General features: G+C 45.1%; 2 protein-coding genes across 18 annotated transcripts; both read left to right on the top strand.

Moving 5' to 3' along the window:
* The first annotated feature begins 14,666 nt into the window (after positions 1–14,666).
* ZNF620 (zinc finger protein 620) lies at positions 14,667–27,397 on the top strand. Of its 4 annotated transcripts, XM_045436457.1 has the most exons (5): positions 14,671–15,181; positions 21,412–21,555; positions 21,727–21,900; positions 22,381–22,494; positions 24,676–27,397. In XM_045436457.1, exons 3-5 carry the CDS (start codon positions 21,867–21,869, stop codon positions 25,680–25,682), a joined length of 1,155 nt encoding a protein of 384 aa, XP_045292413.1. In that variant the 5' UTR covers positions 14,671–15,181; positions 21,412–21,555; positions 21,727–21,866; the 3' UTR covers positions 25,683–27,397. The 4 variants fall into 4 exon arrangements, with proteins under 4 accessions (XP_045292410.1, XP_045292413.1, XP_045292412.1 ...); XM_045436454.1 differs by lacking the exon at positions 21,412–21,555 and having other exon boundaries at positions 14,667–15,181; positions 21,747–21,900; XM_045436456.1 differs by lacking the exon at positions 21,412–21,555.
* Positions 27,398–32,206: 4,809 nt separating this feature from the next.
* ZNF621 (zinc finger protein 621) lies at positions 32,207–47,323 on the top strand. 14 transcript variants are annotated; one of them, XM_045436443.1, is made up of 5 exons: positions 32,207–32,308; positions 33,849–33,934; positions 43,197–43,350; positions 43,922–44,026; positions 45,516–47,323. In XM_045436443.1, exons 2-5 carry the CDS (start codon positions 33,911–33,913, stop codon positions 46,574–46,576), a joined length of 1,344 nt encoding a protein of 447 aa, XP_045292399.1. In that variant the 5' UTR covers positions 32,207–32,308; positions 33,849–33,910; the 3' UTR covers positions 46,577–47,323. The 14 variants fall into 14 exon arrangements, with proteins under 14 accessions (XP_045292399.1, XP_045292405.1, XP_045292408.1 ...); XM_045436449.1 differs by having other exon boundaries at positions 32,208–32,308; positions 43,224–43,350; XM_045436452.1 differs by having other exon boundaries at positions 32,295–32,406; positions 43,224–43,350.
* Positions 47,324–69,987: the final 22,664 nt, after the last annotated feature.

Raw genomic sequence — 69,987 nt, 5'->3', positions numbered from 1 at the left:
GCTCTGGTAGGTACTTGTTTTTTGACAAGGGCCATGTGTAGCTCACTGAAAGGACAGATATGTAAAAATAAACTCACATCACTTAAATTCCAACATACAGTTCTTCCAAGAGTTTTGTTTTCTCTGAAGGTGAATTGACTATGTCTAAACATACTGACTCCCCCTGCCCCTGCCCCCAAACTTATTATGTTAACATGAGCCTGAGGACTGCCCACTTCCTTTAGGAAAGGGATATGGGTGTCATATTACCTGAATCATTTAGTTCTGAGACTTTTACCTTTATTAGTGAGTTGGCTATGTTATTTAGGACTCTTTAAAATTAACAGAAACCTGCAGCGCCTGGATGGCTCTGACTCTTGATTTCGGCTCAGGTCATGATCTCCTGGTTTGTGAGTTCAAGCCCCGCATCAGGCTCTGCACTGACAGTGTGGAGCCTGCTTGGGATTCTCTCTCTCCCTCTCTCTGTCTCTCTCTCTCTCTCTCTCTCTCTCTGTCCCTCCCCTGCTCGCTCTCTCTCTCAAAAAATAAAATAAAATAAAATAAAATAAATAACTTATTTCAATTAGTGTAAGTACACTTAATGATAAGGATTCCTAAATGTATCCTGGCACCAAAGGCAAGAATATGCAGCAGGAGATTTGGACCCTGGAAAACCCAAGCAGGAGCAACAGGCAGTCCCCACTCTTTCTTTACGTCTGATCCCTTCTCCCCTCTTCAGCTCTGCTGTCTCTATCCCCAGGCACACGGCAGAGGTTGCCCCAGACTTCATGTTTACAACTCTATCCTGGGAGTAGCCCAAAGAATTTGCCAGACTGTGACAAATCCCTGGGAGAGAGAATCTGATTTGCCCAGTTTAGGTGTGTTCACTACTCTTCTCTGGCCAAGAGATCAGGTCACATAGTGTGGATGAGACTGCTGGGGTCCCACTCTGGTAAGGGGGAGTTAACTGGGCTAATCAGATACCAGAAAGATAGCTTGCTGACTTCTGAGATCACAACCTTTTCTCTTGTTTCCATTGTTCCGGGTCTCCTGGCAACTAAGATAACTGAGGAGAAGCTTCTGGATATTTTTTTCCCAATGCCTGGAAGCTTTTAGGAATTTAGCTTTGACAGCCCCCTTATGGGAGGTGTGGATCATCCTCCATTAATGTTTCTTGGTTCACAGGGCACTCGCAGTCTGTGCATTCAGATCTTTTTTTTTTTTTCTTTTAAATTTTTAAAAAGTGTTTATTTTCAAGAGAGAGAGGGAGACAGCGACAGCAAGAGCAGGGGAGGGACAGAGAGAAGGGGAGACACAGAATCCAGAGCCAGGCTCCAGGCTCGGAGCTGTCAGCACAGAGCCTGACGTGGGGCTCGAGCTCACAAACCCTGATGACGTGACCTGAGCCAAAGTCCAACGCTTAACCGACTGAGCCACCCAGGCGTCCCTTCAGATCTTTTGTGAATGGCTTGTGACTGGCTAGTCTCGGGGTGGAAGAGCTGGTGGGGTTACAGGAAGTGAGGTTGTGGTCCCCTCTGGTTTCCCTACACTCTATGCGTTTGGGATCAACAGGCACTTCTGGCCCTGGGCTGAGTGAGGCTGAATCGCTATGGCTCGTGGGCTTTTTCTTCTGGGGCCTGTGTGTGTAGCCCACTCAGCAACCGCAACCCTGGTGCCCTGGTTGGAGCTCTTGTCTGGTTCGACTCTGGTTGTAGTTGTTGGTTTTCCTTGTCTTTCCACAGCCACTCCAACATGGAAGCTGGCTGGTGATAAAACCAATGTGGCTGCACGGTTTCTCCTTTAGCTACCACTGCCGGGCCTCCACAAGGAATAGACTTCTGGCAGGTTCTCCCTTGCACCTGCCTTAACTGCCCCTGCCACAGCCCTTGTCCCCTGAACCGGAGATTTCTAAGTAGCACCTTCGGAGAGATCACGTTCTGTACATTCCCTGTCTCCTTTACCCTAACAGAGATCGGGCATGGTGTGGGCGGACCTCCTCCCGCAGTCCAGTCAGTCCAGTGCAAATTGCAACGTACTGGACTGTCCTCAGCGTTTAAAGTGTGAGGTCCGGCTAATTCTCTAGTTTCTGGCCTTCTCCCCAAGTTAGTACTCAAGCATATCAAGTCTTGCCCTGTTCACAAGACCTCAGAGGTTAGCGGGAACAGAGACGGAGCACAGACTTACACACTGTTCATTAATCTTCACCGGTCCAGACCCTGGACTGGGTTCCAGAAATAGTGAGGGCTCAAGAGACTCAAACGGCCGTTTCCCCATATGACGCACACTGCGGGGCAGTGTCTGGCTTTTCGATCACAGTTGCACGTGACACCCCCCAAACATTTGCAAGGTCGTTCCCGGCCTTGCTGCGGCCCCATCTGTAGCCAGCCGCTGAGGCCTGTGCAGGCGGGGTGGCAAGGAGACTTCAAGACCGCCGCTAGACCTCTGCAACGCTGCCACCTGCAGCGAGAGGGCGCCGCTGTGCAAACGCGGCGCGGGGGCGTCCAGGACCCGCGCACCACACGGACGGAAACGTCCAGACTTCCTAGAGGGGGAGGAGGGCTCCCGCGGTGCTTTCGGCTCCTCGCTGGTTCCCGGAGACCCCGCGTTCCTCCCCGCGGCAGGTGAGCCCCAGTGCGGGCGCGGCGGGACTCAGGGAGCCGATTCACTCACTGATACGAGGCCCCTCGGCCCTCGGTGGTCTGGGCTGGCCAGCCTTGACCTGAAAGTGCCTGGCCGAGAAGGCCCCTTACCTGCGCCCCGGCCCGCGGAGGGGCCTCCTTCGTCCTCGGGAGCACCTGCCGCGGCCCGTTCCCTGTTGCGCCTGGGTGTTGGCGTCACCAGCTTCCCGGGGGACCGACCCGCTCAGCGCCCACTGCCACCCAGCTGCGCGCTTGAGCATCTTTTTCCTGCATTGACCCGTGGCCTCGGCGCCACCTGCATTTCGTCCTGTAGCCCTTCTGGGTCCAGGCGCCCTCTGCCTTCTTTCTGTCCAGAGGCCGCGCCTCTTGGTCGTGGTGTCAAAGATGAACAAAGCCGGACGGGTTTTAACCAGTAATAACTATCGCAGGAGAGAAGAGAGCCCAGGGTGACTTGAACTCGGCCTTGGTACGGAAGTGACCAGACCTTTTAAAAGGAGAATGGTGGCGGAGGGGGCGGGATGGGGTGGCTTAGTATGGCGTCAAGGATGTCATGTGGAGCCCATGAGGGCTTGCCCAGCCGGCTCAGAGAAGTTTGGTTCCAGCACTCCCACAGAGCCTGGGAGACAGGGGCCCTATCTTCAAGTGTTGGCTGGAACAAACAGTACATTCTTTTGGCAGCCTTAAATTTTCTCAGTCTAAGAGGGGCTAGGGTCATCCTTGGGATGTGACCTTGAGCTGTTAGAGGCTATTTTTTGTTGGTCTTTATAGGCTTAGTAGAGAAAGGGCTCGGGGAGCCTGGCTAGAGTTTGGTCAAGGACAGAATCTTTGTCAAGGGTCAGGGTCACCGAACACGTTCAGTAAAAACTATTTTCTACTCCAACCCAGGTAGTCACTTAAGCCAGGATTTTCCTGCACTTGGTTCTGGAGAGTGGGGTGTAGCGGTTAATTTTGAGAAGCCTTGTGCCTTGCCAGCAAGTGGATGGAAAAATAAACTGAAGGAGCAGTTGTAACTGTGGGTGAGGGTCGGGGCCAGGCTCCCCTGCAGTGGTAGGACAGTCATTGTTCTAAGAGCCCAGGAGTCCAGGGATGGTGGGGAGAGATGGGCGAGTAGTGCACGTATGGGCTGCAAGATAGGGGCAGTCTCACTTGGAGGGCTCCTGCTGTCTTAGATCTGAGGCTCTGCCTTTTCCAGAGTCAGAGAGCCGTGCCGGAAGCTGGGAGTCAGCAGCCATGCTCCAGAGAATGTGGTCTTAGCGGTGATCCTGATAGGCTTTCTTGGACCAGCTCTCAGGCCTGGCCTGGCTTTCCCCTTGCTACGCAGTTCTGGAAGGTGTACATGTGTGTCTGTTCACAGGAGGGTGTGTTTGTTTGGGGAAAGCAGTTTGAGGTGAGAGGAGATTATCCAGGGAAATATCTGTGATTAGAGAGAGGACATGATGTTCAGAAGATCCATTTAGATGTGCAAGGTGGAAGCACCTGCCAGTAGAAATTTCTGGAAGCTATAAATTCATATCATTTTTTTTTAACGTTTATTTTTTATTTTTGAGGGCACGCACACAGGCGAGCTGGGAAGGGGCAGAGAGAGAAGGAGAACGAGGATTTGAAGCGGGCCCTGTGCTGATAGCAGGGAGCCCCATCGGGCTCAAACTCATGAACCGTGAGATCATGACCTGAGCCGGTTAAATGTTTAACCAACCGAGGCACCAGGCACCCCATAATCCATGTCACTTTCAACAAATGAATCTACCAACAGGCAGGAAAACCCTTTTAGGGGACTACGTTCGCTCTGTAAATTGTTTATGTAGAATAGCATAAGTTAAGACCTCTCTGTTCATTCACCAGATATATACTGAGCACCCTGTGTGCAATGCCATGAACTAGGCTTTGGGAGTACCAGGAGAACAATACTAGTAGTTACATAACGTACTGACTGAGCTCTTACTTTGATAGATTCATTCATTTCACCAACATTTATGGAGTTCCTACTTTGTGCCGAATGGTCCCCAAAACTGCCTTCTTGGAGCTCTAGGTTCTACTGGGGGACACAGACAACATATCTGTGAACGTATAATATGCTATCAGGGAGCGATCCACGTTAAAATGGAAAGGTAAGGAAGGGGACAGAAAGTGACAATAGTGCATTGAGTGAAAGGCCATGCTATTTGAGCAGAATAGCGTGAGGGAGCAAACCAGGCAGAGGGAACATCAGGGTCCAAAGGTGTGACCTCTCAAACTATTTGAGTTTTTAAGCAACAGAAAGAAGGTGAGTATTTCCTAAGTGCAATGAGCGAGGCAGGGTAGCTAGAGATGAGGTGAGAAAAAGAGAAGGACAGAGAGGGAAAGGGACAGAGGGAGAGAGGCGAGCCACTTCTTGTGTGGCTTTGATGTTGTGTCCTTGGGCATGGCCTCCTGCACCCAGAGTTGTAAAGGAAGGTCTCACTGAACAGGTGATGTCTGCTCAGAGATCTATGGAAAAGGAAGGACCAGGGGAGAGACTGACACAGGTTGGAGAGCAGACACAGAAGCCGTGAGGTGGGAGAGAGTTGGATTTGTGTGGAGGAGAGAAAGGAAGCAGGTGACCAGACACAGAGCCCAGGAAGAGTGTCGCGCTGGCTGAAGTTGTAGAAATACAGAGGCCAGATCTGTAGGACCTTAGCTCATGGGAAAGACTTTGGATTTCATCATACGAGCAACGGTTGGCCATTGAAAGGTTTTTGAGTGTTTCATGAAGACTTTATGAGATTGCTTGGGCTCCTGGGGGCACCTGCATGGCTCAGTCAGTTAAGCCTCCAACTCTTCACTTTGACTTCAGGTCATGATCTCACGGTTTCTGAGTTCGAGCCCCGCATCAGGCTCTGCACTGACAGTGTGCTGCCTGCTTGGGATTCTCTCTCTGCCCCTCCGCAGCTCATGCTGACTCTTAAAAATAAATAAAACCTTAAAAAAAAAAAAGAAAGTCCGTTGAGGTTTAAGAGGCTAGTTAGGCTATTGCAGGAAACTCTTCAGGAAATGGTTGCTCCCTTGTTATAGGATGTATTGCTATCTGGGTCCAGCAAATTCCCTTTCTTATTTTCTCAGAATATTTTTAGCTGGTCTTTTCATCTATTCCTCCATATAAATGTCAAAATCCAGATTCTCTTTTTAAAAGCAATTAATTTATTTATTGTTTAATTTACATCAAAGTTAGTTAGCATATAGTGTAACAATGATTTCAGGAGTAGATTTCGTAATGCCCCTTATCCATGTAGCCCATCCCCCCAGACTACCCATTTAGTCTGCCCCTCCAGCAGCCCTCTGTTTGTTCTCTATATTTAAGAGTCTCATATATCAAAATCCAGATTCTTTAGGACTTTGGAATAAAAGTGATTTCCATTGGGATTGCCCCGATTTATGGATCAATTTGAGAAATGACAGTTTCATAAAATTAATGCTTCTAATTCAGGAACATTTTTGTTTTTAATCATTTGTTCAGGTCTTTTATGTTCTTCAGTGAAGGGGTGTGTGTGTGTGTAAACTATAGCTCTTGTCCGGTTTCTAATTGATTTGGGGGATATAGTATTCCTTTTTCTTTTCTTTTTTTTAATGTTTTATTTATTTTTGAGGGACAGAGCATGGGTGGGGGAGGGGCAGAGAAAAACAGGGACAGAGGATCCGAAGTGGGCCCTGTGCAACAGAGGGCGCAATGCAGGGCTCATGTTCACGAACCATGAGATCGTGACCTGAGCTAAAGTCACTCAACTGACTGAGCCACCCAGGTGCCCCAATATAGTCTTGATTTTTCTCTTTTTAAAAAAAATTTTTTAATGTTTATTTTTGAGAGAGAGAGAGAGAGACAGAGTGTGAGCAGGGGCGGGGCAGAGAGAGAGGGAGACACAGAATCCGAAGCAGCTCCAGGCTCTGAGCTGTCAGCACAGAGCCCGACACGGGGCTCGAACTCACGAACTGTGAGATCATGACCTGAGCCGAAGTCGGACGCCCAACTGACTGAGCCACCCAGGCGCCCCTGACCATCCAATTTTGACAGCTCATTCCTCCCTCTGTGCCTAGCTCAGGGCTTGAGTAGGAAGCTTTTGTTTCAGGAACCAGTGACCTTGAAGGACAAGGTTGTGTACTTCATCCAGAAGCGATGGGCCAGCCTGATGCCTGCTCAGAAGCCCCTGCCTGAGATTTGATGTTGGAGATTTATGGGACCGTAGCCTCTCTAGGTAAGGCCTCTCTTTCCTCTGGGACTCCGTCTCTGTACTTTGGAGTTTCCTGGTTCCATTCCTCTTGTGTGCTGAGGTGTCTCTCCTCAGTTGTTACCATTGTTGTTTTAATGTTTCTTTATTTTTGAGAGAGAGAGACAGAGTGCAAGCAAAGAGGGCCAGAGAGAGAGGGAGACACAGAATCCAAAGCAGGCTCCGGGCCCTGAGCTGTCAGCACAGAGCCCAACATGGGGCTTAAACCCACAAACCATGAGATCATGACTTGAACAGAAGTCGGATGCCCAACCGACTGAGCCACCTAGGCACATTGGTTCTCTTTAGTATGAAAACAGACGTCCCCAACTCCCTAGTTAGAGGCTATGCTCTGGGAAAAATGGGAAATGAAAAGTTTCCTGATGCCCTCCTTAAACCTCATCCTTGTTTTCTTGAGAGGACCATCTTGGTCCTCCACTGTTACTCCTCTATTTTAGCACACACTCAGATAGGGCCTCATAAGTTCCGTTTCTTCCTTAGTAAGACAGTTGGGCTCTTGCTTGTTTTAAAAGTTTATTTATTTTGAGAGAGACAGAGAAAGTGAGCAGGGGAGGAGCAGAGACAGGGGGACAGGATCCAAAGTGGGTTCCACGCCGACAGCAGAGAGCCTGATGTGAGACTTGAACTGGCAAACTGCCAGATCATGACCTGAGCTGAAGTCCGGTGCTCGACTGACTGAGCCACCTAGGTGCCCCTGTTGGGCTCCTTCTTTAGAAGGCTTCTCTTTCCCTAAGGCCCACCTACCTTGTTCTCCTGGGTGGTCAGTTCCCTTTCCACTTGCTAAAAGCAGAGGAGGGGCTAGAAGGAGTTCCAGAGTCAGGTCTGATTCCCAGCCCCCTCCTGTTCTAATAGCCCTGCGGGGGCACAGAGAGGTACCACCGGCCCAGACCCCTGGGCACAGGCTGACAGAAGGGTCCTGAGAGATGTCAGTGCAGGTGAGTAGGAGGACCTGTGAGCTGCCCTTCCTACTCAGTCTCTCCCTTTGTTTTAATCATTTATCACCCAGAGGGGTTTTCTTTCTCAAATGGCTGCTGTGGGGGATGAAAACGGTTACTCTTTTTTTTTTTTTTAATTTTTTTTTTTCAACGTTTATTTATTTTTGGGACAGAGAGAGACAAAGCATGAACAGGGGAGGGGCAGAGAGAGAGGGAGACACAGAATCGGAAACAGGCTCCAGGCTCTGAGCCATCAGCCCATAGCCTGACGCGGGGCTCGAACTCACGGACCGCGAGATCGTGACCTGGCTGAAGTCGGACGCTTAACCGACTGCGCCACCCAGGCGCCCCGTCTTTTTTTTTTTTTTTTTAAGTTTATTTATTTCGAGACAGAGAAAGAGTACGAGCGGGGAGGGGCAGAGAAAGAGGGAGAGAGAGAATCCCAAGTAGGATCTCTACTGTTAGTGCAGAGCTCAATGCAGGGCTCGAACTCACAAACTATGAGATCATGACCTGAGCCGAAGCCAGACGCTTAACCAGCTGAGCCATCCAGGCGCCCTGACAATAGTCACTCTTAAACAGAAGTGTTGTAGTGGGGCTCCTGGGTGGCTCAGTCAGTTGAGCGTCTGACTTCAGCTCAGGTCATGATCTCGCGGTCTGTGAGTTCGAGCCCCGCGTCGGGCTCTGTGCTGACAGCTCAGAGCCTGGAGCCTGCTTTGGATTCTGTGTCTCCCTCTCTCTCTGCCCCTCCCCTGCTCATGCTCTGTCTGTCTCTGTTTCAAAAATAAATAAAAACATTAAAAAAAAACCAAACAAACAAAAGTGTTGTAGAACACTTGGCGAAGGCTCACTGGAGCACCAGCCCTGAACTGGAAAGGACAGTCCCCAGGGATGCATGCGTGCGAGAGTTCTGCACATTCTGCCACATATTTGTGTTATCCCCCCCCCAGTGCCCCCCCATACGTTTTTTTCATGTAATGGGATATGTTAATGTTCTACTCTTTTCAACACAAAGATGTATTTTAATTACAATTAGAGGAATATAGTCTTCCGTGAACTAGCCTGGGGGAACATACGTAACATTATCATTCATTGTTTCTATGAGAACATGTAAGGTTACTAAACGTTGACCTAAAAATGAACGTTTTGAGGCATTCATGGTCATAACTGGGATGGAAATTAGCTTTCTTCATTTGAAAGAAGTCCATTAAGAAAGATTTTTTAAAAATCCAGAGAGTATTTTGTGGCCTTTCCTATTCTTGTCAGTCTATTCCAATTTCTCAAATTATACAGAGTTTTCATATAGCATTTCTCCTTCTAATTCAGCCCTACTGTTACCTTGAAGCAGTGCCTTCTCAGGAAGGACCCCATTCTAGGAAGGACTTAAGACTATTTTGGTGAGGGGCGCCTGGGTGGCTCAGTCGGTTGGGCATCCGACTTCGGCTCAGGTCATGATCTCGCTGTCCGTGAGTTCGAGCCCCGTGTCGGGCTCTGTGCTGATAGCTCAGAGCCTGGAGCCTGCTTCGGATTCTGTGTCTCCCTCTCTCTCTGACCCTCCCCCATTCATTCTGTGTCTCTCTCTGTCTCAAAAATAAATAAACATTAAAAAAAATAATAAACACTAAAAAAAATTAAAAAAAGAGACTATTTTGGTGAGAAAACTTCCCTGCATTTACTGTGAATTCTCTTTTTGGGTTTCTATGTAGCCTGTTAATGACCTTCACAGGGGAATTCAGGGGGCTTTTCTTCCATTTGTTTATAATGGGTATGCAATAGGTAGAATTCCAGAGAAAAATCAAAATTCAAGCTTAGTGCATCCAGATGTAGTTTGAGTCAATCGCAGATCATCTCTAAGAAAAACCATTAAACTGTAGGAAAAAAAGACAATGATTTTGATTTCTGGAAATTATATTTATTAGCTGTGTTTTCCTGTAGTGATTAGGAAGAAAACTTTTTTTTTTAAGTTTATTTATTTATTTATTTTGAGAGAGAGAGAGCACAAGCAGGGGAGGCTCAGAGAGAGGAGAGACAGAATCCCAAGCAGGCTCTACACCGTCAGCGCAGAGCCCCATGCAGGGCTCAAACTCAAACTGTGAGGTTGTGACCTGAGCTGAGACCAAGAGTTGGTGGTCACTTGACTGTGCCACCCAGGTGCCCCAGGAAGAAAACTTCTAAGTAGAGAGGATCTTTGGTGCAGGGTCCAGGGAAGCTAGGGACGCACCATGTTTTTTCACAGTCTGTAGGAGAGAGGAACCCCTGAAAAACCATTGTGTTGTTGCCATTTAGAGCAGGAGAGAAAAATATGGGATCTCTGGGGTCCTGTTTGGTGGACAGGAATTTGCCCTGCTCATGGCCCATCATATGGGGACAGGAATACTGGGAAGGCTGAGACTCTGTGCCTTGAATTGTTTGTACTAGTCCTTGGTGGGCCGATGGTTTATTTATAAAGAACTTGATTGTGGGAGTAAATTTCAGAAACCTATTCTGCAGTGAGTTAGTGGTTCTTTATCAATGACAAGATAAAACAGAATAAGAGCCCATCTAGAATAATGCGTTGGATATTATACGGGAAAGATAACATCTTTGATGGAGAGAAAAACTGTACAGATAAGAAAAAAAATGTAAATGATTGCCTCTTTAGCACTTGACCGAAAACGATTTTTTTCAGGTACTCAAGGACTAATGGAATTAATTTTGGAAATAGGATTTAAGCTTATAGTCAGAACAGGAACATTGGGTAAATGGTAGCAAAATGAAAGAAGATAAGCTAACTGAGCAGGAAGAAAAGGAATTTCCTTAGAAGAAAGTTCAAGTCCATAAAAGCCAGGCCAGGCAGATATAAAAGGGAGCAGGGAATTCATACATATATATAAAATGTGTGTGTATATATATGTATAATGTATGTAATGTATAATATATATGTATATAAACTGGCCCTGAAGATGTGACTAAACATCATTATTGGAGCATGTGCTCAGCGACAGAAGGAAGAATGAGGAGGACATAGTGTCCAGAAAAGCATGAGTCCACTGTGGGGAAATTGTGAAGACTCACTATGACAGTTGTGCAGCAGGACTGGAAACTTGTGTCCTCATACTGTTAGAGTGGGCAGTTAGTTAGGTTCTAACAGGATACTTGGAGGCCAGCCCCGAGGAAGTCATGGCCAGCTATTGAGAAGGTCAGAGGCCTGTCCTGGCACCACTCCACCACAAGCCAGATCAAACCAGACAGACCCAAGATGGCGGATGCCATGACAGGAAACTCCTGATCAAATTAGAAGAAAAAGCTCTAAACACTGCTTCCTTCCCCAGGTAATGAATATTACACCCCTAGTTAACAACTGTCAATCAAAGATAGAAACTGAATCCCCTGGGCATGCAACTCTCCCTCTCTCTCTTTCTCTCGCCCACTCTCACACCTTGAGTGTACTTTTCACTTTAATAAACTTTTCCACTTGTGTCACTTGTCTACTGTGCTGTGTGTCTGTCTTTGAATTCATTCTCATGACAAGACCAAGAACTGTCAGCAACTCCTTCAGGTCTGGCTGGGTCAAGGCCCCAGAGCCCGGGGTCTCCCCAGTTCACCAGGCAACAATACCAAGGAGGGTATGTGGAAAACCTAGGCTATCATAAAGTCAAAGCAGTGAAAAATAGAAAAGCAACTAGGAATTTTGAAAAAGTTGTGCAATATAAGAAATATAATCTTTGTATACCATTTGGCTCTGCAGTGAGCACTGTTTACATGGCATAGGGAAAAGGTCTTTCTGAGTTGCTGGAATGAGATAGAGATATTGTTGGGTGACATCTGGGCACTGCAATCATTATTGCCACCTGACAGATTCTGGCTGTGTTGCAGGGACCAAAAGGGCCCAGAATGTGTAAACATTCCTTGACATAGAAGTGCACACATTTGTGTGTAAATTCTGATTAGCTTACCTTGAGTATAAAAGCATGGCTCACAAAAGATGAGTTCCTCCAACACAGAAGGAACCACTTGAGGATCCTCTATGTGTAACTTGAGCTGCATCTGTCTGATACGCTGGGTATATACCAAGTTCACCTGGTATACCAAGACCCAGTAAGGCTCTGCTGCTGTGCTGCACCTTCTGCTTTCTGTGGTTACCTTATTTCCAATAGGATTTTGTAAAACTTTGCTAGTTAAATCTTCCCTAACCGTATGTAAATGTTGCATGAAGTTTTCTCAGGGCATTTGTCATTTGCTAGCTTATAGCAGTGATAATTTGACATCGTTTCCATTAGTTTCAGATTTCTTTTGTCTTTACTTTTTTTGGTATAAATGTTCAGATAAATGTTCAGATTAAATATTCTACATATGCTTTGTAAAATCTTTTTTAAAATATTTGTTTTATGTTCATTTATTTTTGAAAGAAAGAGGGAGGACTGGTCCACAAGTAAGGGAGGGGCAGAGGGAGAAAGACACACACACACACACACACACACACACACACACACACACACAGAATGTGAAGCAGGCTCCAGAGAGCCCAACGCAGGGCTCGATCTCACGAACTGTGAGATCATGACCTGAGCCTAAGTCAGACACTTAACCGACTGAGCCACCCAGGTGCTCCTTGTAAAGTCTTAAGTGTGTTGTATGTAACGCTTTCCTAAGAAAATGCTAGATGAAGATGTTCACACAGCCATTTTGCAGAGTTATTAATGAAAAAAATGACTTTTTGTGTTACATCAAATGTTGAAATAATTGTGTTTATCTCAATAAAATTTGTGTTCTGGCATAATTTATAATAGAGCTTAGAAATGTATAAAATCTTTCCCACGGAGATTAATAGTATGATAGTTTGACTTACAATAAGTGCCTTAAGTCTTTTTGTTTTTAAACACATTGCCCTCATAGGGAAGATGCTCTTGTGTTTTGTTTTAAGTTTATTTTTATTTATTTTGAGAGAGAGAGAGAGAGAGAGAGCGAGCAGGGGAGGGGCAGAAAGAGGGAGACCGAATTCCCAAGCAGCCTCCGTGCTGTCAGCGCAGAGCCTGATGCAGCGCTCGAACTCATGAACCGTGGGATCATGACCTGAGCCGAATGCTTAACCGACATCAAGCCAGATGCTTAACCGACAGAGCCACCCAGCTGTCCCTGCTCTTATTTAAAAGTCCTTAATGCAGCCTGGCTGGGTCCAAGGACCCAGCAGGGGTCCCACGGGACCAGCCAAGAGGGTCCTTGGCTTCACCCAGAATGGAAATCAAATGTGAGCCAAGACAAGATGAGAGCAGAGTTTATTGAAGACCACAGAGACAGAGTATAGATACATACAGAGTGTCTGGGTGACTCCAAAAGGAAAGGGAAGGAAAATGAGTCTTGGCTTTGCTTGGAGCCTGGCATTTTTATCGAAGACAGTTGTCTCGTATACCTGTCTTCTTAGTAATCCAGGAACAAAGACGAGTATTGAAGTGTCCTCCCTAATTCACTTACGCCCTGGAACCAGGGGTCTTGGTAAGTCATTGGTCCTGGAAAACTTTCACATGACTCCACTTGGTTCTTAGATGTTATCTGTTGTGTTGGAAGACGCCAGAGAAATTAAATCCTTGACCTTTACAAGGAGGACGTACATTGTTCTATAATGTCTGCAATAAGGGAGGGATGTAGGTTCTAACAAGAATAGAAGCAGGAAAAGGAGTGAAAAAGCAGCTTTCACAGGGTCTCTTTAGTTTCCCTGTCTCAGCCTGATCCCAGATCCTTTCCCTGATTCCATGTAGCCATGGGATTCTCCTTCCCCCACCCAGGCAGAAATCTGGAAGTGCGTTTTCTCAAACTGGTGAACCAAAGATGTCCTTCTTTCAGGGACACCATGCAAAGCTGAAGGGGCAGGAATGATCCACCCAGTTCTAGAAAACGGGGATTGTCAAAGGATGCATACTGAATCTCTAGGCTCCTCTCCTTGGTCAGCTTCAGAATGCTCAAATCATTCCTTCTAATCTTGGAAAACAGGGAATGTAGCCAAGGCTGAAGATCACCTGGCTCCTGGGGTCCCAAACAGACCAGGTTCGGCCACTCACCCACTGACAAAACCCACGGACAGCCTCCAAGAAGAGCTTCTTGAGATAGGGTGGAGACATTTGCTTGGATTGCAAATATGTAATGAAGACCCATCACGGAGGCTCTCCCATTGGCAGGTCTATCTGTGCAGTGGGGTACCCTGACAAGTCTTTGAAGACTGGCAGGGGACCAGCTATATAAAACATTTAACTTAATATGAGGGACACAGTATTCACAGGGAAGGCTGCTGAGCCATCAACTGAAATCTGTTTCCAGGCGGGGCCTGGAACATACATCCAGGGATAGGGTGGGAAAGGGGTCTAAGGCTAAATGTTAATAGGTTTTTCCCTAAATGGTGCCACATATTGGCAGTCCCAGCAGCACTTGTATCTTCAAAAGCAAAAACACAATTAGAAAACCAAACAACTCGCAAGCACTTACCGTGTGCCAGGAACTACTATAAACACTTTGCCAACCCACTAACTCACTTAATTATTAAACCTCAAAAGCCCTTTGAAGTCGGTATCACTATCATACCCATTTCGCAGATAAGGAAACAGGTAAAGAAATTTGCTGCTCCTCCCACAGCTAAGAAGTGGTACAGCCAGGTTCGTGGACCTAGGTAGTCAATGCTCTCAACCAACACCCAGTTGGCTGTTGAAGTGATGGGTCCCACTCTTCCCCCCACTGCAGCGCAGCCACAGAACCCAGGCAGGCTTTGGCACAGGTGGAGCAATGGTCCCTTCAATAGCTGGAAGGGCTGCCAGAAGTGGCAAACGCCAAGGAACCCTGGGTGATTCCCCGTCCGTGGCCTGTGCAACTGGTCTGTGGCCCGAGCTGGCTAGACGACATCTTCCGGAGGAGCTACCGCGAGGGGGCGCTGCTGGACCCGAGCCTGGAGCCGGTAACTCTGGCTCGACGTTTCCCGGAGTAGAGACCGTGGCGGTTGCCGCCGGGCTGGGGAACCACGGAGACCGGGAAGTTTGCAGCTTCCTAGAGAGGAGGGGAAACGGCCCTACGCGCTTCCGGCGGCGCGGGTCCTAAGCTTTCCCGGGAACCCTGGCCGACCGCCTTCTCGCGCGTTCCCTGCGTCCGGGGCGCGCGGCGTCAGCGGTCGCCTGGGCTCCGCGTCCCGGGAACGGGCTAACGGGGTCGCATCCCCGCGGAGTTCTTCAATGCTCGGTTCTCCGATCCCTGTGCCTCTGTGGTGAGGGGGGTTCCAGGACGCAGGGAGCCCCCGGCGGACAGACGGCGTTTGCGGGGTGCCCGGCAGCAGCTGTCCTGCCCGTCCTTTATTTTCTCTTCTGTCTCACCTCGAACCCCGAGGGCGTGTGAAACGGGGACCCCAGCCATGCTCCAGATCACGTGGCACCAGGTGAGCGAGCCTCCTCTCCGCCTCTGTCGCTCCCCTCTCTCCCCTCCCGTAACCGGCCCTCCCACTGATGTCAAGAGAGCAGCTGTCAGCCTGCATCCGGAGCCTGAGTTGTGCAGGTGTTCCGGGACTGGGGTCCTTGGACCCAGCGTTGGTAGAAACGAGACGGGACCCAAAATGTAAAGTCCCAAGAAAGGCTTTATTGGGGCTTATGCTCGAGCGCAGAAGAGCAGCACAAAGGGAAGAATCCTCAGGCTGACTCTCCGAGGAGAGGTCTGGGAGAGTTTTTTAAAGGTACTTCGGTGGGAAGAGGGGGCTGTCTACGCATGTAGAGGCAGGGATTTATTAGCACCTGCGCACTTCAAGGTCATGTTTCTTCATGCATCGCGTGCGTAATGATCGTGTTGAATCTGGGCCCCTGGGCATGATTTTTAGTATTATAATGAGGGAAAAATCGTGGAAGTTCGGCACTGGGGGTGGGGGGGGGGTGAGGGGTGGGGGTGGACCTGGCTGGGTTTGCTCCTTAGCTGGTGCTTTGCTCTGCGAGCAAAGTAAAAATATCCGGTAGGGAGTTCTGCAAGAAAAGCGCTGACAGCCGGCAGGCGGCGGGGAGTTTCACAGGTGCACATGGGGCTTGTTCCCAAGGTTCCTTACTGTTTCGCAGGCTTGTATCTTTCATTTGCATCTGTCACCATCGGGTGTGTTTGGACAGGGGAGGATGAGTTGAGAGGGACGGACAGATGAGAAGGCCCAAACGAAGACATGATCAGGATGGAAAAACAAGTGTAGGGGATTGATTGGGATAGGTTTGGCAATCGAGGCTGAAAAGTAGAAATTCATTACACAGGGGAAATTTGCATCATTGCATACAGTGAGGACCCTTTTCACCTCTGTCCACAAATTGAAGTCCTTCCATGGATAAAGTAATTCTAGTATTGTCATTACTTTTTGGTAGATTCCGCTGGATGTTTACATAGACATGCCATCTACAAATGAAGACAATTGTCTTTCTTTCTTTCCTGTCTGGATACCTTTTATTCCTTTTTCTTGCCTAACTGCACTAGCTAGAACCTCCATTTCAATGTTGAGTAGAGGTGGTGAGAGCAGGCATCTTTGTCTTATTCTTGACCTTAGGGTGAAAGCATTCAGTATTTCACTATTAACAATGATCCTCACCATAGGGTTTGTTTTGTTTTGTTTTCTGTAAATGCCCTTTATCAGATTGAGAAAGTTCTCTTCTATGCCTAGCTTGCTGCAGGAATGGATGTTGAATTTTTTTTTTTTTTTCCAACGTTTATTTATTTTTGGGAGAGAGACAGAGCATGAACGAGGGAGGGGCAGAGAGAGAAGGAGACACAGAATCGGAAACAGGCTCCAGGCTCTGAGCCACCAGCCCAGAGCCCGACGCGGGGCTCGAACTCACGGACCGCGAGATCGTGACCTGGCTGAAGTCGGACGCTTAACCGACTGCGCCACCCAGGCGCCCCTGGATGTTGAATTTTGACACATGCTTTTCCTATGTTGGTTTAGAGGATTATATGATTTTTCTGTTTTAGTTTCTTAATGTGGCAAATTACATTAATTTTTTTTTTCAAATATTCAACCAACCTTGCACTCCTTGGATAAAAACTACTTGGTCTTGATGTATTATTCTTTGACTATATTTTGGATTCTATTTTGTTAAACTTTTGTGTAGAATTTTTGCATCTATGTTTATAAGAGGTATTGATCTTCAGCTTTCTTTTCTTGTAATGTCCTTGTCCCATAGAATGGGAAGTATTCCATCCTTGTCAATATTTTGGAAGAATTTGCATAGGACTGATTACATTTCTTCCTTATGTGTTTGGTAACCAGTGAAATCATCTATATGTGGAGTTTTCTTTCTGATAAGTTTTAAAATACAGTTTCAGGGGGCACCTGGGTGGCTCCGTCGGTTGAGCGTCCGACTTCGGCTCAGGGAATGATCTCACAGCTTGTGAGTTGAGTCCCCGCGTCGGGCTCTGTGCTGACAGCTCGGAGCCTGGAGCCTGCTTTGGATTCTGTGTCTCCCTCTCTTTCTGCCCCTAACCCTCTCTTATTCTGTCTCTGTCTCTCTTAAAAATAAATAAAATGTTACAAAAAAATTTAAAATACAGTTTCAGTTCCTTTGTAGATATAGGGCTATTCTGTTTCTCCTTGAATGAGTGTTGGTAATTTGTGTCTTTCAAGGAATTTGTCCGTTTTACGTTGTGGACATTAATGGCATAAAGTTGTTCATAATAATTACTATCCTTTTATTATCTGTAGTGGTCACCTTTTTTATAACTAATATTGCTAATTTATTTCTTCTCTTTTTTTTCTGATTCATCTGACCAGAGATTTAGAAGTTGCATTGATCTTCACAAAGAACTAGTTTGGGTTTTGCTGATTTTCTCTATTTTTCTGTTTTATGTCACTGATTTCCACTTGGATCTTTATTTTGTTTGTTCTGCTAAGTTTGTGTTAAATTTTTTTTTTTCTCTCGATTCTAAAGGTGAAGGTCACCTTTCTCTAGATTCCAAAAGGTGAAGGTCACCTTTCTCTAGATTCTAAAGGTCACTGGCTCAAGACCTTTTTTTCTTTTTAAATTTTGTAACACAGGCATTTAATACTATAAATTTCTTCCTAAGTACTGTGTTAGCACCATCCCTCATTTCGGTACATTGTGTTTTCATTTTCATTCAGCTCAGAATACTTTCTGAGTTCTTTGTTTTATTCTTGGATCTATGTGTTATTTAGACGTGTGTTATGTAGTTCATAAATATTTGGCAATTTTCCTTGCGTCTCTGCTATTTCTAGTTTATTTATTTATTTCTTTAAAAATTTTTAATGTTTATTTATTTTTGAGAGAGAGACAGAGGTGAGCAGGGGAGGGGCAGAGAGAGAGGGACACACAGGATCCAGAGCAGGCTCCAGGGTCTGAGCTGTCAGCACAGAGCCTAGGACGGGCTTGAACTCACAAACTGAACTGTGAGATCTGAAGTTGGACGCTCAACTGACTGAGGCACCCAGGCGCCCCTCTGTTATTTCTAATTTAATTCTGTTGTGGTTAGTGAACACTCTTTGTATGACTTGATCCTTCTGATTTCTTCTTTATAGCCCAGAGTATGGTCTACCTTACAAAAGGTTCCTTGGACACCTGGAAAGAATGTGTATTCTGCTGTTGTGGATGGGGCGTTCTGTAAATGTCCGTTAAGTCAAGTTGGATAATAGTATTGTTCATGTTTGCTATATCCTCGTTGAGAGGGGTTATTGAAATTTCCAGTTGCAATTATGGATTTGTCTATTTCTCTTGCAGTGTCATCAGTTTTTTGCTTCATGTATTTCGACGCTCTGTTGCTAACTGTATAAACATGTAGGATTGTGGGGGTTTTTGTTTATGTTTTTGTCTTTTAAGTTTTATTTATTTAGGTAGTCTCTATAGCCAACATGGGGCTTGAAGTCACAACCCCGAGATCAAGAGTCGCATGCTCTTGGGACTGAGCGAGCCAGGAGCCCCGGCATGTAGGATTGTTAGATGCCCTGATTCCTTTATGGTTGTGAACGACTATCTTTCTCTCTTACTATTCTTTGCTCTGAAATCTACATTACCTTAAATTAATATAGCCACTTCAGCTTTTTTTGGCTAGTGTATTTTTTCCCATCTTTTTGCTTTTAACTTATTCCTGTCTTTATTTGTAATATGCATTTCTTCAACGTTTTTTTTTTTTTTTATTTTTTTATTTTTGGGACAGAGAGAGACAGAGCATGAACGGGGGAGGGGCAGAGAGAGAGGGAGACACAGAATCGGAAACAGGCTCCAGGCTCTGAGCCATCAGCCCAGAGCCCGACGCGGGGCTCGAACTCACAGACCGCGAGATCGTGACCTGGCTGAAGTCGGACGCTTAACCGACTGCGCCACCCAGGCGCCCCTGTAATATGCATTTCTTAAAGTCAGCGTATAGTAGGCTGACTTTATAATATTTGCCTGTTGGGATGTTTAGATTATTTATGATGTGGTTGGATTTGAGTCTGTCATCTTCGTATTTGTTTTCTAATTGTCCCATCTGCTCTTTGTTCCCTTTACTCCTCTTTTCCCACCTTCTTTTTTTTTTTTAATTTTTAATTTTTATTTTTATTTATTTTTGAGAGATACAGAGAGACAGAGCACAAGTGCGGGAAGGGCAGAGAGAGAACGAGAGACAGAATCTGAAGCAGGTTCCAGGCTCTGAGCTGTCAGCACAGAGCCCGATGCAGGGCTTGAACCCACAAACTGTGAGACCATGACCTGGGCTGAAGTTGGACGCTCAACTGACCGAACCACCCAGGTGCTGTTACTTCCCCAAAATATTCTTTAAAAAAAATTTTTTTTAAAGATTTTATTTTTAAGTAATCTCTACACCCAATGTGGCACTCGAACTTACAACCCTGAGATCAAGAGTCACGTGCTCTGCTGACTGAGCCTGCCAGTGCTCCCCCCCAAAATACCCTTGAGTGTTTTCTGGAATAAAGTTCAATTACTTAGGAATACATTTGATCCTTTTTGGTCTTGATTTTTATGATTTGGTAGTAGGATCTGGAGCGGTGCATGGCCTAGGAATAATTATTCTCCACGATTGAGGCAAGAGTTTCCTGAGAGCTCTATTCAATAGCCCATGAATTATGGATTTTTTTCCAGTGGAAATAGGTACTTTTACTGGCCCTGTGTGAACACCAGGCTTTGTGCCCTTCAGTCTTTTCAGATGAAAGGGGCCCTGGTCATTGTTCTGTTGGATACTCTGGGGAACCCCTGCCCATAACCCCCCTGGGTTTGCTTCTCTGTGCAGCTCTCTCCGTGGTGTCCTGTCCTCTAAACTCCCACAGTCTTGGTCTCCTCAGAATCTACCAGGGAAGCTGCCGGGCTTTGCCTCGTTTCCCCTCCCTGTGATGCAGCCTGGAAACCCTTCCAAGACAAGCTTGAGGAATCTTAGGGCTCACCTCTTTATCTCCCATCTCTTGGGGAATGTTGTCCTTCATTGCCATCAGATGTCACTAACCTGGGAACCTGTTTGACGTAATTTGTCTTGTCTCGGTTGAGGCAGGATGAACCCGATCCCTTTGACTCCATCTGGACGGGAAGCAGAAGTTTTCACTCAGCATTTTTAAAAACGTTTTCCCGTTTGGGGCGCCCGGCTGGCTCAGTCAGTAGAGCGTGTGACTTGATCTTGGGGTTGTCAGTTCAAGCCCCACATTGGGTGTAGGGATTACTTAAAAAAAATCTATATTTAAAAAATAAACAAAGACTTAAAACAAAACAAAAGAAAACGTTTCCCTGTTTGTTTTCGCCGAGTAGTCTGTTGCCATCTCGACTCCCCAGTCCTCTTGTGTGTGTTGTTTTTCCTGCTCTGGAAGCCTTTAGTTTTTTGTTTTTTTTTTAATGTTTATTTATTTTGAGAGAAAGAGAGAGGTACAGAGCGAGCAGGGGAGGGGCAGAGAGAGAGGGAGACAGAATCCCAGGCAGGTTTTGCACTGTCCGCATGGAGCCCAGTGCGGGGCTCAAACTCCTGAACCGCGAGATCGGGACCTGAGCTGAAATTGTAAGTGGGACGCTTAACCGACTGAACCGCCCAGGCACCCCTAGGTTGGTTTGTTTTGTTTTGTTTTGTTTTGTTTTGCTTTGTTTTGTTTTGCTTTAATGGTCTCATTTTTCCGCGACTGCTCAGTGATACGCCTCTGTGTAGGTATTTTTTCATTTACTGCCTTAAGTACTCTGTGGCTCCTCACTCCTCCCTGGTGTTTTTAATTTTTTTTTTTTTTTTTCAACGTTTATTTATTTTTGGGACAGAGAGAGACAGAGCATGAACGGGGGAGGGGCAGAGAGAGAGGGAGACACAGAATCTGAAACAGGCTCCAGGCTCTGAGCCATCAGCCCAGAGCCTGACGCGGGGCTCGAACTCATGGACCGTGAGATCGTGACCTGGCTGAAGTCGGACGCTTAACCGACTGCGCCACCCAGGCGCCCCCTCCCTGGTGTTTTTAAACAGATAGAATATTTTATCAAGTTTTAAAAAGCAGAGCACACTTTAAAAATCCTGAGCTCATCTCTGGTTTTGTTTGCTTCCCCCTCTGCCGGCGGTTAAGGTTCAGCTTTCTCTGCTCTTCTAATTTAGCTGCTATTCATCCTTCTGAAATTCTGTTCATGCGCCTAGTCTGTCTGACTCTTCTCCTGCTGGGCCGTTGTGTTATTGTCACTTCAGTGAGATTCGGGAGGGAGTGAAGTGCTATGGGCTGTGTTTATACCGCTGTCCCCTGTGCACGGACACGCAAAACCCCTGGAAGGGAACCGCAGGGGCCGACAGGCACGTAGACCCTGGCCCTGGCCCGGCAGAGTCAGCACAGAGGTGAGCAGGTGAAGGAAGGGCTGTTGGTGGGGAGGACTGCAGGGAGTCCTGGGCTGGCCTGTGGCTGAGGGCAGTGCTGGCCGCCGGCTGCCCCCCGCGGGGGGGAGGGGGCCCCCGAGAGCTGTCCTTGGCAATGCCACCTACCCCGTGGGTCTCTGCCCCGATACTTAGGCTCCTCGGCCCTCACACAGGGCTTCAGCAGGAACCTGCTGTCTCAGGAGCCAGTGACCTTTGAGGACGTGGCCGTGTACTTCACGCAGAACGAGTGGGTCATCCTGGACCCTTCACAGAGGGCTCTGTACCGGGAGGTGATGCTGGAGAATTATGCAAATGTGGCTTCCCTGGGTAAGGCATCTCTTCTCCTTGCTGTTTTCGCCCTCTGCCCTTTGTGCGTCTGCTTTCTTTCCTCCTTAGACATCACGGCCTCTCTGACCCTCACGGGCAGTTGCTACGAAGGCTGAGCTTTCCCGGAGGCTCGTGGGTGAGGAGAGTTTCGGATTCTCAGGTTTTGGAATCCACTGTCCCTCTGACCCTGGGAAGGGGCTCTGTCCCATGCATGGAGGGAAGGGAGAGCTCAGCAGGGCCCCTGGGCCTCCGTCTTCCAAGTTCTCTGACGAAGATCTGGGACTCCTTCATGTGAGTGGGGGGTTATTCCAGGACTCTGCCCCCCTTTGTGGGAATTTTCTGTCCTCTAAGATGGTGTAGACTGACTTCTGTTCGTTTCCCTCCCTGGCTCGGCGAACAAAGAAAGGTAAAGACAGCCGGGAGGGGATGCTGCTCTCTGATTCCCTTCACCTTTTGTTCCTGTTTCTTTCTCCCGGGCAGCTTTTCTATTCACCAGACCTGTTCTGGTCTCCCAGCTAGAGCGAGGGGAATTGCCATGGGGCCCGGAACCCTGGGAACCTGCGGGCAGGGAAGTCCTCGGAGGCATCTGTCCAGGTGAGCCTGAGAACCTACCAGCTGCCCATTTTGCTTAGGCTGCTTGCTTATTTTCCCATTTCAGTGTGTGCAGAGTGTTCTCTTGCGCGACTGTTTTCTTTCCTCTGGAATCATTACATGGGATTCTGTGTTCATAGTGGTAGCCGCCCCCCGCCAGACGAAGGGCCAGTCTCTTCCAAGGAAGGATGGCTGCAGGATGCCTTTGCGTGTTTGTCTTTGCCTCTCTGCCTCACCGCCTGCCAGGGGATAGCATCTGGCTCAGCAGCTGTTGAACCATGACAGCCCTTTGGGGTCCTGTCTCGTGGAAACAGTTAACTTTTCCACCAGTTTGTTTTTGCGGAGATGAGAATGTCAACCACCTTGGAGGGAAAATAGGCTTCTGGGGCCTATCTGGCCGTCCGCAGCTTCAGAATATGTTATTTCTATGGGAAAAGTTTTTTTTAATGTTTATTTATTTTTGCGAGAGCGACAGAGGAGAGAGAGAGAGAGAGAGAGAGAGAGAGAGTGCCAGCAGGGGAGGGGCGGAAGAGAGGGAGAGAGAATCCCAAGCAGGCTTTGCACTGTCAGCACAGAGCCCAGTGTGGGGCTTGAAGCCACGAACCGCGAGATCATGACCTGAGCCGAAACCAAGAGGTAGGCGCTCAATGGACTGAGCCACCCAGGCGCCCCACATGTTTTTAAAGTAAACTCCGCACCCAGCTTGGGGCTCAAACTCGCGACCCCGAGAGCAACAGTTGCGTGCTCCGCCGACTGAGCCAACCAGGCACTCCTCTATGGAAAATGAAATTACGGGTTCCCAAACACCGACGTAAGTAAAAAGAAAAAACAAAATTGTATAATTGAAAAAGTTATTGGAAGATAAAGAAAAATTCATTTTCCTAATGGGGATGGGAATTCATTTTCCTAATGGAAGAACGCGGACATCAGCACAACACTCCCCCCCCGTTTCCCTTGTGTCAGTGGCCAACCGAAGTACGTCACCTTCCCTACACTTAGAAAGACTTTTATTTTAATAGCTGAACTCTCGAAGCAAAACTTGTTACAGGAGAACGGTGGACGACTTCCTCATTTCGAAAGGTGTTGACCCAGGAATTAAAAGTAACAACACACCATATATTTTCGCCTCTGATACTCCGTTTCACCCCTCCTCCGCCCATTAACATTGGGGGGGTCTTCAGACTTCACAGGGAGTGACCATTAATAATGCCCAGCTCCCCAGCTGCCCTCAACCTTGTGTTAAGGTTGTGCCCTTTGGGTGTGATCCCAGGACTTCAGGCTCTCTGGGTAAACAGTGTTTTCTAAACTGTTGGCTTCTTGACGCGCGAGTTTGCCCTGGCCCAGTGCTGAAGGCCATGTTAGCCTGCAGAAGGCCTTAGCGGCAGAGGGAAAGTAGCCTTTGGTTTTCTCCGTCTGGTTGGTTTTAGGATTTCACGTTCCTACTGTCGTATTAAACCCTACATACGGCCCGTGCAGCATTTTAGGGAGAGCACAAGAGTCATCACCAGGTCCTGTCCATCCTTAGAAGGGTTCTTCACATGCGCAGCACTCGCCCGTTTTAGAGGCAAGGCTCCACCTCTCCCGTCCTCCCAGCTGCCGTGGGGTTAGCCGGACCCGGTCCCCTCAGTCGCACCGTGGGAGCCTGCTGCTCTGCTAGAGCCAACTAGTGACAGAGACCACTCTCTTCTCAAAGATTAGGACATGGACAGTGTTGTAAAAGATGAGCAGCCCTTCAGGAATTTCAGTTGTGGGACCCTTTGCGGTTTGAGGTGCTTGGCCTGTCCTTTCTTTGATCTGCTGGATTTCCTCTGACCTCGGGGTCTCTAGCCATCCCTTCTCTATGTCTGCCCTCTGACCTAACCTGTTCACTTGGGAGAACACCATTGGTCTTCCTGCCCTGCTAGGTCACAGTCTTTGCCGTTCTCTAGCCTTTGTCCTCTTTATGGGAGCTCCCCCCCGGCCTTGCTTGCCTCCACCCGTGGAGTCTTCATTTCACCTGTGGCGCTCTGCTGTGTGGTGATGTTCGGTAGCCATTTTGTGTGCATGTTAGAAAATGGCCACACAGGGTAGATTAGAACCACTTGGCCCCGTTTCCCCTTCGGCACAAGTAGTTTCTTTTTGCGATATCAGAGGCTGACACTTGTGTGTTTTTGTTTTTGTTTTTGTTTTTGTTTTGTGATACAGAGCTCTGTAGCTCTGAGACCAGAGCTGAGAAGGAAGAGTCGAGCCCAAAGGAACACATTCCCGAAGAAACGGAGTCCCACAGACTGACGTTAGGAGGGCTACCAGGGAACGTTCCCCAGCACCTGGACTTGGGGAGCAGCCTAGAGCAGCAGCCTGGTCACTGCATAGCCAAGAAGACAAAGTCCACGAGGAGAGCTTTCACAGATGGGCCAACCAGCTGTCGCGAGGCCTACGCCGTGGAGAGTGGGGAGAAGTGTGAGAAGTCTGGGGAAAACGTTAGTGTCAGCACACGAGTCTCTACAGATCAGACTGTTCCCGGTGGTCAGGTATCATACGAATGTAGAAGATGTGGCAGATATTTCAGTCGAGTGGCGGATTTTCAGGGATGTCACGCTGACGAAAGGTCTTTTAAATGCAAAGAATGTGGGAAAGCCTTCAGATATAACTCATTACTTATTCGGCATCAGGTAATTCACACTGGAAAGAAACCATTTAAATGTAAAGAATGTGGGAAGGGCTTAAGTTCGGACACGGCCTTGATTCAGCATCAGAGAATCCACACTGGAGAAAAGCCCTATGAATGTAAGGAGTGCGGCAAGGCCTTCATCAGCAGCTCCGTCTTCCTCCAGCACCAGAGGTTCCACACGGGGGAGAAGCTCTATGAATGTCATGAATGTTGGAAGACTTTCAGTTGTAGCTCAAGCTTTATCGTCCACCAGCGAGTGCACACCGGGGAGAGACACTACGAATGTAAAGAGTGTGGGAAACGATTGAGTTCCCCCACAGCCTTGACTCAGCATCAGCGCATTCACACCGGGGAGAAACCTTTCGAATGTAAGGAGTGTGGGAAGGCCTTCAGTCAGAAAATCACCCTGGTCCAGCATGAGCGGGTTCACACTGGTGAGAAACCGTATGAGTGTGAGGTGTGTGGGAAAACCTTCAGCTGGTGTGGGCGATTCACCCTGCATCGGAAACTACACACGCAGAAGGTACCCGTGCAAGAGTAGGGCTGTCCGCAGCTGTGGGCGCCGTGCCTCCTTGTTTCTCCCCACTCTCATGCTCTTCGTCAGTACGCTCTTGACAGCGAGAAAAGAAACAAACCGCTAAGTCACGAGTGTAAGAGGACGTGTAACTGGCTGATACCTTGCGGGGTTAGTGGTGTCACTGAGTGTCCCGCGAGATGGATGAGGGAGGTGTGGGAGGACCTCCATCAGAGAACACCACTGTGAATTATCAAGAGTCCAGGCTTAAAGAGGAGACGGCAAAAAGTTTCTAGAGAAAACAAAAGACCGGGAATGTGAATGCATTGGATTTCATAACAGCAGTCTTGAAAGTTAGAGGACCACGGTGTAGGCCTTCAAAATTCAAGGGGAAAATAACTTCCACCCAGAATTGAGTATCCCCAAGTGTGAGTTTGGTATAAGATATTTCAGACCTTTTAGATTTGGAACGTTTATTTCCCATGCATCCCTTCTCAGGTGTGCGACAGCAAACAAGGGGTCACTCAGAAAAGAAATGGACACCCTGTCCGTGTCTTTATATTAGGAGTCCCCTAAACTCAGAAACAGAGGGCCCTTGTCCCTGTGGAACCATGTGCACGGTGGAGGACATTCCTAGTAGGGTGCACGTTTTCAGAGACCTACCTCGGGTGCAGGCCCACCCACACTGCTTAACTCGTCAGTTACTTCTCACTACTCAGTTGCAGCCCGTGCCTTTGCAAAAGTTGGGGTGTATGTACCCTTTGAGTCAGATGCAAGGCCCTATTTATCATAAACTCATCTATCTCACTGCTGTTCTGTATCATGGAAAAAGTGACCATTGTTTTGTGTTACGTGTGGAAACGAGGTGAGGTGTCCACGTGTTCTGTGGTAGCATCCCTCTTTTGCAAGCCGCTTGACTTTACCCAATGCAGGAAGCAGAGTAGTGGGTAACAACACCGAGACGGGCCGGCTTTGTTCGGAGTCTTGGTGAAGTTACAGACCCAACTAGTTTCCTTAGTGAAATCTGCTGACAGTCTACCTCAGAGGTTTGTGTTGAGGATTCACTGCATTAATACGTGTCGGAGTGCTTTGAACAAGGACTCGAACGTAATGAACAAAAGTGTTATTTATTATCATGATATCATTGCTGAGCTTTGCCGTCCGTGTGCACCAGTGAAGCCGTCACCATAGTCAGGATAATAAACAGCCATAACCCCCCAAACATGGCTGATGCCCCTCTCCTAGCTTCCACAGCAGTTGCTGATCCGCTGTCACTTTGGATGAGTTTTGCTTCTCTAGGATTTTATATAAACAACATATTGTATGTACTCTTACTTTTGGCCTGGTGTCTTTCACTCAGCATAATTATTTTGAGAGTCACCCATGTTGCATATGCGTTGTATCAGTGGTTATTTTCTTTCTTTCCTTCCTTTTTCTTTTTCTTTCTTTCTTTCTTTCTTTCTTTCTTTCTTTCTTTCTTTCTTTCTTTCTTTCTTTCTTTCTTTCCGTCTCTCTTTCCCTCTCTCTTTCCCTCTTTATCTCTCCCCCTCTCCCTCCCTCCCCCTTCCTTCCTTCCTTCCTTCCTTCCTTCCTTCCTTCCTTCCTTCCTTCCTTCCTTCCTTCTTGGCAGTATTACACTATAGATATACAAAAATTTGTCCATTTATCTCTTGATGACCATTTGGGCTGTTTCCAGTTTTGGGTTATTATAAATAAAGCTGCTATGAACATTTGTGTTTTAAGTCTTTGTAATGACATATGCTTTTATTTCTCTTGGGTAAGTAAGAGAAGTGGAATGCCTGGGTCATAAGGTAAGTATATATTTACATTTTAAGCATCTTCAAAACTGTTGTGCAAAGAAGATGTATCATTTTATATCCCTGCCAGCATTGTATGAGACTTATATTTCCAGTCCATCTTTTGCTATGCTCAGTAGTGCCTTTTTTTTTAATTTTAGCTATTCTAATATAACTATAATTTAGCTATTCTAATATTTACATGTGATTATTTGCCTTCCATTATGTCTTAGGTCCAGTGTCCATATCTTTTGCTTGTGTTTTTATTATTGGGTTGTTTTCTTTTCTTTTCTTTTCTTTTCTTTTCTTTTCTTTTCTTTTCTTTTCTTTTCTCTCTCTTCCTTCCTTCCTTCCTTCCTTCCTTCCTTCCTTCCTTCCTTCCTTCCTTTCTTTCCGTTTATTTATTTTGAGAGAGAATGAGCACCCAAGCAGGGGAGGAGCAGAGAGGAAGAGAGAGAATCCCAAGCAGGCTCCGTGCTATCAACACAGACCCTGACGTGGAGCTCAATCTCACGAATCCTGAGATCATGACCTGAGCTGAAATCAAGAGTCGGATGCTTAATTGCTTAATTGCTTAATCCAGATGCCCCTCAAAAATTCTTTGTTTTTTTGTTTGTTTATTTTGATGAAGAGAAAAAGTGTTAGCAGGGGAAGGGCAGAGAAAGGGAGAGAGAGAATCCCAGGCAGGTTCCTCACTCAGTGCAGAGCCTGCCTTGGAGCTCAATCCCACGAATGTGAGATCATGACCTGAGTCGAAATCAAGAGTCAGAGGCTTAACTGACCGAGCCACCCACGCACCCCTGGGTTGTTTTTATTGATTTTTGGGAGATCTTTTTTGGAGAGGAAAGGTCTTTATAGATTGTGGATACAAGTCCTTTTTCAGATACGTGATTTCTAAACGTTTTCTCCCAGCATGTGGCTTATCTTTTGATTCTCTTAAATCTTTTGAAGAGCAGAAGAGTTTAATATTGATGAGGTCCAATATATTAGTTTGTTCTCTTATGGATTATGCTTTTAGTGTCATATTTAAGCAATCTTTGCCTTACCCAAGTTTACAAAGATCCCCCCCCAATTTCCTTCTAGAAGTTTTATATATTTATTTATTTTTAGTTTATTTAGAAAGAGTGTGTGTGTGTGTGTGTGTGTGTGTGTGTGTGTGTGTGTAAAGGGCAGAGAGAGACAGAGAGATAATCCCAAGCAGGCTCCTTCCTGTCGTCACGGAACATGGTGCAGGTCAGGGCTTGATCCCGCAAACTGTGCGATCCTGACATGAGCTGAAATCAAGAGTTGGATGCTTAACTGAGCCACCCAGGTGCCCTTCCTTATAGAAACATCATAGGTTTTATGTTTAGTTCTATCTTCAAAAATTTTTTTATTAAAAAGAAAAATTTTTTTTCTAGAAAGACAGTGGCACGAGCAGGGGAGAGAGAGCAGAGGGAGAGAACCTTAAGCAGGGCTCAACCTCATGACCCTGGGATCACAATCTAAGCCTAAATCAAGAGTTGGATGCTTAACTGAGCCACCCAAGTGCCCCTATTACTGTAGGTTTTCTAAGTGTCGAAGTCATACAGTGTCAGTCCTCCTATTTGTATTTTGCCAAAGTTGTTTTGGCCATTCTAGGTCCTTTGCATTTCGTGGATTTTAGAATGTTTGTCAGTTTCTACAAAACATATCCTGGGATTTTGACTGAGATTGTATGGAATCTATAAATCGTGGGGGAGAATTCTCACCTTTATATAGTCTTTTGGCTCAAAAACATGGTAAATCTCTCCATTTATTTGGATCTTTATTTCAGCAGTGTTTTGTAATTTTTACTATATAGGTTTTCACACCTTTTTCAGATTTGTCTATCATTTTTTGATGCTATTATGATAGTAAATTTCCAAATGTTCATTGATGGTATAGAGAGATCTAACTGATTTTTGTGTTTTGACCTTGTATCATGCCCCCCTGCGCGACTCACTTATTCTGATAACATTTTTTTAAAAATTCCGTAGGATTTTCTAACATTGAAAATCATGTTCATAAATAACCATTTTACTTTTTTCCAATTCTGGGTTTCTTGTTTTTCTTGCCTTATTGCTCTGGCTAGTGGCTGGGGATAGTGTGTTTAGGTAGAACCAGTCCCTGTGGCATTGGCCAGGTGAGGGACATCCAGTTCCAGACTTTTAACTGTGCTGAGGCATGAGCAGACTCCCTGATAGCTGTAAGGGCCCAAGTGTCCCATCTCTCCGGGTTCACCTTGCTGCCTAGCTGCCGGCATGTCAGCACTGCCTGTATTGCGTCCCTCTGGTAAGGCTGTTCTGGGAAAGAATGGGACCCCTGTTGCTCACTCCCAGTTTTCTTCTCTGGTTGCCCAGGATTCCAGTTATTCTCGTAACTTGGGGATTTTTATTTGGGTCTACTGAAGCTTCCTCATTATTCTCCCTACACTGTAATACCAGATAGAGGGACCCCATGTCCAATATTGTCCCCGTTCAAGCTAGATCTAATTTTTTTTTTAATTTTTAATATTTATTAAAAAAAATTTTTTTTTCAACGTTTATTTATTTTTTGGGACAGAGAGAGACAGAGCATGAACGGGGGAGGGGCAGAGAGAGAGGGAGACACAGAATCGGAAACAGGCTCCAGGCTCTGAGCCATCAGCCCAGAGCCCGACGCGGGGCTCCAACTCCCGGACCGCGAGATCGTAACCTGGCTGAAGTCGGACGCTTAACCGACTGTGCCACCCAGGCGCCCCAATGTTTATTTTTGAGAGAGGGAGACACAGAATCCAAAGCAGGATCCAGGCTCTGAGCTGTCAGCAAAGAACCCGATGCAGGGCTTGAACCCATGAACCATGAGATCATGACCTGAGCCGAAGTTGGATGCCTAACTGGCTGAGCCACCCAAGTGCCCCAAGCTAGATCCAATTGTAGTAACTGGCTAATACTTTTTAAGGGTCTGTGATGTAGGGTGTGTGTGTGTGTCTGTGTGTGTGTGCACCTATATATGTGTACCCATCTCTAGATTCATGGTCGATGTTCATTTTGGTAGGTTTAGAGAAGGGACAGTGTGAAAATAGAAGTCCTTGTGCTATTGTTCCTGGAAACCTAATTAATTTAAAACAGTTGTACATAAGCTTTACAATAAAAATACCGTAAGTTTTGTAAAATACATGGTTTCTTTGATGGGCCAAATCTCAGGGTTAGGCAGCCTCCATGTGGTCCCCAGTGATTCTAATCCTTGCATCCATGCCCTTGTGCATCTCATCTAATAATGTATTATGACTGGCCTGTATTGGTAGTGTATTGAGGTGATGACTTCCAAAGTGAGGTCATAACACTAGCTGGCCTTGGCCTTGTTTATTTTTAATTTTATTTAAAAAAAAATATATATATATATATTTTAAGCAAACACTACACCTAGTGTTGGGGCTCAAACTTACGACCCTGAGATCAAGAGTTGCGTGCTCCATCCACCGACTGAGCCGGCCAGGTGCCTCTGGCCTTGGCCTTTTGGACTGTGTACCTTAGGTGGAACCTTGTAGCCATGTGGTGAGGACGCCCAGCTGAGTGCAGAATCCTATGTGGGAAGGGACTGAAGCTTCATACCAAGAGCCGGTATGAATCTGCCAGTCATGTAAGGGAGTCATCTTGGAGGCAGAGCCTCCAGGCTCAGTCAAGCTTTCAGGTGAGTGCAGCCCCAAGTGACCCCCGAATGGAACTTTAGGAGAGATCCCAAGCTGTTACCTTCCAGCCAAACCACTCCTGAATTCCTGGTGCACAGAGACTTTGAGAAATACTGTGTATGGCTTCCAGCCACAGAGTTTTGGGGGGTAGACGCCTATTGTTCTCTCCAGGACGGCACTTCCTGATGCTATAGTTGGTCAGTAACAGCCTAATTCCTGTGGAAGTGTGACAGCACTCAGCCGGCCTTAAGGGTTAACTTGCTTCAAGTTAACACTCCTTCCTTGCTGACCTCAGGCCCTTGGTCTGTAACAGAGCTAATTTACTTTGAGATTTGCAGACCACTGGCCCTGAGGAGTGAAGAACCAAACCTGCCCAGGCCCCAGAGGCCAGCAACTCTGTTTGAAGCCACCTCGGCTTTCTGAGGAGTCCAGCAATTTTTTTTCAGGTCACACAAATGATTTTACCAACCTCCCTTTGTATCTGTAGACCTTGCCCTCCTTTGCGGAAAGAATAGAGCACGCCAGCGCATCGTGAAACAAGAACCAGACCCCCACGCACAACCGTTGAGCACTGAAAATGTTTGTAGCAGGCATCTTCAAGTCAGCACGTGATCAAGAAATGCTAGAGGCCACTGCACTCCCTTCGCTGATTAACTACCCCAAACCTCTTAAAGACCCCCTGGACCAGGCAGAAACCTGGGTTTAGGGACAAAAGCCTGCCTTCTTCCCAGATTGCGGGCCTTCTGAAAAAAAGCTCACATTCCTTTCCTCCAGACAACAGGCAGCCAAACTTGGGTTTGGTAACAAAAAGAGTAGAAAGTCCTGTGATAGAGCCAGACATCCAGGATCCTATTTCCTAGCAGTGGGAGGCCAGCTCCCGCCAGTGGGAGGCGGCGCGTGTCAGAAAATGTGTTCAACAGAAACATCAAAGTAAAGGTCTGTTGACTTTGGGAACCGTAGTGGTCACTGGAGTAGGGCTACCCAGTGATTTCAAAAGCTTGGTCATTGTATTAAGGGCACTGATTGGCCGATGTTCACGGGTGTTTGCCACCGATTGGCTCATGGTTAGAAGCTTGGGCTGCCATTGATTTGCTAACTTTCAGCAGCAACGGGGAACCACCCAAGCGAGGCGGTCATTGGATGATTTGCAGAGCACGTGCACTGAACCAAAGTTATGTAGATTAACGGTAATTACTTGAATATGAAAAACGTAATTTTAATCTGTTAATTCTCAGTTTTTTTAACTTCACTAAGCCAAACCTGCAGGAGAGACTATTTGTGGAAGGTATGATTTTTTTTTTCAGCCAATGTTTACATTGAAATTGTAAGTGCCAGTTACTGGGTGATAAAAATAGCTCTAAACTCCAGATTTGTTGGTAAATTTGGAGAAACTAAGCAGAAGGCATTTAAGCCAACACAGAACATCATTTAATATAGGACATGCCTTGTATACAGAGGATGCCTGGCAACCTTAGTCACCATTATTTTGGTAGTTAAATGAGTCTGTCCTAAAAGGCACCCCCACACGTGCAGGCCCAGGAAGAGAGAGGGCTTTAAACGGGCGGATGGAAACCACAGTCTTCCTAAGGGCGGCCCAGCTTGGGCCTTTAAGAGGGGACACCCGGAGCCGCCCTCCCCATACCATCACAGCCCAGGTGAGCCTCGGGGTAAAGCCGGCCGACAACTGCCGGGCATTCCGCTAACTGGGACCCCACGTGGGCCTAGAGGCGGCACCGGAGCCGCGCGGCCCACGAGCGAGGAGGACGTTGACGCGGTTGCGGCGGGAGTAAAACCCAGGCAAAGAACGCTCGGGCCGCGGCCAGCCCGCAGCTCCGCCTCTTCCGCGGGGCGGGGCAGGGCGAGTCACGTGGGCCGGGCCGCGGAGACCACCGAGATGAGCTGCCTCCGCGAGGCCTAGAGCGGCCCTGGGCGCTCGCGCCCACTTCCGCGTCGGCTTGCAGCTGCCAGCTTTTCGGTGTTCCGACGGGGAGAGCGTGGGCTCCGGCGAGTTCTACGTGCCAGGTCCGCCCGGCCCCGGCTTAATCGCTTTTCCTGGCGGCTCGTCAGCGTCCCCCTCCCCTAAAGTCGGGCCCGGTGTCGGCTCACCCCGCTCCCTGACGCGGAGCTCCGGCGTCCGGGCCTCGCAGAAGCCGCCCGAGGTGGCTGCGCGGCCTTCTAGAGCCCTGGTCCAGCCCCCTGCCCACCGAAGCGTGATCCTCTTTTCTGTCCCAAAGAATTTGGCCCAACAGCCTCCCGCGCCCTCTACTGACGTTTCTGTTTGGGGGTCTCTGATTCCCTGGGCGGAGATCCCGGTCGGGTCTCCGGTCAGCATCAGCCACTGGAACACCGAGTATTTATTTTACTGTTAATCCGCATCCTGCCATCTCTGTCCCTTCTCCTCTCCATCGGCTCCGCTTTAGGGGCAGCGCCATGGTTCCTGTAAGCGCGCTTTTAGGTTTGTTCAGACCGAACACCGTAGGGATAGGATTCGTCTTGGATCCCTCAGTCCATTGCGTGTGAATGGTCTCAGGAACGTTCATGGACTGGGCAGGCAGATGGAGAATTGTCCTGAGGACCAGAGCAATTCATGAGGTTGTTGAGGCCATCGGCCACAAGGGGGTCTGATAGAGTCTCCTACCAGTGCTGGAAATGAGACTGGGAAGGCTATAGGCCGCTGTGGGTGTTGCAGGACAGGGTCCATTGCACTCACGGCTCTTCTTCTCTTAGCTCCTAAGGGTCTTGCTTTTCCAAATCAAGAAGACAGTGCTCGAAACCAGGGGACATCAGCCATGCACCAAACAACTTGGCCTCAGGTGAGCTGAGCTTCTTTCAGTCTTTTAAAATCACATTAGCTGTCCGGTAATCAGGAAGGGACCGAGAAGGTCCGACTTGGCCACGCTATGATTTCCTCCTTAAATTTATCTCCACCGCTCTGGCTGTAAATAGTGGTGGAGGAAATCAGAGTTTTGTGTATGAGTGATGAGTTTGGATTGTGTAGGGTTAAGTGGGAAAAGAGGCACCCAAGCTAAGAAGTTCTCTCTGAAGGTGGAAATCCAGGTCACGTGGTGCACGTAAAACTTGCCTGCTGACCTCCAAGAAATTCTCTATTGAAAAGATTGTCCCACAGACCGTAGAGGTATCCCAGAGAAACCAGCATTGTTCCTTCCATAGGCACTTTATAAATGCTAGGGACACAATATTGGCTAACACAGACAAGTTTCCTTTTCTCAGAAGATACTGCTGGCAAAACAGACAGTCTTTAAATCAGTAATTACATGTTGCTAAAGTACGGTGCTTCGAAAGTGTAGTCTACATCACCTGGGAAGTCATTAGAATCGCAAATTCTCACGCCCCTGCCCTAGACCCAGGATCAGACTGGGGAGGAGGGTGAGTGGGGCCAGGAATCTGTTGTAACAAGCTCTTCAGGTGATTCCTATGCACTTACCTTTTCTAATTTGAGGAGCCCCAAAGAAGCTCCCTCTCAAGGTAATAGTCAGGGAAGCCCTCATGGAGGAGGTAACATGAGGTTGAGATCTCAAGGATGAGATGGAAACAGTTTTGGAAACTACTGAGGAGACAGCTAAAGAGGAGCTTTCTGGAGAAAAGGATGGCAAAGGCCCTGAAGTCAGGGAGAAAGCTGGGTGTACTCTAGAAACAGGGAGAGATCAGAGAAGGTAGTTCACTGTGAGGCTGGAGAGGTAGGCTCATCTGTAAAGACTTTGGTTTTTATTCTGAGTTCAGTGGGAAGGCACTAAAGGATTTTAAGCAGGGTAGGTGAGATGGTTGGATTTATTTATGAAAAAGATTTTCCAGGGGCAGCTGGCTGGCTCAGTCGGTTGAGCATGCAACCCTTGATTTTCAGGGTTGTGAGTTCAAAACCCCATGTTGATTACTTAAAAAAAAATTTTTTTTTTTTTTTTTTTTCCCAGTACTATTGGTGAGTTGGTTGTAGAAGAGTATGAATCAGTTAGAAGCATACTGTAGTCTGGGACACCTGGGTGGCTCGGTCAGTTAAGCGTTCGACTCTTGGTTTCTGCTTAGCTCATGATCCCTTGGTTTGTGAGATCAAGCCTGCATCGGGCTCTGCCCTGGTAGTGCAGAGCCTGCTTGGGATTCTCTCTCTCCCTTTCTCTCTCTGCCCCTCCCCTGCTCATGCTCTGTCTCTCTTTCAAAATTAAAAAGAAAAAAAAAAAAAAGCATATTGTCGTCCAGATAAGAGATAAATATTGTCTTTTTTTAAAAAATGGACTTTATTTTTTTTTTTTTTAATTTATTTTTTTTTTCCAACGTTTATTTATTTTTGGGACAGAGAGAGACAGAGCATGAATGGGGGAGGGGCAGAGAGAGAGGGAGACACAGACCCGGAAACAGGCTCCAGGCTCCGAGCCATCAGCCCAGAGCCCGGCGCGGGGCTCGAACTCACGGACCGCGAGATCGTGACCTGGCTGAAGTCGGACGCTTAACCGACTGCGCCACCCAGGTGCCCCAAGACTTTATTTTTAGAGAAGTTTTGGGTTTATAGTAAAATGGACTAGAAAGCACAGAGAGTTTCTATATACCCCTTGCCTCCATAGATGCATAGGATAGCTCGTTATCTTTAAATATGTATATAGATAGATAGATAGATAGATTGATTAAGTAAACTCTGCCCCAATGTGGGGCTCAAACTCATGACCTCAAGATCAAGAGTTGCATGCTCTACCGACTGAGCCAGCCAGGCTCCCTTAAGAAATTTTTTTGAGAGTAAATTGACACACAGTGTCACCTTAATTGAAGTGTACAACATAGTGATTTGACAAGTTGATACATTATGCTGTCCCCACCACAAGCATAATTACCATCTGTCACCATGTAACATTGTTACAATGTCATTCACTATATTCATTATGCTGTATCTCTTATTCCTGTGACTTATTCATTCCATAAATGCAAGACTGTGTCTCCCACTCTCCCCTCACCCATTTTGTCCAGCTCCCCACCTCTGCAACCATTAGTTCTCTGTATTTATAGATCTGATTCTTTTTGTTTATCATTTTTTTAGATTCCACATATGAGTGAAATCGTATAGCATTTGTCTTTCTCAGTCTGATTTATTTCACTTAGCATAATACCCTGTCTCCATTCATGTTGTTTCAGATGGCACGATCTCATCTGTTTTTATGTCTGCATAATATTTCGGTGTGCGTACGTGTGTGTGTGTGTGTGTGTGTGTGTGTGTGTGTGTGTGTGTGTGTATCTCACATCTTCCTTATTTGTCTATTGATGGACACTTAGGTTGCTTCCATATTGTGGCTATTTAAATAATGCTGCCGTAACATAGGGGTTCCCCAATTTTTTTTTGAATTAGTGTTACTGTTTCCTTTGGGTAAATACCCAGTACTGAAATTATTGGATCATATGGTATTCTATTTTTATTTTTTGAGGAACTTCCATATTGTTTTCCACAGTGGCTGCACCCAGTGCACAGGAGTTCCTTTTTCTCCATATCCTCGCCCACACTTGTTATTTCTTATCCTTTTGGTTTTAGCCATTCTCACACATGTAAGGTGATATCTCATTGTGGTTTCGATTTGCAGATCCTGATGATGAGTAATGTTTTTGTTTTTTGTTTTTTGTTTTTTAATTTTTAATTTTTATTTATTTTTGAGAGAGAGACAAAGCACAAACAGGGGAGGGGCAGAGAGAGAGGGAGACACAGAATCCGAAGCAGGCTCCAGGCTCTAAGCTGTCAGCGCAGAGCGCAACGCAGGGCTTGAACCCATGAACCATGAGATCATGGCCTGAGCTGAAGTTGGACGCTCAACCGAGGGAGCCACCCAGGCGCCCCTGATGAGTAATGTTGAGCATCTTTTCACATGTCTGTTGGCTCTCTGTAGGTGGTCTTTGGAGAAATGTCTATTCAGGTCCTCTGCCCATTTTTTAATCAGATTTTTTTTTTTGTTCTTTTTTGGTGTTGAGTTGTATAAGTTCTTTATATATTTTGGATATTAACCTTTCAATGGATATATCATTTGTAAATATCTTCTCCCGTTCAATAGGTCGTCTTTTTGTTTTGTTGATGGTTTTCTTTGCTGTGCAAAAGCTTTTTATTTTGGTGTAGTCCCAGTAGTTTATTTTTGTTTTTGTTTCCCTTAGAAGACACATCTAGAAAAATGTTGCTGTGGCTGATGTCAGAGAAATTACTGCCTGTGTTCTCTTCAAGGGCTTTTATGGTTTCAGGTCTCTCATTTAGGTCTTTAATCCAGCCTGAATTCATTGAAGATACTATCTTTTCACCATTGTATACTCTTGCCTCCTTTGTTACAGATTAATTAATATAACTGTGGATTTATTTCTGGACCCTATTCTCCATTGGTCTATGTGTCTATTTTGTACCAGTACCATACTGTTTTGATTACTACAACTTTGTGGTGTATCTTGAAATCTGGAATTGTGATACCTTCAGCTTTGTTTTTCTTTCTCAGGATTGCTTTGGCTATTCTTAGCCTCCTCATAATCAACATTGCCCCACCAGAGTGGTACTTTTGTTACAATGATGAACATACCTTGACACATCACAGTCACCCAAAGTCTACAGTTTACATTAGGGTTCACTCTTGGTGCAGAACATTCCATGGGTTAAAAATGTATGACATGTATCCATCATTATAGTATCATACAGGGTAGTTTCAAGGTTCTGAGAATCCTCTGTGCTGTACGTGTTCATCCCTATCTCCCTGGCAACCATTGATCTTTTTACTGTCTCCATAGTTTTGTCTTTGCCAGAATGTTATGTAGTTGGAATCCTACAGTATGTAGCTTTCACAGATTGGTTTCTTTCACTTCGTTACATGCATTTAAGTTTCTTCTATGACTTTTCATGGCTTGATAGCATTATTCTTTTTAGTGCTGAATAACATCCCATAGTCTGGATGTACTACGTTTTATCCATTCGCTTACTGAAGGACGTCTTGATTGCTTCCAAGTTTTGACAGTTGTGACTAAAGCTGCTGTAAACGTCTGTGTGCAGATAGAAGTTTTCAACTCATTTGGGAAGATCCCCAGGAGCATGATTGCTGGATCATATGGCAAGAGCATGTTTAGTTTTATAAGAAACTGCCAAACTGCCTTCCAAAGCGTCTGTACCATTTTGCACTCCCACCAGCCGTGAATGAGAGTTCCTTTTGCTCCCTGTCCTCTCCAGCATTTGGTGTTTTCAGTGTTCTAGATTTTGGCCGTTGCTATAGGTGTCTAATGGTATCTCAGTGTTTTAATGCACATTTTCCTGTTGACATATGAGGTAGAGCATCTCTTCATATACCTCTGTGCCATCTGTATATCTCTGCGAGGTGTCTCTTCTGGTCTCTTGCACGTTTTGTAATGGGGTTGTTTGTTAACCTTTGAGATTTAAGAGTTGTTTGTATACTTCTGGCCTTTTCAACTATTTTCTCCCTGTCGGACTATTTTCTCACTTTCTTATAGCATTACCCTATTTTTTCTTCCATTTATTTTTTTTATCTTTCTAAAGTTTATCTATTTTGGGAGGGAGAAGGAGAGCGTGAGTTGGGGAGGGGCAGAGGGAGAGCGAGAGAATCCCAAGTAGGCTCACATTGTCAAGGCAGAGCTTCACACGCTGCTCAATCCAAGAACCATGAGATCATGACCTGAGCTGAAATCAAGAGTCGGATGCTTAACTGACTGAGCCACTCAGGTTCCCCTTTCTTTCAGTGTTTAAAAGGAAGATTTGGGTGCCTGGGTGGCTCAGTTGGTTAAGCGTCCAACTCTCGGTTTGGGCTCAGGTCATGATCTTAAAGTTTTGTGAGTTCAAGCCCCGTGTCAGGCTCTGCACTAACAGTGTGGAGCCTGCTTGGGATTCTCTCTCTCTCTCCGTGCCTCCCCCCACCACTCCCCCGCTCATGCTGTCTCTCTCGAAATAAATAAACAAACTTGAAAAAAAAAGAAAAGGAAATCACAGTACAATAAAAGATCTAAATCAAGGTCTCAGAATTTTGTATAAACACTAAGACAGAAATCCAAAAGTATCAGTATTGCATCTCAGATTTCCCCATTAATTTAAAAACTTAAATTTACATGCCTAAGAAGTCATTAAATGAAACTAGAATTAACAAACATGTCAAATGCTTCCCTTTTAACTGTAGACACAGCTCTGAGTTATTGAGTTTTACCGAAAAAACCACGTCTTTAAATGTGTATCCAGTGTTCAGTGTAATGTGGTAAAAAAGCAACATTGAATAGAATTTGACTGTATTAACCTAAATACACTTACTGCTTATGTACATCCTACAGTGCAACTGAGAAAAGCTGAAAATTGTTTACCAGTGATAGTTTAACTCAATTGTTCTTTGATGAATGTTTGGCTTCGAAAGAGGAAGCGTAAATCTGAGGTATTGGCTTTTTAACGTAAGGTTTAATTCCTGCTCATCTTTTCTTTTGAAACTTCTTTTCTTCAAAATGTTTTGGGTAGTCTTCTACATTTACTTTTCCAGATGACTTTATTCTTCTTCTTATTATTAAAAAAAATTTTTTTTAACATTGATTTATTTTTGAGAGACAGAGAGAGACAGAGAATGAACAGGAGGAGGGGCAGAGAGAGAGGGAGACACAGAATCCGAAGCAGGCTCCAGGCTCTGTGCTGTCAGCAGAGAGCCCAATGCGGGGCCCGAACCCACGGACCGGGAGATCATGACCTGAGCCGAAGCCCAACTCACCAAGCCACCCAGGTGCCCCTATTCTTATTATTTTTAAAATTAGGCTCTACACCCAGCATGGGGCTTGAACTCACAGCCCTGAGGTCAAGAGTCACATGCTCTGTGAACTGTGCCAGATAGGTGTCCCTCAGATGACTTTAAATGACCTCTTTTCTCTGCACAGATGTCATTGATTTTTTTTTGGTGGGAGAGTGGATGTTATTGAATTCCTAGGCACAATTGGACATAATTGTCCAATTAATTAATTATTGGACATAATTGACTTGTTCATAAATTTGATTCTTCCCCTTTGGAAACACTGTTTCTCCTTTATTTACTTTCAGTTCTCTTTATCTTGGTCTTGCACATTTTTGTTAGGTCTAATCTTAGCCATTTGTATATGAATGGCATCTTATTTTCTTCCATTTTATCTTCTTCTTCTTTTTTTTTTTCCTAAGGATTTTATTTTTAAATAATCTGTGTATCCATCATGGGGCTTGAACCCACAGCCCTGAGATCAAGAGTCGCATGCTCTGCTGACTGAGCCAGCCAGCTGCCCACCATTTTATCTTCTAATTGCTAAGGTATTTAGGAAAACTAGTGATTCTGGTTTACTTATCCTATCCCTAGATAACTTAATGAGTTATTTTGTCCGTTCTAAATATTTACCATTTGTGGGGCACCTGGTTGGCTCAGCCGGTTAAGCCTCCAACTTTGGCTCAGGTCATGATCTCGCAGTTTGTGGGCAGCTCATGGTAAGGTATCCGTCCCCTTTACAGGATATGCTCTGGCATTTTACTTATGGTGGTATTTGCTGCTGTTTCCTGACCCTCTTCATAAGTTTAAAAAATTTTATTTACGGTCAAACCATTTTTGAAATTCTTTTAGCAAATTCATATTAAGCATCCAGTATCTGCCAGCCACTATGCTGTGTATTAGCGAGCCGGTGATGAGCAAAACAGAGTCCTTGCCTCATGGACCTCCGTTCTGCTGGAGAGGGATCAATCATGAACAATATAGTTTGTTGGGTGATGAGAAAGGCTGTGGAGAAAATAAGATGAGGTACATAGGGGCCATCCACAGGAGGAAGAAAAAACGTATATGTAACCCAACTACTTTAAAGCAGTATGTTTTCCTCTAATTCTAGGCATGTCTCCCCCACCCCCCCTGGGTGGAACCCTGGGATTATGTGGTAGGAGCTGGAGAGGACAGTGGGGGAGGAAGAGATTGGTGGTGCCAGGCTGGGAGGAGGAAGTTGTGGGACCAGCCCTGGAGGCGTGGGAGGTGAGGTTTGACTTGCCGTAAGTGGAGGTGAACTTCGGTTCACCTGTGAGCCTGTGCTTGCTGTCCTCACAGGCCCTCCCGCCTCGGTGAGCGTGACTACTTCAGGCCATCATGGTTCTGCCTAGTGGGGGGATTTGGGGCTTGGACTTGGGGGGCCCTTCGGACCTTGTCCTCGCCCAGTTTAAAGGCCAGCTCTTGCTTTGAAGAATGTCCACATTTGTTGTTCTTAATGGTTTTTTTTTTTTTTTTTCAACGTTTATTTATTTTTGGGACAGAGAGAGACAGAGCATGAACGGGGGAGGGTCAGAGAGAGAGGGAGACACAGAATCGGAAACAGGCTCCAGGCTCTGAGCCATCAGCCCAGAGCCTGACGCGGGGCTCGAACTCACGGACCGCGAGATCGTGACCTGGCTGAAGTCGGACGCTTAACCGACTGCGCCACCCAGCCGCCCCAACCACATTTGTTGTTCTTTCAGTGTCTCCTTTTGAACCAGGTTCCCTCCTTCTGGTTGTTTTAAAAGGACACCCTCATAAGGACCCAGCGTAGAGTGGCCACCAAAGCAAGAGGGCCAGCATTTATCCTTGGGATCCGTTTCCTCCCGCTTCCTCCAAGAGCAGTTAGGGCTCCTTCCCTTCTCCCTGGCCCTGGCCCTGATGCCAGTGCAAGGCTGCTGCCCAGAGAGACGGTGGTGCACAGAGAGGGGCTTCGCTGAGCCTCCCGGGGGAGGTGTTCCTGTTTTTGGTGGCTGAAAGAGCAAAGCTGACTGCATAGGGTCCCGCATGTCTCCCTGGAGGTGGATTCGAGGCGAGAGGGCACAGAAGTCACGAAACCTCCTCCAACGTGGGAGTCTGGTTTCTGTGGTCCCTACACCCCGACTGTGGAAGCAGAGAAGGGAGCCAGTGGCCACCATCAGGGACGGCCCTCGGGCTCTATGGGAGATTCAGAGGCTCTGGCTCGCAGGGTGGCGTGTGGGGTTTGGAAATAGCCGACCCCTCCGTCCACACTGGGGGAGGGAGTCCATGTGGCTTGGTGGGAGCATGGTGGAGATGGGTAGACAGGCGCTGTTGGGAGTGAGGAGTTTGAGAAGCTGTTCTCCAGAGATGGGGCAGCACCCAGTAATGCTGAGGAGCAGGGGTGAGCCGTGTTTTAGGGGAGGCTCGTGAGCCCAGTACGGGAGGCAGCTCGGTGTGTGGGAAGAGCCCAGGTTTGCTGTTTGACCGTCCGATCTGGGCTGAAATCCCAGCTCAACCAGTTCCTGGCTGTGTGGTGTTGGGCAGAGTCATTAATCTTTCTCAGCCTTCGTCTCATCATGTGAAAATGGGCTTAATAAATCCTGCCTCACATAGATGTTTTCAGATGAAGTGAAATACATGTTTTGAAAATACCCACCTAAGAGCCTGGTGCCTAGGGTCTTCATCAACAAGAATTGATGCCCCTCATCCTTGGGGAGATGGCGGGGGCTGCAGGGGGAGGCAGAGAGCGGTCTTGGCAGATGGGGACGGAGCTCGAGACTGGGGGATGAATCTTTCTCAGAGACAGGGCACTGCTGACCTTCTCTGGAGACGGGGGGTTCAGAGAAGAGGCCGGAACAGGCAGGCTGCAGGTTGCCTTGGAGAGCGCTTTCTGACTAGCCAAGGGGGTATATAACATGCTGGAAATAGCTTTAGGGTGTGCCTCCTCTCTGCACTAGTCGGGACGGCAGGGAAGGCTGAGGAGACGCTGGGTGCAGGGAACAAAAGTGGGCTGAGCTTGTTTGGGTGGGTGGAGACAGGGTGAGTGGCAGGGTGGCAGGCTTGTGGATACAAGAGGGTAGGAGGTACAGAGGGACGGAGTCAGGAACGTGGGGGTTGATGCCGTAAGCAGGCGGGGAGCCCCCACTGCCAGGCTGCGAGATTGGGAGGACAGTTTGGGCCCCCAGAGCCGTGCGGAGGGGAGAGTGTTGGGGTGCTCCCTTTGGAAGTGGAGCGGTGGCTGAGGGCTTGCCCCTGTGGGGTGCCGGGTGCTGTTCTCGGTAGAGCAGACCTCCCATGCGGCTCAGAGTTGCAGATCCTGGGAGGTCCACCGCCTCCCTGCAGCCCAGGTCCCTCTTCTGCCCCCACTTAGAGCTTGACCGGGGACATGTTGTTTCAGGAGCCGGTGACCTTTGAGGACGTGGCCGTGTACTTCACCCAGAATCAGTGGGCCAGCCTGGACCCCATGCAGAGGGCCCTGTACCGGGAGGTGATGCTGGAGAATTATACGAACATGGCTTCCCTGGGTAAGGCCCCTCTCTGTGGTCCTTTGTGATATTTCAACATCTTCCTCTGATGTTTTGGGGCTTTGAACTCCTGAGGTTAATTCTGCAGTCACGAGCTTCTGCAGATGTCGGGTGAAGAAAGCCCTGGTCCCCTCATGTGTTGAAATCAGACTTCCCTATATGTCCCAGGGCAGGGTGTGGTTCTGGGCCCTGAGCGAAGGGACTCTTGTGTCCCAGGTGAGCCCTTGGTTCCTCCATGCTGCCAGTGTTCTGGGGATGTTGGTTTTCTGCCTATGGGGGAGTCTCCCAGGATATCAGCACCTGTGTTCTTCCTGAAGGCATCTCTTTGTTTAGGTCAGGGCGAGATTGCAGTTTCTCCCTGAGGAGAATCGCTGTCTCCTTGGCCTTACCTTGCAGCACAGTGTGGAGCGCTTCCGCAGAACCCCCGGGTAGCTCACTGGGCATTTCATTCTTCCTCCCCCTGCCCCCACCCCCCCAACCCGTTGTAGGGTGGGCCAAGAGAGATCTCAGGAAAACTCTGGAAGTCTCCCTTCGACTCTCAACTTGTTTGTCCTTTTTCTTGCTGGAGTAGCATTTCCATTCCCCAAACCTGTTCTGGTCTCCCACCTGGAGAGAGGGGAAGCGCCATGGGGCCCAGATCCCTGGGAAGCAGAGGTTTTGAGAGGCATCTGTCCAGGTGAGTAAGAGAACCTAGCAGTTTGGGTTTTGCCTTCCCAGTTTATTTTACATTTTTTATTTGTTTTAAGTAGGCTCCACACCCAACGTGGGACTTAAAGTCATGACCCTAGGATCAAGAGTCAGAGGCTCCACGGACTGAGCCAACCAGGCACCCCTGCCTTCCCAGTTTCTTGGAAATGGTTCTTCTGCAGCAGAGAACATGGCTCCCTGTTCTTTATAAGGCACTACTCCACGCACTCTCTGACCTCTGCCCAGTTTCCAGCCCCAACCTGGGAAAACCAGTCCCTGGGAATGCATGGCCACCGACCTCCCACAGAAAATCCGTGACCCAGTAGCTCCTAAACCACTTCTTTTCTCACTTGCCAATGGAAATACTTAATTGTATGCCAATTTTGTGCCAAGAAGTACTTTCAGGAAAGTATGATTCTGTGGGTCAGACTGAATTATTTGTGCCACAGCTGTGACTTCTGTTTTTAGGCCTTCAGCAATGAAAAAAAAAAAAATGCCTTAACTTTCCTTTTTAGTATTTAAATCACCTGTAATTTGTGTAGGTCATGATCGTTAGGTCTGCATTATATTTGTCTCACATACAGCTGTAGAGGGAAAGGCAAGGACTGCTCCCAACCACTGCACCCAACACAATTGCACCAACACACACACACCCACACACCCACACCCACACACCCCCACCCAACACATACAGACTGAAATTTACCTGAGACCGCTCGCTGGTCCTGGGAGTCCTCAATTACTTGGATTTTCTTTGTTTTGGAAGGAAGTTTCCAGGCCTCACTTCTCTCATCTATGCTGTGATTTTGTAAACAGTGGTTCTTCTAGCAGAAATGCCCCTGGGGCCTACAGCTCTCCAGTTCAATTTGTGTCCCAGTGTACTTTCTGAAAGAGTCTTTTGTCCCAGAATATTATGTGGAATATTTAAAAGTCACTGGGCCAGTATTTGGAATTTAGGGTGGCTTCCTGGCTTCCAGGTGGGACGTTGAGCTCCAGTGTTTTTGAGTTTGGTTTGCAGCCTGCTGGCCCTCTGGTCGTGCGGGAGCTGCTGTCGTGTCTCCCTGGGAGCCCTGACTTCCTTCTCTCTTCGGCATCTCTCCCGCTCTCCCCTTCTCTTTTGAAACATTTCCATTTCTTGCTGATCTCTCTTACCTCTCCCATTCTGTTTCCTCTCTTTTCCCACCTGCTGCCTTCTTCCTGTCCATTCTGGAAGCCCTCATCGTGCCCCTTTCACCTGCCTCAGTCCACTTCCCAGCCTTCCTCACAGGAGGCACTTCCTGGTCCGTTTCCAGGGTCATCGCTTCTCCAGCCATACATTGTTGTTTTCCTTTTTCTCTCTTGTCCTCCCGTGTGGGTGCTTGTAGCCATTTCGTGAGAATATTTTTTAAAATCACGTTCCACAAGAGAACACGGGGAGCCCTGGATCCTGTTCCCCTTCCGGTGTGGTAACCAGGAACACCTGTGGTTTCTTTGGGCAGGTGGTGAGTCCCGGATCAAGAACGAAGAGCCGGCTGGAAAGCGGGAAGCGTCTGAAGAGGCAGAGTGGCACAGAATGCCAGGAGGAGGGCTTCTCAGAAACGTTTCCCAGCACTTTGACTTTAAAAGCAAGGCGACATGGCAGACTTTCAGCCTGAATCCGAATCTGATACTTCGGGGGGGAATGAAGTTCTATGAGTGTAAAGAATGTGGGAAAATCTTCAGGTACAACTCAAAGCTGATTCGGCACCAGATGAGTCACACCGGGGAGAAGCCCTTCAAATGTAAGGAATGCGGCAAAGCCTTCAAGTCCAGCTATGACTGTATTGTCCATGAGAAAAACCACATCGGAGAGGGGCCCTACGAATGCAAGGAGTGCGGCAAAGGTTTGAGTTCCAACACGGCCTTGACACAGCATCAGAGGATCCACACTGGAGAGAAGCCGTACGAGTGCAAGGAGTGTGGAAAGGCCTTCCGCAGGAGCGCAGCCTATCTCCAGCATCAGAGATTGCACACTGGGGAGAAACTCTATAAATGCAAAGAGTGTTGGAAAGCTTTCGGCTGTAGGTCACTCTTTATCGTCCACCAGAGGATTCACACAGGGGAGAAGCCCTACCAGTGTAAGGAGTGTGGCAAGGCCTTCACTCAGAAGATAGCTTCCATCCAGCATCAGAGGGTCCACACCGGAGAGAAGCCCTATGAGTGCAAGGTGTGTGGGAAAGCGTTCAAATGGTATGGCAGTTTTGTTCAGCACCAGAAATTGCACCCTGTGGAGAAGAAGGCCGTCAAGGTTCTTGGGCCATCCCTGAGGAGTCCCCAGTGCCCCTCCTCAGCCCTATCTGCTGTTCCTCTCCAGGGCCCATGCTCTGCTCCAGCCGTGGCCGTGCCTTCACTGACCTTTCCACATGCTGTGCTCGTCCCTACCTCTGGGCCTTTGTTCATGCTACTGCCCGCATCCGGAATGCCTTCCTCACCTGTCCAAATAGTGCGTGTCTTCCAGGGCCTTCCTCCCCCTGTGAAGCCTTCCCCAGTTATTCTGACCCCTTCCCCACACCCCTCCTGAGCTTTGTCTCGGCACCCTTGAGGCTCTTAGGCCCAGCACATCTTCAGCCTCGCTTGTTTTGTTTGTATTTTTTTTCTCCGTTTACGTGCATTACAGTTGTTTCGGCATAAACTCCATTATAATCTATCTATATATATTGAAAGACTATGTTTGTAGATTTTCCCTCCGGTAGAAAGTGTAACCACTTGGCTTTTGCACTGGTCTCTCAGGCTTTCACAGTAATGGCTGTATCTGCACTGTGGGGGTGCTGATGTTGGAAGTGCTGGTAGGACACTTTGTTGCATTAGAGTGTCTGGGAGAGAGCCCCTCCCCCAGCCCCCGCACCCCCCCCCCTCCCCCCAGGCTAGGTCATTGTGATTGGAGCCAGGCAGCTCCGGGGAAGCCAGGAGGCTGCCAGGAACTTGGGGCAGGCTGGGAAGAGCGCTGGGATCTGCTTCCAGCAGCGGACTCAGAAATTAATGCAGATTGCTCAGCGGGCTAAGGTGGTCCATTAACAGAACTGAGGTTATGTTGCCCTCGGCGCGGGTCATTGAGCGTCTCCTGTGTCTGTGCAAAAGGTCATGTGAAATAACCAGTGGAAAACAACAGTGTGTATGCAGTAATAGCGATCATTTATGTGACTGAGAGCAATCATGTCTTTAAACACAAATCGGTTTTTTTTTTTTTTCCCTGTAGTTTTGCTCTGGAGATCTAGATGTTTCTTTTTGACTTTTCCTAAGTAAATATACACCAAGGTATTCATCTTCGTTCCATGTGTTGTGTCCATTTTTCCCGGTGGGCATTCTGGTTTTCTGTTTGCAAGCTTTGGCTCCTGCGTTCTGTGTGCTCCAGATAGCATGAATTGTAATTATGAATTTGACGAATTACGAAAGCAGTAGCATCAGTGTAAAGCCAACTTGGGGGAAATCTGAATAAGCCTCTAAAGTTATTTTTTAGACATAGAGGGAGCTGTGTGATGGGTCAGTGGCTAGGCTTATGTGATAGGTCAGTGAAGCAGGATTTTGGATTGCTCTTAGTTTGGGCCTTGATGGCGATCTTTTACAACGCTGCAAAGGCCTGTATGAAGCAATTTCTGGAGAAAGAATTTGAGTCCTGCATTATCAGCATTAATTTAAAGTAACTCCTTAAACATTGACGGAAGCAGTCATACATTTTATTCTTTTCTGTTGCTCTTGCTACCTAGATGTTTCTCCCCAGCAGTTAACAGAAAAACCTTTAAATTAGTGGCTCTTGAACTTCACCGTGTGTCTGAATAACCTGGTGTAAAAAGAGTAATTTTCTAGCCTAACTCCCAGAAGTTCTAATTTTGGATATCTGAGCTGATGCCTAGACATACACTGAGAGAGATGCTCTAAGCAGAAAATGGCTGTGGGCTGTTTGGAGGTTGATATGTTGATACAGGGTTTGGGGGAGACTGCCTGATTTCACAGTGGATCTTCAAGAGAGAGACAGAGAGACCTCTAAAAGCAGGGCAGGTGGTGTTGGTTTAGAAGAAGAGAGAAAAGCAACTGAAATATGGCCAGTAGGGAGAGAAAGAGAGAGAGAGAGAGAGAGAGAAAGAAAGAAAGAGAAATAGAGAGAGAGAAGAAGAAAGAAAGAAAGAAAGAAAGAAAGAAAGAAAGAAAGAAAGAAAAAGAAAGAAAGGGGCAAAGATGTCTGAGGTGGCTCTGAGGCGTTGTAGAAGTCTCCCCTGCCAGAGGCTTGCAGGGGTTGACATTGGCTACCTTTTGCTGTTTGCTTCTTGGCTGAAGTAATGAAGAAATATGTTCGTATTATAAGTTAATTCCCCTCCAAGGAGCTCTTGGGTTCAAGGTAGCACAAACTGGCTGCTGGGAATGATCAGGAACTGAACAATGGTAAGAACAGTATACAACAGGGTCTGGGATGTGACAAAAGGTGGTGCTCAGAGCAGTGTTTGCAGGCTTAGATGCGTTCTTTAGCAAACGAGTTTGAGGCCTTGAATTCAGAAAGCTGGGGATGGTGTTTGGTGGTGGGAAACAAATTAAGCAAAAACTAAAGACAAGAAAAACAGACTCAGAAAACCCAAATCAAAGTTGGCAAAGATCAAATCCACAGCAGAGTTTTTAGTGAAAATGGTAGCTGGACATGTTAGCATCCATGGCCTCCTGAAACCCCAGTAAAACGGTAAATGGTTAACAAAGAAAAGGCACAAACTTACAAGGACGTTGAAAATATGATGCCCACAGTTTGGAGGCTGGAAGGCGGGTGAAGAGTTGTGACTTTGAACAGCCGCGCTGGGGGATGCCGAGCAGCCGTCCTATGTGGCAGATTTCCCACAGCGACTTGGGAATTGAAGATTCACGTTTCTGTGGCGGTGGAGGGTGCTGGTGGAGCTACAAGAACAGGAGAATTTGCTAAGTCTTTGCAAAGCACTAAGATTCTCAGGTCGCCCCTATCCCTCTATTCTCTGGAGCAGTAAAACAGTTTTGGAGGTCATGGGTATGATGCCGAATGTCAAATGCTTCTCCCTCCCTTCTAGCCTTCTGCCCCCGCTTCCATCCAGAATGCTGCCCACTGGACTTGTGTACCTTCTCAGCTGGAAATCAGAAGAACTTTCTTTGGGAGAGGAAAGAGCGATGATCCTGACATATCCGATTCCTCAGTGAAATGGCTCTTTAGACATTCCAGCTGTGCACATAGAGCTTCTTAGCCAGGTTCCCCGTGCCCAGCCCCCCCCCCCCCCAGCCAGCTTTTTATTGCTCCGTTCTTAGATATAAACAAATAGCCAAGGATGTGAAAGAGGCCGGGGCAAGGAAAAAGAAAGCCCACTTGGAACAGACTGCGTGGGAAGAAGCAAATTTATTCTAAGCTTGGAGAAGCGGTTTGCATCTATGAAACAGATGCAAACCTTTTTGCTCCAAAAAAGGGAAATTCAGAGAACGGAAAAAGACCTTTTGAAAACCAACCGTTGATAACCAGAAATGAGACTGAGAATAAGCACTGGAAAATACAGTCAAGGAAATCACCCAGGGAAGCATAGCAAGAAAGAGGTGAAAGCAGCACAAAGAGGGGTGCAGTGTAGGTGACCTGACAGGCGCCAAGAGAGAGAGGAAGAGAGAAACAAATTCTGCAAGAAATGCTTCCGGAAGATTTCCCAGAACTGAAGCCTAGGGTTCCATGCCTTCATCAGCACATGTTAAGGGGGAGCACCAGGTACTTGGAGTAAGGTTACCCAGCCTCAGGCCTCCATGCCTCTCCTGGCAGGAACGAGGAAGGACTCCAGACCCATACCCCAACCTCCGGTTCCCCAGCCTTCTAGTCCTGAGCCCGGGGGCCGTCTCCGCACGCACCACAGGTTTCCCCCAGTCGCCGCGAGGAGCCCTGAACTCCCAGGATAGCGCCGCTTCTTGCAAATTTAGGCCTCTAGGCCTCTGTGCATTCCCCTGTTGTCTTCATCTTACTTCAACTCCTGAAACCTTCCTTTGCTCTGTTCCCTGAAACGGCCCATCCACTGGTAGCAAAATGTCCCGTACGCTCAGCCTCTCAGAACATTGTTTGTATCTTTGTGCTCTGGTCCAAACCTGCCTGTTCTTGAGGATTCTGCTTCCCCAACCCGACAGGGTGGCCCCTTTTCTTGGACGCTGCTGATACCAGATACCCCGGATCCTCTTTGTTTCTCTTTGCCCGTTCCAGACCCTTCTTCGCCCCTCTGCTCTCCTAAAAACCACCTTTGAATCTCATGTCATCAGGCTGTACTGCTGGGCTTCTGGGTCCCATGCCATTATTCCTGGAAGCTTTTAGCTGCTGGCCTGCTGTCATTCTCTTCAATGTTCTTCTTTTTTTTCTTCAAGTTTATTTTGAGAGAGAGAGGGAGAGGTAGAGAATCCCAAGCAGGCTCCTCGTTCTCAGCTTGGAGCGTGGTGTGGGTGTGGGGCTCAATCCCATGAACTGTGAGACCACAGCCTGAGCCGAAATCAAGAGGCGGACGCTTAACTGACTGAGCCACCCAGGCGCCCCTGTTCAACGTTATTCTTAATTCCTGGTGATTGCAGTAGCTGATCTTTCCAGTACCTCACCCTCTCCTTTCCTTTCTCCATTTTACCTCAGCCACTCCTCTGATCAGATCCTAGACCTTGTTGCTACCGAACACGCACATCTTACGGTGCCCTCAGCACTTTAAATACCCTGCCGGTGCCACCTCCTTCCGGTGTATTCCCTTAAGAATCCTGATGCGGACTGTCCTTCACTTCCTTCGTGCCTGTCCTTTCTCTTCGCCCAGCTTGAATTCCATGCTCACCTGTTAGGACATTCCTTCACAGTCTCCCTGAACTCCCTGTCCTCTTGCTTAGCCGTGTGCACTTGGTAAAACCCCACCTGTGACTAAACGCAGCTTGTTTGCCTTCCTCGTGCCTGCACCTACACTACCAAAAGTGAGCGGGGGAAACTGCCATGCTCAATCGTTTTCGCCTAAGTTCGTGGCCAGTAACTGCAAGTAGGCCCTTGATGCTTCCTGACCGTCATACTGTATTTCTGGGGTCCACGTCCCTCCCCCTCTTCCCTCGACCACTATTCTGGAGCTTCTGTCTTCTGGATTCTGCAGTGCGTCCCTCTCCGTCCTTGGGCTCAGCCGCTGATCATCCGTGCCCTCCGCCGGGAGAACAGTGAGCTCCAGGGAGCCTGGGTGACCCGCGAGGACACGTGGAGCCACGCCGGGCTCAGAACTGGCGGCGGCCACCTTGGCGCGCCACCTTTCCAGCTTGGGGTATCTGGTCTTCCACCACCGTATTCGCAATCACTTCCGCTAAGGCACGTCCACCTCTAAGGTTCACCCGCACAGCAGTCCGCTTCTGGTTCCTAACTCTTGCGTTCAGGTGCTGACTGCAGATCCCCCTTAACTAGTGTTAAGCGAAAAGAGATTTGTTAACCTATTAGTGGTTAACGTGCAGGATTTCCAAGAGGGAACCAAGGGAGGATGCCACGGTGGCAGAAGCCGAGAAGAGTAACTGACAATGGCAGCACTCAGTGGTTCAGCGGGAACCCAGCCGCTGCTGGTGTCTGTAACTGGATGTCACCTAACCCCACTGGAGAGCGGGACCACCAGGAGGTGGAGAAAAGCAAGTACCCGCACGACCGTTTTGGTAGGAGACTGCAGGGCACCGTCATCTTCTGTCTTCAAGGACGTACCTGCCACTGAAGTCGATTCTATGTGTACATCGGAGGAGCAAGGGCTTCCAGAAATACCTTTTGGATTCTATCTGGGAAAGTGAGGTTTACAAGGGGGAGAAGTCCTAAAATGGGGAAAGGGTTTTCAAAATATTTGGGGGCAGCCATAAAATATCAGATACCCCCACTAGAGGCCCAGAAGACGGCCGAAATGACTGAAGGGTCACCATAGTCGTGGCTGGGGAGGATCAGTACCGTCAAGATTTCAGCTTTTGCCAAATGAATTTATAAAGTTAAAAGCAGTTTCATCCAGAATTGCAAAGGAGATTGTGTACGGTGCCTGACAAACTGATGCTAAAATTTATATTTAGGCGACCAAAGAACAAAGGATAGTTCCGACAACTTTGAAGAGCAAAGTGGGAGATTTTGTTCTAGATATTAAATATAACGATCATTGAAAACAGAACAAAGCAAAACCCAAAAAATCGTAAAAAAATAGATACACTGTGATATGATTTGCATAAATTAAAAATCTAAACCAACAATATACTATTTTATAATATACACATCGTCTACAAAATCATACACATGCAAAATATAAAATCATAGAGAAATGAGAGCAAGCATCAGTGGCACAGGCTGAGAAAATATAAAAGGTATTTCCGTCTCTCGCCTGCCTTCTTCATTTCTCTCTTACTTCTTTTCTCGTTTTGTCCCAAACGCCAGGAACCCAATCCCAAATGTTGCTCGCCAGTTTCCCACCACCCTTCACTGTTGCCACCTCTTTCTTTTCTCAAAACAAGTTCGATATTTTCTAAAATATCTTGACTTAATGATTCTTAGAGTAGAAAAGGTGGTCTCTCAATCTCCCTGTAAGTAGACCAGTACCAGTGTCTTCGTGACTGTCCAGAAGTTACGTAACTTGCTTTAATCTAAAAATCATAATGTTAAAAGCTAGGTGCTTGGATGTATTGCTTAAAGAAAGCATTGCCAGTTTTATTACATGGAGCCCAATTACAAGATTGGCTCATGTCTTACCTTTAAAGGAATCCGTAATCAGTGGTATAGTTTTATTTCTGCTGATCCACTTGCTAATTACAATGAATTTATGGTGCTCCAGGAAATTTTAATTGGCCTAAAAGTTTCAGTCTAGTTCTTTTTGCTGCCTCCACAAGGATACCTTGGAGGTTAATAATGATAAAAATAGATACTTTTCTGGTTTGCCACTTAATATTTAAGGACAGTACATTGCATGAGAGACTTCCTATCTCTGGTTTGTATACCGGGAAACTCCAGAGATGGTAAACGACCTTTCTCAAGGTCACAGTGGTTGGGGACAGAAATGAAATGTTTTGATGCACACTTTCAGCTCTTCATGTTAACTTTCTAAGAAAAACAGCCTCAAACATAGCAGATTTCAGTGTATCAAATAATTACTGCTGTGGCAGAGATTTTTTTTTTTACTTGCCCTCATTTTGCAGGCAGTCTTAGAAGTTTTGTTATAATTTATTCTTCAGTGACTACTAGCATATTGGTTAATTATGGCAGGAGTGATGTCCATTAGACTGTAAAAGTGTAAATAATGAACCTTAACAGGATAGGCAGCAGAAATATGAAGCCACACTGTGCCTTTTTCTGAGAAGGGCGATTCTCTTTACGGGTGCTCTGTTCTGGGAATAGGGCAATTTCCTTGTACTTCTCGGGTCTTCTTATTTCCCCATAAACGAGATGCCTAGTTTTTTTGTAAACACTGAGGTGTCTCCATCATTTGAATAGATTGTCCACTTTATTTTAAAATTAGTTAATTTATTTTTTAATTTTTATTTTTTTTAATTTACATCCATATAGTTAGCATATAGTGCAACAATGATTTCAGGAGTAGATTCCTTAGTACCCCTTACCCATTTAGCCCATTCCCCCCTCCCACAACCCCTCCAGTAACCCTCTGTTTGTTCTCCATACTGAAGAGTCTCCTCTGTTTTGTCCCCCTCCCTGTTTTTATATTATTTTTTCTTCCCTTCCCTCATGTTCATCTGTTCTGTGTCTTAAAGTCCTCATATGAGTCAAGTCATATGATTTTTGTCTTGCTCTAACTTTGCTTAGCATAATACCCTCCAGTTCCATCCACGTAGTTGCAAATGGCAAGATTTCATTCTTTTTGGTTGCTGAGTAATACTCCATTGTGTGTGTGTATATCTATATATATACATCTTCTTTATCCATTCATCCATCGACGGACATTTGGGCTCTTTCCATACTTTGGCTATTATTGATAGTGCTGCTATAAACATGGGGGTGCATGTGTCCCTTCAAAACAGCACATCTGTATCCCTTGGATAAATACCCAGCAGTGCAATTGCTGGTTCGTAGTGTAGTTCTATTTTTAGTTTTTTGAGGAACCTCCATACTGTTTTCCAGAGTGGCTGCACCAGTTTGCATTGCCACCAACAATGCAAAAGAGATCCTCTTTCTCTGCATCCTTGCCAACATCTGTTGTTGCCTGAGTCGTTAATGTTAGCCATTCTGACGGGTGTGAGGTGGTATCTCATTGTGGTTTTGATTTGTATTTCCCTGATGATGAGTGATGTTGAGCATTTTTTCATGTGTTGGTTGGCCATCTGGATGTCTTCCTTGGAGAAGTGTCTATTCATGTCTTTCGCCCATTTCTTCACTGGATTATTTGTTTTTTGGGTGTTGAGTTTGATAAGTTCTTTATAGATTTTGGATACTAACCCTTTATCTGATATGTCATTTGCAAATATCCTCTCCCATTCTGTCAGTTGACTTTTAGTTTTGCTGATTGTTTCCTTCGCTGTGCAGAAGCTTTTTATTTTGATGAGGTCCCAGTATTCATTTTTGCTTTTGTTTCCCTTGCCTCCAGAGACGTGTTGAGTAAGAAGTTGCTGCGGCCAAGATCAAAGAGGTTTTTGCCTGCTTTCTCCTCGAGGATTTTGATGGCTTCCTGTCTTACATTTAGGTCTTTCATCCGTTTTGAGTTTATTTTTGTGTCTGGTGTAAGAAAGTGGTCCAGGTTCATTCCTCTGCATGTCGCTGTCCAGTTTTCCCAGCACCACTTGCTGAAAAGACTATCTTTATTCCATTGGATATTCTTTCCTGCTTTGTCAAAGATTAGGTGGCCATACGTTTGTGGGTCCATTTCCGGGTCTCTATTCTGTTCCATTGATCTGAGTGTCTGTTTTTGTGCCAGTACCATACTGTCTTGATGATTACAGCTTTGTAGTACAGCTTGAAGTCAGGGATTGTGATGCTTCCTGCTTTGTCTTTTTCAAGATTGCTTTGGCTATTCGGGGTCTTTTCTGGTTCTATACAAATTTTGGGATTGTTTATTCTAGCTCTGTGAAGAATGCTGGTGTTATTTTGATAGGGATTGCATTGAATATGTAGATTGCTTTGGGTAGTATTGACATTTTAACATTTGTTCTTCCTATTCAGGAGCATGGAATCTTTTTCCATTTTTTTGTGTCTTCTTCACTTTATTTCATAAGTTTTCTATAGTCTTCAGTGTATAGATTTTTCACCTCTTTGGTTACATTTATTCCTAGGCATTGTATGGTTTTTGGTGCAATTATAAATGGGACTGATTCCTTGATTTTTCTTTCTGTTGCTTCATTGTTGGTGTATAGGAATGCAACTGATTTCTGTGCATTGACTTTATATCCTGTGACTTTGCTGAATGCGTGAATCAGTTCTAGCAGTTTTTTGGTGGAATCTTTTGGGCTTTCTATATAGAATATCATATCATCTGAGAAGAGTGAAAGTTTGATGTCCTCCTGGCTGGTTTGGATGCCTTTTATTTCTTTGTGTTTGATTGCAGAAGCCAAGACTTCCAATACTATGTTGAATAACAGTGGTGAAAGTGGATATCCCTGTCTTGTTCCTGACCTTAGGGGGAGGGCTCTCAGTTTTTCCCCATTGAGGATGATATTTGCATTGGGTCTTTCATACATGGCTTTCATGATCTCGAGGTATGATCCTTCTATCCCTACTTTCTTGAGGGTTTTTATCAAGAAAGGATGCTGTATTTAGTCAAATGCTTTCTCTGCATCTGTTGAGAGGATCATATGGTTTTCATCCTTTATTTTATTGATGTGATGAATCACATTGATTGTTTTGTGGATATTGAACCAGCCCTTCATCCCAGATATAAATCCCACTTGGTTGTGGTGAATAATTTTTTAATGTGTTTTTGGATCCAGTTGGCTAATATCTTGTTGAGGATTTTTGCATCCATGTTCATCAGGGATATTGGTCTCTAGTTCTCCTTTTTAGTGGGGTCTCTGTATGGTTTTGGAATCAAGGTAATGCTGGCTTCATAGAAAGAGTTTGGAAGTTTTCCTTCCATTTCTATTTTTTGGAACAGCTTCAAGAGAATGGGTGTTAATGCTTCCTTAAATGTTTGGTAATTCCCCTGGAAAGCCATCTGGCCCTGGACTCTTGTTTTTTGGCAGATTTTTGATTACTAATTCGATTTCTTTACTGGTTATGGGTCTGTTCAAATTTTCTATTTCTTCCTATTTCAGTTTTGGTAGTGTATATGTTTGTAGGAATTTTTCCATTTCTTCCAGATTACCCATTTTATTGGTGTATAATTGCTCATAATATCTTCTTGTTGTTTGTATTTCTGCTGTGTTGGTTGTGATCTCTCCTCTTTCATTCTTGATTTTATTTATTTGGGTCTTTTCCTTTTTCTTTTTGATCAAACTGGCTTGTGGTTTATCAATTTTGTTAATTCTTTCAAAGAACCAGCTTCTGGTTTTATTGATCTGTTCTGCTTTTTGGTTTCAATACCATTGATTTCTGCTCTAATCTTTATTGTTTCCTGTCTTCTGCTGGTATTGGGTTTTATTTACTGTTCTTTTCCCAGATCTTTAAGGTGTAAGGTTAGGTTGTGTATCTGAGATCTCTCTTCCTTCTTTAGGAAGGCCTAAAAGGGCTGTGGAGTTACCATTTTCATTGGCTTCCATGTACTTTTTAATTTCCTCTTTAACTTCTTGGTTAGCCCATTCATTCTTTAGTAGGCTGTTCTTTAGTCTCCAAGTTTTGTTACCTTTCCAATTTTTTTCTTGTGGTTGATTTTGAGTTTCATAGTGTTGTGGTCTGAAAATATGCAAGTATGATCTCGATCTTTTTGTACTTCTTAGGGCTGATTTGTGTCCCAGTATGTGGTCTATTCTGGAGAATGTTCCATGTGCACTGGAGAAGAAAGTGTATTCTGATGCTTTAGGATGAAATGTTCTGAATATATCTGTTAAGTCCATCTGGTCCAGTGTGTCAATCAAAGCCATTGTTTCCTGGTTGATTTTTTGATTAGATGATCTGTCTATTGCTGTAAGTGGAGTGTTGAAGTCCCCTACTATTATGGTATTATTATCAATGAGTTTCTTTATGTTTGTGATTGATTTATATATTTAGGTGCTCTCACATTTGGCACATTAATGTTTACAATTGTTAGGCCTTCTTGGTGGATAGACCCCTTAATTATGACCCCTTCTTCATTTCTTATTAGAGTCTTTATTTTAAAGTTTAGATTGTCTGAAATAAGTATGGCTACTCTGGCTTTCTTTTGTTGACCGTTAGCATGATAGATGGTTCTCCATCCTTATATGTTAAGACATCCTTATATGTTAAGGACTTTTTTCCCCTTGCTGCTTTCATGATTCTTTCCTTGCCTGAGTATTTTGTGAATTTGACTATGATATGCCTTGTTGATGGTCAGTTTTTGTTGAATCTAATGGGAGTTCTCCGTGCTTCCTGGATTTTGATGTCTGTGTCTTTCCACAGGTTAGGAAAGTTTTCCACTATGATTTGCTCATGTAACCCTTCCACCCCTTTTTCTGTCTCTTTCTCTTCTGGGAACCCTTTCATTCTGATGTTGTTCCTTTTTAATGAGTTACCGATTTCTATAATTCTTAAATTGTGCTCTTTTGCCTTAGTTTCCCTCTATTTTTCTGCTTCATTATTCTCCATAAGTTTGTCCTCTATATCGCTCATTCTCTGGTCTGCCTCATCCATCCTTGTCGCTGCAGCATCCATTTGAGATTGCAGCTCAGTTATAGCATTTTTTATTTCTTCCTGACTGGCTTTTACTTCTTTTATCTGCACAGAAAGGGATTCTAATCTATTTTCGACTCTAGCTAGTACTCTTATTATCATGATTCTATATTGTGGTTCAGACATCTTGCTTGTATCTGTGTTGGTTAAGTCCCTGGCTGTTGTTTCTTCCTGCTCTTTCTTTTGGGGTGAATTCCTTCATTTTGTCATGTTGAAGGGATAATAGGAATTATTGTGGTCAAAAAATTAAAATTAAAATTAAAAATCAAAATTTAAAAAATCAAAATTAAAAAATTAAAAACAAACATACACACACAGACAAAATGAAATAAATGATGCTAGATCCTAGGTGTGTTTTGGCCTGGGTGTTGAAAGGTGTTTGATAGATTAGAGAAAAAAGGGGAAAGAAAAAAAAGAAATCGTTTGAAAATTTGAAAGAAGGGATACACTGAAGTAGAATAAAATGAAATGATGGAAGTAAAATAGAATGAAAAAAAATTGACACAAGCGTAAAAAATATGGTAGAAAAAAATTATAGAAAAATGTTTGTAATAAAAATTGAAAATAAAAATAAATTTTTTCTGTATTCAAGAAAGAGAAAAGAAATGAAAAAGAGAAAAAAAGGAAAATAAAAGAAAATTGAATAGATGGACCAGCAAACGGACTGAAATACGATTGAATTTACTTCATTTTCCCCTAGAACTCAAACTAGGAAGTGCTTTATAGTCCATAAACTAAGCAGGCGGAGAGATTTGTGTTCCTGAAGAGCGAGGTTGGCCCAGTTGGGTGGGGTTTAGTGTAACAGCTCCGTTCTCCACTAGATGGCGCTGCTCAGCTTACTAGGGTGGATCGTTGGGCGCTTGTAGGTGTGTATGCGCATGCGCGGAAGCGTTGAAAATGGCGTCATCCAACTTCCTGGTCTCTAGTGTCAGAACTCTGTTCTTCCCGATCAGCAATCGCGCACCCGTCCTTTGTCTTCAGCTTCCGCCCTCTCCCCGCTTTTACACCGTCCCGGGTTGCCAGGGGGCATTTCCATCTTGAGTTTTATGTCAGATGTGGCCATTTTTCCCCCAGCGCTTACTTCTGAGGGACTGCGGCTTTGACCTGCTCCGCCCCTCTGCGGGAGGGTCTCATGGAGCGGTGGCCCCGAGCCAGCCACACCCAGAAACGTCTGAGCGACCGGGCTGCCGCCGCCGCCCAGAGACTGCAGCCTGGCGCCAGCCCTCCCCGGAAAAAGTTGACGCGATCGTGTAGCAGCAGCGCCTCAGGGATTCCGGAAAATCACAACACACATCTGGCGCCAGGCTTCACCCCCAGCGGCCTTGTTCCAGCACCAGCGGGTGCGGTTGTTCTCCGGGGTCTGCCGACACCTTCGCCTGTGGGAGGGGCTGCACCGCCTCTACCTAACGTCCTCCCAGCAGGGGAACCGCCTCTCCCGCGTGGCCCGAAGACCCCCGGACTCCACTCTGCTCCTGCGGACTCGCCCTTCCCACCAGAGCACCGCCAGGTATCGAGCTGCGGAGTTTCATCTGCGCTCCCCCTGTTTATAGAGTCTTAGTGGAATTTAAGCCCTCTCCTTTCTCCCTTTTTAGTTCTGTCCCTGCGGCTCTTTCCACTTTTCCACTTTCTCTCCAGCTGCTTTTGGGGAGGGAGTGGTTTTTCCATATTCCCCCCCCCATCTCCATCCTCTCTTCACAAGCAAAAACGTCTCCCTGCCCTCTGTGCCTTCTCTCCCCCAGTTCACCTCTCCGCGCCACGCACCTGCTGAGTTCTGGGGTTCAGGTTGTGCAGATTGTTGTGTTATTCCTCAAATCAGTTTCTAGGCATGCAGGATGGTTTAGTGTTGATCTGGCTGTATGTCATGGACACGAGATGCAAAAAAGACTTTCATGCTGTTCTGTCATCTTGGCTCCCTCTGCTCGTGGTGAATAATTCTTTTAATGTATTGTTGGATTTGTTTGCCAATATACGATTTTTTATTTTTTATTTATTTATTTTATTTTTTTTATTTAAAAAAAACGTTTTTTTTCAACGTTCATTTATTTTTGGGACAGAGAGAGACAGAGCATGAACGGGGGAGGGTCAGAGAGAGAGAGGGAGACACAGAATCAGAAACAGGCTCCAGGCTCTGAGCCATCAGCCCAGAGCCCGACGCGGGGCTCGAACTCACGGACCGCGAGATCGTGACCTGGCTGAAGCCGGACGCTTAACCGACTGCGCCACCCAGGCGCCCCAATATACGATTTTTTAAAATGTATGCACGAATGTGTATATACACATATACACATACAATTTTTTAAAAGCCCCAATGGGATCATACTATAGATCAATGTTTCTCAAATTGGAGTGTGCTTAAGAATTATCTGGAGGAACTTCTTTTTTTTTTTAAGTTTTTATTTTAATCACCTGGTGCTCAATCCCTATTTCACCCATCCTCCCACCCACCGCCCCTCTGGTAGCCATCAGTTTGTTCCCTATCATTAAGAGTCTGTTTCTTAGTTTCCCTCTCATTCTTTTTTCCTTTTCCTCATTTGTTTTGTTTCTTAAATTCCACATATGAGTGAATTCATATGGTATTTGCCTTTCTCTGACTGACTTATTTCATTTAGCCTTATATTCTCTGGCTGCATTCATGTCATTGAAAGTGGAAACATTTCCGTGTTTTTTTTAATGGCTGAGTAATATTCCCTTGTACACTACATCTATATCCATTCACCAGTCAATGGACATTTGGGCCTCTCCCATAACTTGCCTATCGTTGATGATGCTATAAACATCGGGGTGCATGTATCCCTTTGAATTAGTGTCTTTGTTTTCTTTGGGTAAATGCCTAGTAGTGCAATTGCCGTATCATAGGGTAGTTCTATTTTTAACTTTTCGAGGCATCTCCATACTGTTTTCCACAATAGCTGCACCAGTTTGCGTTCCCACTGATAGTGCATGAAGGTTCCTTTTTCCCCACATCCCCACACCTGTTGTTTCCTGTGTTGCTGATTTTAGCCATTCTGCCAGGAGTGAAGTGACATCTCTTTGTGCTCTTGATCTGCATTTCCCTGATAATGAGAGATGTTGAGCATCTTTTCTTGTGTCTGCTGGCCATCTGGATGTCTTCTTTAGAGAAATGTCTGTTCAGGTCTTCTGCCATTTTTTTTTTTTAACATTTTTTAATTGGATTCTTTGATTTGGGGGTCTGGAGGACTACTTAAACATAGATTTCCTAGGTGCTATCCTCAGAGATTGGCACACCGCAGGGACTAAAACTTAGTCCTCCCAAATACTAGTGGACAAGTCACCTGGAGTTCTGCCACCTCAGACCCTCTGAATATGCATGAGTCATGTCCCCATCCCTGCCACTTCTCTTCCTATTCCTAGGGGAGCAGCTGTCTTCCTTCTGGATCCCCCTGCCCTATCCAGAAAAACACAAAGCCTGCCTTTCATCCTCTCCCCAGTCTAGTTAGCGTCTCAATAAACTTACACTTTTAATAGCAAATGTCTGCTTCTAAACAAAGGTATTGTCATGGCACTAGACTCCAAATTGCTGTGTCTTTTTTTTTTTTTTTATAAGAAACAAGCGCTTATTAACTGCCCCCACAGGGACAGAAAAATTCTGATTTTAGTATCCAATACATCTAGCTACTCTCCTGGGAGAGGAAAAAAAAAAATGTTCACTCCTTGATGACTGACAGCAGCAAAACCAAGGAAACAAATCACAAGCCACTTGCTTAATCAGCCCGCCACATCCATAACATGCCAGATGCGGCAGCAAGCTCTAGCATATTATTGGAGGAGCCTTTGAGCAATGCTTCCTGCCTTGTCCTTGACTGATGTACCGTGTTCTTTACAACATCTTTCCCCCCTAAATGACTGCGTGCTCGGTCTGTTTGATTTTCTATCTACTCCCAAGTGGAGGTCCATTATGGAGATAGTGAGAAACAGGTCGGCAGAGACCTCCAGGGAGTGTCAACAGAACTGGATCTAAAATGATAACCGTTCCTTAGAGACCGACCTGTTCTAAGATGCAATGGTGCTTCCCTAACACTAGTGACATTCATGACAGCGGTTGACACATTGGTTGACTTATTAAATTCATTCTTTCATTCTCTTAAAAATTTTATCGGGCGCCTACTATGTACTAAGCCCTGCACCGGGACTGGAGACACGATGGTAAACAAACCCTCACCCTCCTGAATGTTACAGTCCTTTGTGGGAGGCAGATAGTGGGATAGATAATTGAACAAATTATTAATTTTGGCAAGCATTTGAAAAAAAAACTTTAAAAAAAATTTTTAGGGGTGCCTGGGTGGCTTGGTCGGTTAAGCGTCCGACTTCGGCTCAGGTCATGATCTCATGGTCCATGAGTTCGAGCCCCGCGTCGGGCTCTGTGCTGACCGCTCAGAGCCTGGAGCCTGTTTCAGATTCTGTGTCTCCCTCTCTCTCTGACCCTCCCCCGTTCATGCTCTGTCTCTCTCTGTCTCAAAAATAAATAAACGTTAAAAAAAAATTAAAAAAAAAAAAATTTTTAAGGCTTATTTTTGAGAGAGAGAAAGAGACGGAGCACAAGTGGGGGTGGTGCAGACAGAGAGGGAGACACAGAATCGGAAGCAGGCTCCAGGCTCTGAGCTGTCAGCACAGAGCCCGTCACAGGGCTGGAACTCACGAACGGTGAGATCATGACCTGAGCTGAAGTTGGACGCTTAACTGACTGAGCCAGCCAGGTGCCCCTAGCAAGCATTAAAGGAAAGGTAGAAGCCAGGGAAGGGAAGGGCCTGAGATAGGAAGGCACATGAAATTCAAATTCATTTGAAATACTGAAGGAAATCTAATGTGACTGGGTAATAAGTGAGGGATGGAGAAAATAAAAAGTATAGCGTCATTTTACTAGTGCAATTTGCTTATTTAAAAAATGTTTTTTTAAATTTATTTTGAGAGAGAGCAAGTGGAGGAATGGCATAGAGAAGAGGGAGAGAGAGAATCCTAAGCAGGCTCCCATGCTCAGCGCGGAGCCCAAAGCAGGGCTTGATCTCAAGACCATGAGATCATGATCTGAGCTGGAATCAAAAATCAGACGCTCAACCAACTGAGCCACCCAGGCATCCCTAGTACAGTTTGCTTATTAAGTAGAGATTTTTTAAAGGTCTATCCTAAAGCAAATAAGTGTGGTCCTTGGACTATTTTCATCCACACATCTCATTTTGAAAATTGTTAAAGCTCTAGAGAAGTTGAAAGAATGGTACAATGAATACCTATATACTTTCCACATAGATTCAACAATTGTTAACATTTTTTTCACATTCGTATTGTCTGTCTTCATATGTGTGTATGTATGTCTTCTTAAATCATTTGAAAGTAAGTTGTAGACATCATGGTTCACCCCTAACTTCTTCAAATGTATCCCCTGAGAATTTAAGACCATTCTACACAAACACAAACCATTCTCACACCCAAGAAAATGTACCAACAGTTTGATAGTGTCATCCAGTTGTAAAACTAGATGTCCATTGAAAAATATCTTCTAATTTCCCCGAAGTGTTTTGTTTTTTTCTTTTTGTTTTTTTGTTTTGTTTTGTTTTGTTTTTTTTCCCAGTCCAGGACCTAATTAGGTTTTTCCATGGATTTAGTGGTTATTTCTCTTTTAGAATAGTCTTCTGCTTAAAAAAAAAAAAAAAGTAATATCAACTTTTTTTACTTTTACTTTTTATTTTATTTAAAATTCCAGTATATTTAACATACAGTGTTATATTATTTCTAGGTGTACAATACAGTGATTCAACAAATACTGATTTATTTTTTATTTTTATTTTATTTTTTATTTTAGAGAGCAAGCAGGGGAGAAGGGCAGAGGGGGAGAGAGGGAGAGAGGGCCGGGGGGAAGAGAGAATATTAAGCAGACTTGATGATCAGTGCAGAGCCTGAGGTGGTGCTCGATCCCATGATCCTGGGATCATGACCTGAGCCAAAATCAAAAGTTGGATACTCAACCAACTGAGCCACCCAGGCACTCAAGCAAATACTGATTCTTTAAAAACTGCTTTATTGAGGTATATTTTACATATATATAATTCACCCATTTCAACTATACAGTTCAGTGATTTTTAGAAACTTTACGGAGTGATGAAAACATGACCACAAATCAGTTTAACAATATTTTCCTCCTCCCATTAAGATCCCTCATGCCCAAGCAACCACTAATCTACTTTCTCTCTCTATAAAATTTGCTTCTTATGAACACTTCCTGTAAGTAGAATATAGTATGTGATCTCTTATATCTGACTTCTTTCACTAAGCGTAATGTTTATCCATGATGTAGGATCTGTCCGTTTCACTTATTTTTATTGCTGAATTAATATTCCATTGTGTGGATATACCAAGTTTGCCCATTCACTAGTTGATGGACATTTGGGTTGTTTCCAGTTTGGGGCGATTATTAATAAAACTGCACAAGTCTTTGTGTGGTTGTATATTTTGCTTTCTCTTGAATAAATCCTTGGGAGTAGAATTGCTAGATCTTATGGTAGTTTTATTGCTTAATGTTTAGAAACTGCCCAATTCTTTCCCAAAGTGGCTGCACCAGCTAACATTTGTACCATTAATGTCTGGGAATTCCCATTTTGCCACATCCTTGACAGCATTTGTTATTTGTTTCGTTCTAGCCATTTCTAGCATTTCATAACTCACATGTGAGTTTAGTTTGTATTCCTCTAACAACTGATGTTAAACGTCTTTTCCTGAGGTCATTAGTCGCTTGTATATCTACTTCGGTGAAGTATCTGTTCATAGCTTTTGCTCATTTTTTGATTGGGTTGTGTGTCTTCTTGAGTTGTAAGAGTTCTTTGTATATTCTGGATACAAGTCTATTACTGGGTACGTGTTTTGCAAATCTTCTCTCCCTGTTTGTTGCTTGCTCTTTCACTTTCTTAATGGTATCCTTTAAAGTGCCTTGAATTTCGGCGAGGTATGATTTATCATTTTATTTCTTACGTGATTGTGATTTCGGTGTTATATCCATGAAATCTTTTCCTAAACTATTTTTTTACTAACCTTGAAAATTTACTCCTAGGTTTTCTTCAACAAGTTTTACTGTTTTAGCTCTTACATTTAAGTCAATGGTCCATTTTTAGGCAATCTGAGTAACATCATTGTAGGTTTTGTGTGGCTGCTTTTTATCAGGTTGAGGAAGCTCCCTTCCCTTCTTAGTTTGTTAAGAGTTCTTATCAAGAATAGGTGTTTGATTTTGTCAAGTATTTTTTTCTGTATCCATTGAGATGCTGTGTTTTTCATCCTTTGTTTTATTACTATGGTGTTAATTATAACATATACTATATTATATAGTAATATAAAACATATACTATGGTGTTATTAATATTGATGTTTGGATGTTAAACTGACCCTGCATTCATGGGATAAATCCCACTTGGTTATGTATATAATTTCATATACATTGTTAGATTCAGTTTGCTAATATTTTCTTGAGAATTTTTACATCTATATTCATGAAGGATGGTGGCTTAGAGTTTTCTTGTGATGTCTTTGTCTGATTTTGGTATCAGAATGATCCTAGCCTCAGCAGAATGAATTAGTAAGTGTTCCTTTATCCTTCGTTTTCTGAATTTGTGGAATATCGATATGAATGTCATCAGTGAAAGTCATCTGGGATTTTTGTGTCTGTGTAGAAAGATTTTCAATGGCTAATTCACTTGTTATAGGTCTATTCAGATGTTCTGTTTTTTCTTGAACCAGTTTTTGTATTTTGTGATTTCTTAGGAATTTGGATAAATTTCTCCCAAGTTATCTAATTTGTAAGAATTAAGTTGTTTGTGCATTCTCTTTAATTTCTGAGGGGTCAGTGGTAATGTCCCTTCTTTCATTACTAATTTTTGTGATCTGTATCATCTCACTTTCTTAAGACAAGTAAGGATTTGTCAATTTTGTTGGTCTTTTCAAAGAATCAATGTTGGTTTCATTAATTTTCTCTGTTTTCTGTTTTCTATTTAGTTCTGCTCTAATATTTATTACTTTCTTCCTTAGGCTCACCTTCAGTTTCTATTTGCTCTTTTTCTAGATTTTTAAAATGAAAGACTAGATCATTTATTTGAGATCTTCTTCTCTAATATAGGCATTTTCTTTTTTTCTTTTTAAATTTACATCCAATTTAGTTAGCATATAGTGCAATAATGTTTTCAGGAATAGATTCCAGTGATTCATGCCCTATTATAACACCTAGTGCTTATGCCAACAAGTGTCTTTCTTAAGTCCCCTTACCCATTTAGCCATCCCCCACCCACAACTGCTCCAGCAACTCTCAGTTTGTTCTCTATATTTAAGAGTCTCTTATGTTTTGCCCCCCTACCTGTTTTTATATTATTTTTGCTTCCCTTCCTCTATGTTCATCTGTTTTGTACCTTAAATTTCATATGTGAATAGGGGCGCCTGGGTGGCTTGGTCGGCTAAGCGTCCGACTTCGGCTCAGGTCATGATCTCACGGTCGGTGAGTTCGAGCCCCACGTCGGGCTCTGTGCTGACAGCTCAGAGCCTGGAGCCTGTTTCAGATTCTGTGTCTCCCTCTCTCTCTGCCCCTCCCCTGTTCATGCTCTGTCTCTCTCTGTCCCAAAAATAAATAAACGTTTAAAAAAAAAAATTTCACATGTGAATGAAGACATACGATATTTGTCTTTCTCTGACTAATTTCGCTTAGCATAATACCCTCCAGTTCCATTCACGTAGTTGCAAATGGCAAGATTTCATTCTTTTTGATTGCCGAGTAATACTCCATTGTATATATATATATATATATATATATATATATATATATATATATACCACATCTTCTTTATCCATTCATCCTTCGATGGACATTTGGGCTCTTTCCATACTTTGGCTATTGTCGATAATGCTGCCATAAACATGGGGGTGCATGTGCCCCTTCGAAACAGCACACCTGTATCCCTTGGATAACTGCCTAGTAGTACAATTGCTGGGTCATAGGGTAGTTCTATTTTTAATTTTTTGAGGAACTTCCATACTGTTTTCTGGTGTTCTGTGATCTTTAAAGACATATTCTGTCATAAGCCTAACTGGAGAGAAAATAATCTGCCATATTGCCTATTATGAAGGGTGCATAGAAGGACCATGGTTTCAAAACCCACACACAGTGTACTCTGGGAGAGACACTTACCTCTGAAAGGAAAAAGGGGTAGATTTCACTTAAAAACAAAAACAAAAAAAGAGTTATGCATTTATGACAGATTTTATACTATTTTGGTCTATTTAAGTCTAGTATAGTCCAGACTAATTTTTTTTTAACTGAGTCTTCTCTATTAGAACTAAGTTTTTTTGTTTTTGTTTTTGTTTTTGTTTTTGTTTTGTTCTGTTTTTTACAACTATGTAATCAGGTCTGTAGTTCTCCTTTTTAGTGGGGTCTCTGTCTGGTTTTGGAATCAAGGTAATGCTGGCCTCATAGAATGAGTTTGGAAGTTTTCCTTCCATTTCTATTTTTTAGAACAGTTTCAAAAGAATAGGTGTTAACATTTCCTTAAACGTTTTGTAGAATTCCCCTGGAAAGCCATCCAGCCCTGGACTCTTGTTTTTTGGCCGATTTTTGATTACTAATTCGATTTCTTTACTGGCTATGGGTCTGTTCAAATTTTCTATTTCTTCCTGTTTCAATTTTCGTAGTGTATATGTTTCTAGGAATTTTTCCATTTCTTCCAGATTGCCCAATTTATTCTCTTATTATTGTTTGTATTTCTGTGGTGTTGGTTGTGATCTCTCCTCTTTCATTCTTGATTTTATTTATTTGGGTCCTTTCCTTTTTCTTTTTGATCAAACTGGCCAGTGGTTTATCAATTTTGTTAATCCTTTCAAAGAACCAGCTTCTGATCTCATTGATCTGTTCTACTTTTTTTTTTTTTCAATAGCTTTGATTTCTGCTCTAATATTAATTCCCACCTTCTGCTTGTTTTGGGTTTCATTTGCTGATCTTTTTCCAGCTCTTTAAGGTGTAAGATTAGGTTGTGTATCTGAGACCTTTCTTCCTTCTTTAGGAAGGCCTGGATTGCTACATACTTCCCTCTTATGGCCGCCTTTGCTGTGTCCCAGAGGTTTTGGGCTGTGGTGTTATCATTTTCATTGGCTTCCGTGTACTTTCTAATTTCTTCTTTAACTTCTTGGTTAACCCATTCATTCCTTAGTAGAATGTTCTGTAGTCTCCAAGTATTTGTTGTCTTTCCAAATTTTTTCTTGTGGTTGATTTTGAGTTTCATAGTGTTGTGATCTGAAAATATGCATGGTATGATCTCGATCTTTTTGTACTTATTGAGGGCTGATTTGTGTCCCAGTAAGTGGTCTGTTCTGGGTAATGTTCCATGTGTACTTGAGAAGAATGTGTATTCCACTGCTTTAGGATGAAATGTTCTGAATATATGTGTTAATTCCATCCAGTCCAGTGTGTCATTCAAAGCCATTGTTTCCCTGTTGATTTTCTGCTTAGATGATCTGTCTGTTGCTGTAAGTGGGGTGTTGAAGTTCCTTACTATTATGGTATTATTGTCAATGAGTATCTTTATGTTTGTGATTAATTGATTTATATACTTGGGCGCTTCCACATTGGTGGCATAAATTTTTCCAATTGTTCTTCTAAGTGGATAGACCCCTTATTTATGATATAATGCCCTTCTTCATCTCTTATTACAGTTTTTATTTTAAAATCTAGATTGTCTGATACAAGTATCACCACTCTGCCTTTCTTTTAGCAACCATTACCATGATAGATGGTTCTCCATTCCTTTACTTTCAATCTGAAGGTGTCTTTAGGTCTAAAGTGGGTCTCTTGTAAACAGCATATAGATGGATCTTGTTTTCTTATCCATTCTGTTACCCTGTGTGTTTTGATTGGAGCATTTAGTCCATTGACATTTAGAGTGAGTACTGAAAGATATGCATTTATTGCCGTTGTGTTGCCTATAGAGTTGGAGTTTCTGGTGGTGTTCTCTGGTCCTTTCTATTCTTTGCTGCTTTTGATCTTTTTTGTTTTGTTTCATCTTTTCTCTCCTCAGAGAGTCCCCCTTAAAATATCTTGTAGGGCTGGTTTACTGATTACAAACTCCTTTAGTTTTTGTTTGTCTGGGAAACTCTTTATCTCTCCATCTATTTTGAATGACTGCCTTGCTGGATAAAGAATTCTTGGCTGCATATTTTTCCAATTCAGCACATTGAATATATCCTGACACTCCTTTCTGGCCTGCCAAGTTTCTGTGGATAGGTCTGCTGAGAACCTGATCTGTCTTCCCTTATATGTTAAGGACTTTTTTTCCCCTGCTGCTTTCCTAATTCTTTCCTTGTCTGTGTATTTTGTGAATTTGACTATGATATGCCTTGTTGATGGTCGGTTTTTGTTGAATCTAGTGGGATTTCTCTGTGCTTCCTGGATTTCGATGTCTGTGTCTTTCCCCAGGTTAGGAAAGTTTTCTGCTATGATTTGCTCACATAAACCTTCTACCTCTTTTTCTCTCTCTTCATCTTTCGGGATGCCTATGATTTGGATGATACTCCTTTTTTAAAAAAAATTTTTTTTTTCAACGTTTATTTATTTTTGGGACAGAGAGAGACAGAGCATGAACGGGGGAGGGGCAGAGAGAGAGGGAGACACAGAATCGGAAACAGGCTCCAGGCTCTGAGCCGTCAGCCCAGAGCCCGACGCGGGGCTCGAACTCACGGACCGCGAGATCGTGACCTGGCTGAAGTTGGACGCTTAACCGACTGCGCCACCCAGGCGCCCCGATACTCCTTTTTAATGAGTCACTGATTTCTCTAATTCTTAAATTGTGCTCTTTTGCCTTAGTTTCCTTCTTTTTTTCTGCTTCGTTTTTCTCCATAAGTTTGTCTTTTATATCGCTGATTCACTGCTCTGCTTGCCACTGTGGCATTCACTGGAAATTGCATCTCAGTTATATAATTCCTAATTTCATCCTGAAAAGATTTTACTTCTTTTATCTCTGCAGAAAGGGATTCTATCCTTTTTTTCAATCCCAGCTAGTATTTTTATTGTCAGTCTAAATTGTAGTTCAGACATCTTGCTTATATCTGTGTTGATTGAGTCCCTGGCTGTCATTTCTTCCTGGTCTTTCTTTTGGGATGAATTCCTTCGTTTTGTCATTTTGGAGGAAGGGAAGGAATTAATAAAATTTAAAATAAATTAAAAAAATTAAAAACACACAAAA

This window comes from Leopardus geoffroyi, chromosome C2 (genome assembly GCF_018350155.1).
Source record: "Leopardus geoffroyi isolate Oge1 chromosome C2, O.geoffroyi_Oge1_pat1.0, whole genome shotgun sequence".
In the NCBI taxonomy this organism is placed as follows: Eukaryota; Metazoa; Chordata; class Mammalia; order Carnivora; family Felidae; genus Leopardus; species Leopardus geoffroyi.
The sequence above is the reverse complement of the archived record's forward strand: the minus strand, read 5'-3'. Positions and strand labels throughout refer to the sequence as shown.

Coding starts and splice junctions, on each gene's coding strand:
- ZNF621 (XM_045436439.1), top strand. CDS start 33,552: ATGGTTCCTGTAAGCGCGCTTTTAG. Junction 33,577..33,848: donor TCCTGTAAGCGCGCTTTTAG/GTTTGTTCAGAC, acceptor TTCTTCTCTTAG/CTCCTAAGGGTCTTGCTTTT. Junction 44,027..45,515: donor TTTGAGAGGCATCTGTCCAG/GTGAGTAAGAGA, acceptor TTCTTTGGGCAG/GTGGTGAGTCCCGGATCAAG.
- ZNF620 (XM_045436454.1), top strand. CDS start 15,158: ATGCTCCAGATCACGTGGCACCAG. Junction 15,182..21,746: donor TCCAGATCACGTGGCACCAG/GTGAGCGAGCCT, acceptor GCCCTCACACAG/GGCTTCAGCAGGAACCTGCT. Junction 21,901..22,380: donor TGCAAATGTGGCTTCCCTGG/GTAAGGCATCTC, acceptor TCTCCCGGGCAG/CTTTTCTATTCACCAGACCT.